Below are 58,347 nucleotides of genomic sequence, written 5' to 3'. Positions count from 1 at the left end.
TGGAGATTCTGAAGATTAGGCAATATTCCCCAGTTTCTATTTCTTGTATTTAGTCCTCTAATGTATCAACAATCAATGCTAGAAACCCAATCCCCGAAATTGAAATAAAAAAATATAGAAAACATAGAGCAAATCAACAGTAGATTCAGCAGCGATGATGCCTACATCCAAACTTCTCTTCTAATGGAAGTGATGCAGAATTCCCTTAAGATAATTATGACCATTAACATGTATTACACATGGTACGACCAAACCACACACGTCCACACTGAGCTGGAGTTTCAAGCACATTACGAGAATGAAGACACACGAATAGAATATACACAGTGAATCCAAAAACTTGACACTATTGCTTGTAGCCGATCCTTGCTTCCTAATGCTATAAAGTGTTTTCTAATTGTGGTTGCTTCTAATTTTTGTCTCAACATTAGAGATGAAGTGTTCATCACAGATCCTGATGCTGACCCCGACCATTTTCCCTTGTGTATTGATTGTTGAACAGTCAGGAAAAACTATAATTTCAGAACCCTTGTGTATTGATCGTTGAACAGTGAGGAAAAACTATAATTTCAGATCTTAAATTACTTGCGCAGGTGAAATCAGGGCGGGAAATTTGTCAACTGTAGTGCAGCAAAAGTTTCAATTTCAACCAGAATCCAGCCTTGATCCTTTCAGTATTCACTTCTGTTGTCTACACATTAATTGTTAGCCTATATGGCTATAAATATTGATTTTGATGATAACAAACCACATGTATTTTAAAAGCTTTGATAATGTTTTCAAAGTTTTCAGATTTGGACTTATTTGAAATTATTTAAATGTTTTTGGGGTCATTATATAATTTCACAAAGTTTGGGCAAAGTCATAATTTCATGAAGTTTTGGGATTAACGAAGCATTACTTAAAAATTCTGAAATTGGACCTATTTGCAAAGTTTCATAACGTTTTGGGCCATACTACAGTTTTTATAAAGTTTTGGGGTCAAACTAAAAATATGGGAAAAATTTCACTGTAGCAGGTTACTGTAGCAAGCGGCTTACCGGATACTGATAAACGGCAGGCCGAATTCGGGCAGTAAGCACCAGAACGAAAACGGCTTACCGGATTTCGAATCCGGCAAGCCGGTTAGGCAAAATTTTGAATTTTGCCTTAACGGTAACATAAATCCGGCTTACCGGATTTCATTAAACGGCAAACCGGATAGCCCAAAATGTGAGTAACGGCTAGTTTTCGAGCTCAAGCTATAAGAACTCAAATCCAACTCATTTTGAAGCTCTCCAACAAGCAAAAACAAAAGGCACACGTGATATCTTGAGTGTTCAAACTTGCGAAATACAAACATTGAATCTTTTCTTGTTCTTCATCATTGTATATCTACTCATTGAGTGAGTTTCATTGTAATCATCATTTGTTCATCTCATTTGTAAGAATTTGAGTGTGTGAGACACTTGAGTGAAGAGATTGGGAGATAATCTCTTTGTTGTAAAGGTTTATTGACACCTCGAAGTCAATTGTAATTGTTGAAGCCTTGGAAAGGCTTGGATAGTGAAATCCTCGAGCTTGGATCGCTTGGAGGCGTGGACGTAGGCGGGGATTGCCGAACCACGTAAAAATCCGTGTGTTTGTTTCTCTTCTCCCTTACTCTTTAATTATTGTGCTATTATTGAACTTATTGTTTTCAATTATTGTTAAGACATTAGATTGCTTGTTGTGTGGATTTGTTAGGATAGATTTTAAAAATCCAATTCACCCCCCTCTTGGGTTGCACACTTGTATTTCAATTGGTATCAGAGCAAGGTGCTCTTATTTAGATTTAACCATCTAGAACTAAAGATCAATGGCAACTCAAAATGATTCCACATTTAGGGAAGGGCAGTCCACCACTAGACCACCTTACTTTGATGGAAACGATTACCCATATTGGAAAACTAGGATGAGAATTTACTTGCAAGCCTTAGATTATGAGATTTGGGAAATCGTTAATGATGGTCCTTTCATGCCTTTGACTAAAAATGAAGTCGGAGAAGATATTCCAAAACCTTCACGGGATTGGAATGAATTCGAAAAGAGAAAAGCTTCTCTAAATTCCAAGGCCATGAATGCCTTATTTTGTGCACTAGATAAGAAAGAGTTTCATAGAGTGTCTAGTTGCGAAAGTGCTAATGAGATTTGGCACAAACTTGAGGTTGTCTATGAAGGCACGAACCAAGTGAAAGAATATAAAATAAGTAGGTACACTCGACAATATGAATTGTTCTAAATGGAACAAAATGAAAATGTGTACTCTATGTATACTAGATTCACGGACATAGTGAACACTCTAGGAGCCCTAGGAAAGACTTTTTCAAATAGCGAAAAAGTCAAGAAAATCATTAGGTCTCTACCTAAGGAATGGAGACCAAAAAGGACTACCATTGAGGAAGCCAAGGATTTAAATGTGTTACCTATTGATGATTTAATTGGCTCTCTTATTTCATATGAAGAAGATTTGGCAGCTGAAAAAGGGCATGAGGAAAAGAAGAAGAACATTGCTCTCAAGGCTTCAAAACGTGAGAGTGATGAGGAAAGCGAAATGGATGATGAGGAGCTGGCTATGTTAGCTAGAAGATTCAGAAAATTTTATAAGAAGAATAATGAGCAGAGAAAGTTCAGAGGCTACAAGAATAAGAAGGAGAAGAAGGAGCCAATCACTTGTTATGAATGCAAGAAGCCCGGACACATACGACCGAAATGTCCTCTTCTCAACAAATTCAAGAAGAAGGCTATGGTGGCCACATGGGATGATAGTGATGAGGAAACAAGTGACGATGATGAGCAACAAGAAATGACAAACTTAGCTCTCATGGCCATTGGGGAAGAATCATGTGATGAACTTGATGAGGTAAGTGTTCCTCCTACATATGATGAACTGCATGATACTTTTAATGATTTGCATGATGAGCTAATGAAGATTTGTAAAAAGAATATAAGTCTTAAAAAGAAGATGATAGAGCTTAAGAATGAAAATGATTCATTTAGTGCAAAGATTACATGCCTAGAATTAGAAAACAAAACATTACATGATAGTATTGCATTATTTGAGAACTCTAGCACTTCACATGAGCACTTAGAGTCACACATGAATGACTTGAAAAATGAGAATGAAATGCTTAGAAAGAAGAGTAATGAATTAAATGAAATTGTGCTAAAATTTACAAATGGGCAAAAGATGTTGGACAATTTGCTAAACTCACAAAAATGTGTATTTGACAAAAGTGGCATAGGTTATAAACCGAATTTGAAACAAAAATTTTACAAGAGTTATTTTGTGAAGAATACATCTATTAACAATAAAATTGTATGTCATTATTGCAATCAAGATGGCCATATGAAAAATAGATGTGCGGTGAAGAGAAATGCATATTATGGTATGAAATGTGTTTGGGTTCCGAAAGGAACCATTGCTAACTCTCAAGGACCCAAAAAGGTTTGGGTACCTAAAGCTTGAGATTTTCTCCACAGGGCTCAAAGAAGAAGAAGAATAAGTGGTACTTGGACAGTGGCTGTTCAAGACACATGACAGGGAATTATTCTTGGTTTTCAAGCTTTACCAAGATCGAAAATGGTGGAGATGTTTCATTTGGGGATAATTCAAAAGGAAAAATCATTGGGATTGGAAATGTCGGTAATGTATCCTCTACTCTCATTGAAAATGTGTGTTTGGTTGAAAACTTGAAACACAATTTGCTTAGTATTAGTCAATTATGTGATAAAGGATATAGAGTTATCTTTGATGAATCAAAGTGTGTTATTGAGAATGCATGTGATGGGAAAGTCTTGTTTGTAGGAAATAGATGTGTTAATGTCTATACCATTAATATAGATTGTGCATCAACAAATGAGAAATGTCTTTCCGCATTGCATGATGATGGTTGGTTATGGCATAGAAGATTAGGTCATGCAAGCATGGATTTGATTTCAAAAATCGTGAAAAATGATTTAGTAAAAGGTCTTCCAAAAATCAATTTTCAAAAAGATAGAACTTGTGAAGCATGCCAATTTGGAAAACAAATCAAAACTTCATTCAAAAGTAAAAATCATGTTTCCACTTCAATTGCTTCATATAGATTTATTTGGTCCTTCTAGATATGCTAGTTTAAGTGGCAAGTTTTATGCATTTGTAATTGTGGATGATTATTCGAGATACACATGGGTATTGTTCTTAGCTAATAAGGATGATGCCATTGATGCATTTCGAATTTTCTGTAAAAAGGTTCAAAATGAAAAAGGTTACTCCATCACTTGTATTAAAAGTGATCATGGTGGAGAATTTGAAAATCATGCATTTGAAAATTTCTGTAATGACCTTGGCATTGAACATCAATTTTCATCACCTATGACTCCACAACAAAATGGAGTAGTAGAGAGAAAGAATAGGTCTATTCAAGAAATGGCTAGGACCATTTGAATGAAAATTCTTTGCCTAAGTATTTTTGGGCCGAAGCCGTCAACACCGCTTGTTATGTTTTAAATCGGGTGTTGATTAGACCTAATCTCAATAAAACTCCATATGAGCTTTGGAAAGATAGAAAACCCAACATTGGTTATTTTAAAGTTTTTGGATGCAAATGTTTTGTTTTAAACACAAAAGATAATCTTGGTAAATTTGATCCAAAATCTGATGTTGGTATCTTTCTTGGTTATTCAAATTCAAGCAAAGCTTATAGAGTTTATAATAAAAGAACTTTAGTTGTGGAAGAATCTATGCATGTTACATTTGATGAGTCTAACCCCTCCTCTACGGAGAAAGTTGTTGTTGATGATAATGCAGAAGAAGAACAACAAGAAGAAGCATCAAATCGCAACCAAGAAAACACACCACCTGGAATTCAAGAGGAACATCATGAAGAAACAAATGCAGAGCAAAATGAAGGTACTTCACAAACACTCCCCAAGGAGTGGAGGTATGTGTCCTCTCATCCTAAGGATGTAATTTTAGGAGATCCCTCACGAGGTGTTACCACTAGATCATCTCTTAGAAACACATGTGAGCATGCTGCATTTATTTCTCAAATTGAACTAAAATCCTTTGCGGATGTGGAAAATGATGAATCTTGGATTATGGCAATGCAAGAGGAGTTGAATCAATTTGAGAGAAATAATGTGTGGGAGTTAGTTCCTAATCCGGAACATCAATCCATTATAGGTACTAAATGGGTATTTAGAAACAAAATGGATGAATCTGGTGTGGTTGTAAGAGATAAAGCTAGATTAGTGGCTCAAGGTTACAACCAAGAAGAAAGAATTGATTTTGATGAAACTTTTGCACCTGTAGCAAGATTAGAATCCATCAGGATGTTGTTAGCATATGCATGTCATAAGAATTTTATTTTGTATCAAATGGATATCAAGAGTGCTTTCTTAAATGGATACATTATGGAGGAAGTTTATGTGAAACAACCTCCTGGTTTTGAAAATGAAAAGTTTCCAGATCATGTGTATAAGTTATCCAAGGCTTTGTATGGTTTAAAACAAGCACCTAGAGCTTGGTATGATAGGCTTAAAAATTTCTTGTTGGATAACGATTTTCCAATGGGAAAAGCGGACACAACTCTTTTTGTTAAGCATAAGAACCAAGACATACTTATTGTTCAAATATATGTTGATGATATTATTTTTGGTTCTACTAATGAGTTGTTGTGTAAAGATTTTTCATCATGTATGAGCCAAGAGTTTGAGATGAGTATGATGGGAGAGTTGAAGTACTTCCTTGGTCTTCAAATCAAACAAAACGAGGAAGGAATTTTCATAAACCAAGCCAAGTACGTGAAAGATCTACTCAAAAGATTTAGCTATGAAAATGGAACGGCAAAAAGCACTCCTATGAGCACTACCATCAAGCACTCCTATGAGAAAGGTAAGGAAGTTGATATCAAGACTTATCGAGGTATGATCGGATCCTTACTCTACTTGACTGCTAATAGGCCTGATATTATGTTTAGTGTTTGCTTGTGTGCTAGATTTCAATCTTGTCCTAAAGAGTCTCACATGCTTGCTGTCAAACGCATTTTTCGGTATTTAATTGGTACTATTAATCTTGGCCTTTGGTATCCTAGAGGAACTCACATTGATTTAACTTGTTATTCGGATGCTGATTTTGCTGGGTATAAGGTTGATAGAAAAAGTACTAGTGGAACATGTCACTTCCTAGGTCATTCTCTTGTCTCTTGGTTTAGTAAGAAACAAAACTCAGTTGCGCTTTCAACCACCGAGGCAGAATATATTGCCGCAGGTAGTTGTTGTGCACAAATTCTTTGGATGAAACAAACCCTTAGAGACTATGGCATTATACTTGATCAAATTCCTATCTTATGTGACAATACTAGTGCTATAAATCTTTCCAAGAATCCCATTCAACATTCTAGGACTAAGCATATAGAGATTAGACATCATTTCCTTAGAGATCATGTTCAAAAAGGGGATGTTGTAATTAAATTTGTTTCCACTGAAAATCAACTTGCGGATATCTTTACAAAACCTCTTAGCGAAGAGCATTTTATAAAGATTAGGCATGAGCTTGGAATGATGAATGTTGAATCTTAATTCATGTTTTAATTCATGGCTTGATATGATTGTTATCATATGGTTTTATGCTACATGAATTAGATAACTTGATGTGCTTGTAAATTTATGATTTTATGATTTTATATTACATGCATTAGATGGCTTATTGAAAAGTTTTAAATCTCGAAATGATTTAAAATTAATCAATTTTTAAAGCCGGAAATAAAATGGTGTGTAATACAAGTACAAGAGCTAGCAAATATTCCCTTTTCATTCTTCCGGAAAATTATTTCTCCTTATTGATCCCTGTCGGGACAAATTCCGGAAAACCGGATTTTCAATCCGGAAAACCGAATTTGGAAGGATATTTACTGCCTCATAACCGGTCAACCGGTTATCAATAACCGGAAAACCGAATTCGCATGCATGCTTTGCTGGAGCAAAACCGGATTTCCGCTTCAAGACATCCGGAAAACCGATTATTTTTGGAGGCTCTCGAAACCGGCCAGCCGGTTAAGGAAACCGGCAAGCCGAATTGCCTCTTGCATCTCTCGGTCCATATCCGGTTTACCGGATTTCAATTTCGGAAAGCCGGTTTCGGCTTTCTCCTTTTCTGCATGCTAACCGGCTTACCGGTTAGGAAATCCGGCAAGCCGGATTCGTGCCTTTTAAATTTGCTGAAGATGGCTGTTCTCGGGTTCACAACCGGCCTACCGGTTAGAAAATCCGGCAAACCGGATTCGTGATCTCTTAAGCACTATTCATCTTCCTCAAGCATTCGGCATACCGGTTCTTCATCTCTCTAAAACTCGTTTCCATTTTCTCTCTTTCTCACTCCAACATCCTTCTTTTTCTTCCATTTTCACATCAAATTGAATCAATAAAATCATTCCCCATCTCATTAAGATCACAAAACCATCCTTGAAACCTGTTTTCAACATCTAAATCCTTAGATCCCAATTCCAACCTAGGTTTTGAGCCGAATTTTCTCTCTCTAGATTTCTCACTCTCAAGTCGTTTTTGATCAATTTTGTTTTACCAAATCACCTCCAATCTTCATCTTCTTCATTCTCTTTAGTGTTTTTATCTTCAAATCAATCAAAATCAATATGTCAAGCTCTCGGCCGGTTCGAAGAAAAGGCAAGGAACCGGTTCAACCATCCACACGGCCACGGGAAGCAAGGGGCACCTCCAATCAATCCACCTTTGAGTCCATTCACTTTCAGAACACGCAACACTTGATCAAAAGGTTTCATCAAAACTTTCGGACTCGTGAAGTACTCAACACTTTCTTTGTTTTACCGGATGTTTTACATTCTCTCCAGATTAGTCATAGAACTTTATTTCAATTGTTGGGAGATGTTGGTTGGATTGATGCATTGTTGATTGAGGAGAATGTGTATCCCGACTTGGTGAAAGTATTTTACTCGAATATGGATTGTTCCGCGGAGAAAGAGAATCGAGTAATCACCAAAGTTGGAGGAGTTTTGATTGAATTTGATGATTCGGACTTGAACAACATCCTATGATCTTCCGATGAAGGCTTGGACATTTTTTCTCTTAGGAAACCTCCTGAAATTGATGATTATGTTCATGTTGATGCCGTTCGTAATATTTGTCGGCGTAATGATCTCTCTGTTGAAGACTGTACCATTCATTTCCGTACTCAGTGTCTTTGTCTTCAAACTCGTTTTTTGCTTCGTATCATCCAGTCTATTGTACTTCCTAGATCAGGACATTTGGATGAGGTGTATCACATGGATGTCGCCATGATTGACTGTATTTTTAGAGGTCGCCCGGTTGACTTGGGCTATTCCATTGTTCGCACCATGTTGAGCATTCCAGCCTTGATTACCCGCTCTCTCCCCTATGGTCACTTCATTACTCGTATTCTTAAATTCTTTGAAGTGCCGATTCTAGAACCTTCTTGTAGGCCATCCAAGGGTATTGGGGATGAGGTTATTGTTGGGTTAGGCTTTGAGTGGAAGAATGACACTTGGGTCAAATATAGCGATAACAAGTTTATCTTTCTAGCCCCAAGTGATGATCGGCCACTTAATGCCGTGATTCCCGCTGATCAGCTTCCAATATTCTCACTATCATTTCGAGGGCAGCGTAGACGCCGAGTTTCTTCTACGGTTGCTTCGGCTCCTAGTGCATCTGCATCCGCTTCATCACCTCCACGGCCTCCTACCTCTGGAGATGTCACTCTTCAGCAGCTTATGGATGAGGTTCAGACACTTTTGGTGAGGCAGACTGAGCTTCAGCAATTTATTTAATTGAGATTGTTTATGTTCTTCTATAATTAATGTTCATGGTTTATTCTTGTTTTGTTTGAGTGGCCAATTAGATAGGACTTGAATAAATTTTATTGCTAGATTAAAATTCTTGATCCGTAATTGTCTTGATATTTTAATCATTAGTAGTAGGTTGGAATCAATGATTTCAATTGAAGAACATAACCTAGGTTAAATAATCCGAGCTTGTGTGTTTATTGCCTAAATCAACCTAATATCTTTCTTTGTTTAATGCTTCCATTATCTTAAATTTAAAGAGCTTGTTTTAAATTATTTAATGGTTAGAGATTAGGTGAAGAGCTTATTTTGCCTAACGACACACTAAGGAAAAATTGAGACTAACAGAGCTTATTGTTGTCTACAGTTGATAGTTTCAATATAAATTGATGATAGAATTAATATATTATGTGCATGTTTGGTGGTGGCGAATGATCCTTTAACCAAAGTTTTCATCATTATTATTTCTTTCTCCTTTAATTAGAGTTTTTATTAAATTCTTGTTCGTAATTTTAATTTCTTTATTTCTTACTATTTAGTTAAAAATTCATAAATCCCCCTTTTATTTTTAATTGGCATTTTCTTTAGTTAGATTAATTTATATTATTATTACTATTACTATTATTATTATTATTACTATTATTTTATTTTAAATCTTACTTTGGAGTTAATAATAAATATAACTAGCATAGTCTCTGTGGGATCGATCCTTACTCGCTCTGTACTAATTATTTATATTAGTGGTAAGGTTTTAAATTTGGTGCACCTTAACGACACTACCAATATTGGTAACAAACCAATCCATTACCACATCAATGAGCCATGAGCTATCTACCTAAAATAGGAAAAAAAAAGAATCACACCTAGAAATCAAGCCGAGGCCATTCAATTTTTTTAGGAAGACGTCTCTTTTGTTGTCTTGCATCACTTTTCATACTTCTTTCAAGATATTCCATGAACCAGAAACACCATGTCCCAATTCAGTATCCATCACTACATCAGTTCATGGGGCCTATTCCCATCAATTGAAACCAAACATTTCACCATTATGAACTTCACTAATGAATTCCAAACTTTCAATTTGCTAGAAGTTTCAAAATAAGTTGTCTATATTGGCGATTCTCCATGTCATATTTAACTCAATCATTTCGAAGAGAAATTGGTATAACCATGCTTCTGCGAAAATTTTAAAGATCACCTTAAAATTGAACATTCTAGGGGCGGGGAAAGTAAAACAGATTCCAAAATGTTAATTTCAAAAAACAGAGTTCTGGCAGCCCCAACAGGTAAAAGAAAATACTAAAGATATCCATCCACGCCATTAAAATGAGAAAATTACCAAAAAAATATTAACAACTAATCTTAACAATGAGAAAAAGTTAATAACCTGTATGACATTGTTAGCCTATATGGCTATAAATATTGATTTTGATGATAACAAACCACATGTATTTTAAAAGCTTTGATAATGTTTTTAAAGTTTTCGGATTTGGACTTATTTGAAATTATTTAAATGTTTTTGGGGTCATTATATAATTTCACAAAGTTTGGGCTATATCATAATTTCAAAAAGTTTTGGGATTAACGAAGTATTACTTAAAAATTCTGAAATTGGACATATTTGTAAAATTTCATAACGTTTTGGGCCATACTACAGTTTTTATAAAGTTTTGGGGTCAAACTGAAAATATGGGAAAAATTTCACTGTAGCAGGTTACTGTAGCAAGTGGCTTACCGGATACTGATAAACGGCAGGCCGAATTCAGGCAGTAAGCACCAGAACAAAAACTGCTTACCGGATTTCGAATCCGGCAAGCCGGTTAGGCAAAATTTTGAATTTTGCCTTAACGGTAACATAAATCCGGCTTACCGGATTCCATTAAACGGCAAACCGGATAGCCCAAAATGTGAGTAATGGCTAGTTTTCGAGCTCAAGCTATAAGAACTCAAATCCAACTCATTTTGAAGCTCTCCAACAAGCAAAAACAAAAGGCACACGTGATATCTTGAGTGTTCAAACTTGCGAAATACAAACATTGAATCTTTTCTTGTTCTTCATCATTGTATATCTACTCATTGAGTGAGTTTCATTGTAATCATCATTTGTTCATCTCATTTGTAAGAATTTGAGTGTGTGAGACACTTGAGTGAAGAGATTGGGAGATAATCTCTTTGTTGTAAAGGTTTATTGACACCTCGAAGTCAATTGTAATTGTTGAAGCCTTGGAAAGGCTTGGATAGTGAAATCCTCGAGCTTGGATCGCTTGTAGGCGTGGACGTAGGCGGGGATTGCCGAACCACGTAAAAATTCGTGTGTTTGTTTCTCTTCTCCCTTACTCTTTAATTATTGTGCTATTATTGAACTTATTGTTTTCAATTATTGTTAAGACATTAGATTGCTTGTTGTGTGGATTTGTTAGGATAGATTTTAAAAATCCAATTCACCCCCCCTCTTAGGTTGCACACTTGTATTTCATTAATGAGTCCTTAGGATTGATGGAGGGCATTGTTGGGTTTCTTTGTTTTGCGTACTATCAAATATATTGAGGAAAAGAAAAAACATATGTATGAAATTAGATTAATAATTAAAGGTTTATGATATTGCATAAAATGAAAAACTTACATCTAATTAAATCCATGCAAATCAAATTCCATAAGGATATACTTGATTGTCTTACTGCGCCTTATCCTCGAAGTCCCGTAGCTTTTGTCTCAGCTCCGGTTGAGGCCACCAACACTCGAATTTGTTTAAGCTCTTTTTGCACCAGAGCTGTTCAGGAATCTTTTTCCAGTAAGCACAAGAATTGAGAATCAAGCATTCTAGTTTTGGCCTGGCTCCAAGCCTCATGGTCCACTCCTCTAGCCATGGCATTGAATTCAGGTGCACTATCTTGAGCTTTGGGAAACCATCAGACCTACAAATCAGCTATCGACCTGAATATGAGTTTTGCTTCAGTTTGAGCACTTGAAGAACTGGCAACTTTTCTAGTGTTCAAGTGCAGGCATGGGATCATCCATTTTTTCAGTATTAGAGAAACTCAAGTGGATTAGACTTTGAGGAAGTAGGTATTTGGCAAGGACGATTTTGGAGAGCCTTGGCATCTTGCTTTCATTCACCATCTTCAATGACTTGAGGCATCTCAATCTACAAAGACTTTGGGACATCAAAAATTGATAAAAATAAAAATCTCCTCATATCATATCTGGAGATTTTGAGGATTAGGTGGTCTGTTCAATATATCTTCAGTACAGCAGCAAGGATACATGGCTGTAATGAAATTGAGATTTTCCAGAGAGCCGCAATATTTTCTTAGATGTTCAGGAAGTATGATCGAGCCAAACTTTAGATGCCTGAGTTTGTTCATCTTCCAAAATTCATCTGTTGTATGATTTATGTAGCTAAATAGCATGGCTATGGTGTACAGATTCAGAGATTTCTTAATAGTGATGAAGCCAGGCTTTTGAGGGAAGGGATATTCAGCTTCAAATATCAAAAGTAATAAGGTTTCAATTTTGGATGGAAATTGGCTGAGAACAAGAGATCCCAAGTCCATTACTCAATCGATTTTCACCCAATCTATGGGGTCAAGGTGGTCGCTTTTAGAAGTGCAACAAAGAATGCAGGTGCGAGTCACAATCATCTAAGTAAGCAAAATGTAAAAAACGTAGACATGTTTGACATTTTTTCGTGATTTACCTTTTTGATCCAGGATAGGGGAAAAGATAAATTTCGTTTTGAGAGCCATTTGCAATAATGAAGCCCATCAACGACTACGAATAGGGCATGCGTTGATTCTGCCTCCATCGCTTCTCTTCTTTGCATCAACAAAGACTCTATTCATTAGTGGTTCCAAGTACTTCTCGGCAGTTGCCTCGCTATTGTCTGGAATGAAACCTTCAGATATCCACAACTGATATAACTGCTTGGTGGATGTCTCTAGGTGTACAGGAAACACAGATAAGTAAGGAAAACAAAGTTTCAAGCAAAAAGGTAAACAACTCTCAATGGTCCTTTAGTGGGCACTAAATCAAGCCAAATATTATGTCCACTTTTTAACTGAAATGAGGTGACGATATGAATTTCAGTGAGTGTTATTAGTACTCCACTTCCATTCTGATTATCCGGAAGTATTTCTCGAATAACATCCCACACTTCAATGCTCCACACATCATCAATCACAATCAAATACCACTTGATCATTAGATATTCATGAAGAATTTTTTTTTTCATTTCATAATTTTTATCCTTTATTACACTCAACCTAGATGAAGGCATTAGAAACTTAATAATGATATCTAATATTTGGTCACCATCAGCATCATAGCTGTAAGGCTTTGGAACCCAAGCGTGACAATTAAAATAATGCTTCACATCACTGCTGCTGTAAGCCTCTGCAGTGAAAGCCACCTTGCCCAACCCAATGCTATCAAGATGGCCACCACTGAAAGCTGAGGTGGTCCCTCTCTTAATATATCTAACAACTCCTCCATTCTGTCTTCTAGACCCACCGTGCCCCTATTCTTAGAAGATGATGATGCAGGAAAATAATCGGCTTCATCTTCAATACTTTTGAAATCATCAATGATTCCGGAATCGATGTACTGAAGTTGTTGCACCTGCTTTGACTCTTATGTTGGGTGATGCTGTTGAGAATATGTCAATGACCTTCTCATATTCATATGTAAAGCAATTAATGGTCCCAAGGTCTGGGTTGTCAATTTCATCTTCTCCTATTTTTTTGCAGCAGAAGCCAGGACATATCATATTCAAAGTCCCTCAGCCAAGAAGTAACGATTTCAACCTCGGTACAAAGATTCTGAATAGGTTATTTTGCAGCATCAGGCAATGTGACTTCTTCGCCAGCTAACACCCTTCTCAGCCTCTCTGAAAATAGTCTGAAGTTGATGCCCATATCTCTTCAATTCAAAAATTAGTGCTGGCTCCCATGCCTCCCTTCTCTTAGCTAGTACTCCACCCAAGAAGTTGAATCAAGATTGCTGACTCTCAAATTAGAACAGATCAAGGCAGAGCAGTGCGGGAAATGAATCTTACAATACTCAGTCTTCCATATTGTTAAATATGAACTACAAATCAATTTATAGTCAAGTGCGACAAGTCGGTTGAAGATTTGTCAACACCATGACATGTCAGTTGACAGTCCTGAGATAGCTATATGACAAGGATACTGTGTCATCTGTGTATGCAAAGAAGGCATGTGGTTTGCACGTGATTCACTTAACCAAAACAGCTGCTTGAACTGTCGTTTTGTTACTTAGTATAACAGAGATGAAGACAAGTGTAATGAAGGCTTATCAGAAGTCTGTTAAGCCGTTAATTAGCGCGGGAAGCTGCTGCTCTTCATCACTAAACACAGGGGAAACTTGCTGGTGTTTGATCGAGCTAGAGCTTGTATATATAGCTGGATACTCAGGAATAACGTCAGTGGTTGTTAGTTGTTATATTCTCTGTAAAAGCTTGTTCTCTGTAGACAATCGATTCAATAAAACTTGGATTCATTCTTTCACGGTGGACGTAGGCTTCCATAGCCGAACCACTATAAGCTTTTTATGTATTGTTCTTTCTGATTCTTTTAATCCTTTCATTGATTAGTTTTTGTTGACTGGGCTGTTACAACATCCTTTAAACTGAGTACAGATTGATTAGTTTTAGATTCAAGAACCATTCTTGAGTGAGTCTTGGGGAGCCATTATCAGTTCTTTACTAGTATTTGGCACAATAAATTAGTATTAGAGCCTCTCTCTGAAATTCTTGATCTAAAGATGACTGGTCCTAAACTTGAAATAGAAAAGTTTACTGGTGAAAATGACTTTCACCTATGGAGACTCAAGATGAAAGCACTACTGGTACATCAAGGCCTGGATGAAGCCCTTGCCGAAATCACATCACCCAAGAAACCAAGGAAGATATCAGAGGATGATCTTCCAGATGTGCTTGATAGGGCACATAGTGCAATTATCTTAAGCCTCGGATATGGTGTACTTAGAGAAGTGGGAGGAGAGACAACTGCTGCTGGATTGTGGAAGAAGCTTGAAGACTTGTATGCCAAAAAGTCCATGGCTAAGAGGTTAGCCACTAAAAAGAAGCTTTACACATTGCAGATAGAAGGGGGTTCATCAATCTCTGATCACATTGATGCCTTTAACAAGATCATTTTGGATCTTAAAGACATTAATGTAAAGATTGATGATGAAGATAAAGCCATGATTCTGTTGTGCTCTTTACCAAGCTCTTATGAGCATCTAGTTGACACTCTCATGTATGGAAGACAGTCTCTTTCGATGGTGGATGTAAAAGAGACATTGAGCTCCAAGGCTGCAACCAAGAAAGAAGCAAGTCATGGGGAAGGATTAACAGTTAGAGGGAGACCATAAAAGAGAGAAGGTGGTCAAGGAAAGAAGAAAAGATCCAAGTCCAGACCCAAGAATATGAAGTGCTTTAATTGCCACAAGGAAGGCCACTTCAAAAAGGATTGTCCAGAGAGGAAATATAAAAGCAAAGAAACAAAAGAGAAGACTAGAGATGCTACTGTTGCATCAGAAGGACAAGAATCTGATGGTTATGACTCTGCTGGAGTTCTCATAGTCTCTGATGGTGCATCTAGAGGTAACTGGGTTTTAGATTCTGGTTGTTCATTCCATATGTGCCCTAATAGAAATTTCTTTAAGAACTATGAAACCTATGATGGTGGGATAGTTGTAATGGGAAATGATGCTAGTTGTAGAGTAATTGGCAGGGGCACCATTAAACTGAAAATGCTTGATGGCACAATAAGAGAATTACCAAATGTCAGACATATCCCTGATTTAAAGAGGAACTTAATTTCTCTTGGCATGCTTGACAAAATGGGGTGTGTTATCAAGCTTGAGTCAGGCACTTTGAAGGTGTTGAAAGGGTCTATGGTGTTGATGAAAGGAAACTTAGACAATGGCCTGTATGTGCTCTAGGGGTCTGTAGTCACAGGAGATGTTGGAGTTTCAAACCAGAATCTAAACAAAACTTTATTGTGGCACTTTAAATTAGGCCATATGAGTGAGAGAAGCTTGAGAGAACTATCAAAACAGGAGTCTTAGGTGAAGATAAAATAGAGCCCTTGGAATTTTGTGAGGAGTGTGTCCTAGGTAAATCCTCAAGAGTCAAATTCAGCACTGGTGCACATGTTTCAAGAGGAACTCTAGAATACGTACATGCTGATCTGTGGGGACCTACACAGACAGCATCCTTAGGAGGGGCAAGGTACTTTCTATCTCTAATTGATGACCATTCTAGAATGGTTTGGGTGTATGTGCTGAAGAACAAAGATGAAGTGTTTGAACAATTCAAGAACTGGAAAACACTAATTGAAACTCAGACTAATAGGAAGGTTAAGAAGCTCAGAACTGATAATGGATTAGAATTCTGCAATAAGAAGTTTGAAGAATTTTGCAGCAAGCATGGAATCATGAGGCACAGAACAGTAAGATATGCACCTCAGCAAAATGGATTAGCTGAGAGGATGAACAGAACCTTAGTTGACAAAGTGAGGTGTATGCTCATTCACTCTAAGCTACCTATGTCCTTGTGGGCTGAGGCTCTGTCAACAGCTTGTCATATTGCGAACAGAAGCTCTTTTACAGGAATTAACTTCAAGACACCATATGAACTTTGGTATGGTAAACCAGTAGATTACTCTAGTTTGAAGATCTTTGGTTGTCCAGCATATGCTCACATCAAATAAGGCAAATTAGAACCCAGGGCATTGAAGTGTGTATTTCTTGGTTACCCTGAAGGGGTAAAAGGGTATAAACTATGGTGCACAGACATGAAGCCACCAAAAGCAATCATAAGCAGAGATGTGGTATTTAATGAAGCTGAGATGCTCCAACAATCAGTATCCTTAAAAACTACAAATGCAGAACTGAAAGATAAAGATGAGAGATCTTATCTTGAAGTGGAGCTGTCAAACTCAAACCAGAAACAGAAATCAAGATCAGAGGCTGGAGACATAACAGACATGGAAATACATGACACTGAGAATGAAACAACAAGTGATCAAGAGAGATGTGAAGATTATCAGTTAGTGAGGGACAGAGAAAAGAGAGTGATAAGACCTCCTAGAAGATATGCATATGCAGATCTAATTGCATTTGCATTAACAGCAGCACATGAAATAGCAACAAATGAACCTAGACCATACTCAGAAGCTATTAACAGTGATAAGGCAGAAGAATGGATCAAGGCTATGGATGAGGAAATGATGTCTTTAAAAAAGAATCACACCTGGAATCTCATTGAAAGACCAGCAAACAAGAGGATAGTAGGATGCAAATGGATTTACAGGATTAAGGAGGGAATTCCAGATGTTGAGCCACAAAGATACAAAGCCAGGTTGGTTGCAAAAGGTTTCACTCAGAAAGAGGGTGTTGACTTTACAGAAGTTTTCTCCCCTGTGGTGAGACATGCTTCCCTGAGGATCCTGTTATCTCTAGTGGCTGTACAAGACATGCATCTTGAACAGATGGATGTGAAGACTGCCTTCCTGCATGGTGAAATAGATGAGATGATAGTGATGTCACAACCTGAAGGGTATGAGGATCCAGAAAAGGCTGATCATGTATGTCATTTAAGGAAGTCACTGTATGGATTAAAACAATCTCCAAGACTGTGGTATCTAAGGTTTGACAGGTTTATGTCATATCATGGTTTTCAAAGGAGCAGTTTTGACTGCTGTGTTTACTTTAAAACCATAGAAGGTGGTGATAAGATCTACCTGCTACTCTATGTAGACGACATGTTAATAGCTTGTAAGGAGATGGAGTTCATCAATGAACTGAAGCAGCAGCTGAGCAATACATTTGAGATGAAGGATCTAGGTGCTGCAAAGAAGATCCTTGGAGTTTAGCTAAAGAGAGACAGGAAGAATGGTATCCTAAGCCTAACACAGCAAAAATACATTAGGAAAGTACTTGAGAAGCTCAATATGGATAAATGTAAACCAGTACAAACACCACTGCCCTCTCATTTCAGACTGTCCTGCCAACAGTGTCCAAACTCTGATGCTGAGAAGGCTTAAATGAATAAATTTCCATACTCAAGTGCTGTTGGATGTTTAATGTACGCAATGGTCCTGACTAGGCCTGATCTCTCTAATGCAGTGAGTGTGGTAAGCAGGTATATGGCAAACCCAGGGAAGGATCATTGGAGGGCTGTTGTGTGGATCTTAAGATACCTTGCTGGTACAACTGGTTATGGTTTGATCTATGGAGCTGAGAAATATACAGAGGTTAGTGTGGAGGGTTATGTAGATTCAGATTATGCTGGAGATCTGGATAAAAGAAGGTCCTTAACAGGCTTTCTGTTCATGCTTAATGGCTGCACCATAAACTGAAAGGCTTCACTGCAGAGTATTGTTGCTCTATCAACAACTGAGGCAGAATACACAGCAGCTGCAGAGGCAATCAAAGAAGCCATCTGGCTTAGAGGGATGGTAACAGAACTGGGATTTGAACAAAAATAAATCACAATTCATTGTGACAGCCAAAGTGCTATATGTCTGAGTAAGAACCAGATTCACCACGAAAAGACCAAGCATATTGATATCAAGCTTCACTTTGTCAGATTGGAAATATCAAAGGGTGTGATTAAGCTGGCTAAAACACACACTGATACCAACATTGCTGACATGCTTACCAAAGCTGTACCAGGAGCTAAGTTTGAGTTCTGCTTGAACTCAGCTGGCATCTGCAGGGTATAGACTGAAGGAAAGAAGTGGAAGGGTGAACCTGAGGAATGGATGATTTGAGCTCAATGTGGAGAATGTTGAATATGAACTGCAAATCAGTTTATAGTCAAGTGCAACAAGTCGGTTGAAGATTTGTCAACACCATGACATGTCGGTTGACAATCCTGAGATAGCTATATGACAAGGATACCGTGTCATCTGTGTATACAAAGAAGGCATGTGATTTGCACATGATTCACTTAACCAAAACGGCTGCTTGAACTGTCGTTTTGTTACTTAGTATAATAGAGATGAAGACACGTGTAATGAAGGCTTATCAGAAGTCTGTAAAGCCGTTAATTAGCGCGGGAAGCTGCTGCTCTTCGTCACTAAACATAGGGGAAACTTGCTGGTGTTTGATCGAGAAAGAGCTTGTATATATAGCTGGATACTCAGGAATAACGCCAGTGGTTGTTAGTTGTTATATTCTCTGTAAAAGCTTGTTCTCTGTAGACAATCAATTCAATAAAACTTGGATTCATTTTTTCACAGTGGACGTAGGCTTCCATAGCCGAACCACTATAAGCTTTATGTGTATTGTTCTTTCTGATTCTTTTAATCCTTTCATTGATTAGTTTTTATTGACTGGGCTGTTACAACATCCTTTAAACTGAGTACAGATTGATTAGTTTTAGACTCAAGAACCATTCTTGAGTGAGTCTTGGGGAGCCATTATCATTTCTTTACTGGTATTTGGCACAACACATATGTTGCAAAAAGAATAAAGCAGGGAGAAATAACTACAACATCATCAAGTATCAATCAAGACCAATTTTTTTTATACATCCACTGTCAATAAAGAAAGGGTGAAAACAATTCCACTGGGACCATAAAGCTTATCTAAAAAGAAAAGAACAGAGTAAGCACAAGAGCATTATCAATTATTTAACAATTTAAGCTGTGGAAAACTAGAAAATCATGTCTGCCACTTATTAAAGAAGCAATAACATAGCAACGTCATAAAAGCAATGGATACAATCATTGCTATATGTTGAAATTAACTAACTTCACAATCTGGACATGAACTCATTTGATTGCAACCATTAAGTAGACTTATAGATCACATGACACATGATCTTATAAATGGACTAAACATAACAAAACACACATCTCCATGTCCAGGCTTTGGTGGCTATATAATTACAAAACAGCATGTAAGTATATAAATACAGAAAAAAATTATAAGACACAAAATTTGTTCACAAAGTAAGAAATTACCTCTTGTTGATGAGTCCAGAAATGATCGAGGTGTAGTTTTAATTGAGCTAACGATCTTCCTCCACATACATCACCATTTTTATTTTTTTGGACGCCATGAGACATGACTTGGCATCATTGTCATTGAAATACACCAGATATTTCTAGAATGCCTGTGAATCTAATTTCTTTCCAAACACATATGAGAATTGGGATTGTCAATAAAAGATGAACATTGATCATTGATGTGTAGGTTTCAAGTATTTTGTGTATGATACGGAGATAAATTAGAACTCTACATGACCATCTAAAGAATTTTTTCTCAAATGAATCTTTTGAGTTGGAATTTAGACACATTCACTATCTAAGTATCTTGAAGCAGTGGAGAATACATATGACAAAGGTTGAAGTAACTAATTTTATGAGCAGGAACTGAAATGATTTTGGCATGAGATTACAACAGGTGATTAACATATATGCTTTCTTTAAGGCAGCCTCATTAGAAGTGTTATTTCATCAAGTCAACCGTCTTCAAGAGAAAAACGAAGCAACGGTAATAAAGTAGGTGGTTGATGCTAGTGATTCCTCAGTGCAGCAGCAGAAATAAAACTAAATTGTAGACTTGCTGTTGTCATACAATAGACTCACCCTGTCCTTGTCCTTGTCCCTCTTCTTATACTGATGAATTTGAGTCCGATGATATTTCTGTGACTAAAGAAAATGATAATAGAAATGGAACCATTGGGCAAATGGTAGTGTAACCTTTAGTTGACGATGTGAGTTCACCTTTATGTACTATTTAATTTCCATTTGTTTCTTGAAACATATATATGCAAACTTTAGAACATCAACGGAAAAACTTGGACAAAGAAAAAACACATCAACATCATTACATGTATTTTTATGTCTTTATTCACATAAACACATCAACATCATCACATGTCTTGTCTTCTTATACTTCTTCAAGTTCACCTTCTCTCTTCTTATCTTATTTTCAACCATTAACAGAAAAAACATTAGTAATTAGGATTTAAAGTGATAAAACTCAATTAAGGCATGCATGCAAATTTCAGACACCCCCCCCCCCAACGAAAAAAAAACCCCACATTGCCAACAATTACAGTAATTTTAGAAATTTGAATTAATTGCATATGTATTCTGTATGTTGGGTAATAAAGAACTTTCAATCTCAATCGATTTTTTTTTTCTCAATCGATTTCAATTAATGTTTCAGTTTATCTCCATCTCCAAAAATCAACCCCCAAATTGGATATGCAATTTAAGTAGGAAGCCAGAAATTGATCTAATTAAATTAACTTTGGAAGAAAATAAAAATAATTAGTGGAAATGTTGATTAACTTAGCTCGGAATTTCCTGAAGAACGGGGCCTCGCTACTTGGTTTCTGTTCCAAAATAAAATAAAATAAAATTTAAATCAACTTCAGGTTTTAACTTGATGGGACACGTGCCGCATTTAAATCATTTCAAAGAATTATTTAAAAAATAATTCACGCTTTTTTAATTTAAAATAAATAAAATTTTAAACAATTAATCAATCAGATCCTTCTTATAATTAATAAATTTTATGAGAAAAATAGCATAAATGTTTTGGAATATCATATCATAAATGTATTTTAATTATTTAATGAGGATTTAATTAGTCAATTGCTTAATTTTATTCTTAATAATTTGAAATCGTTAAAAATAATGTGAATTTTTTATGATTTAATTTTTTAAGGCGAGGTAGGTTTACAAAATTTGAGGGGTGGGAATATCACTGCCCTATATTCAATTATAAAGCAAAGCAAGATCTCTCTCTTTATATAATAAAGATTTCGTGTGGATTTTCTATAACATCATGTGGTATTATAGTCAATTGTAAAAGCATGTTAACATCATATGATTTTGTAGTGAATCCGCACAAAATTCATATTTAAACTTCTGCCTTTGAAAGCTTTGATATATAGAAATTCTCAAATGTGGATGCACTAAATGCAGATTATGTGTAGATTCGCTATAACACCATATAATGTTAAGTATATGCACTTAAGAAGCTCTCTCTCTCTCTCTCTCTCTATATATATATATATATATTAAATTAATATTTTTTTATTGAAAGGAATAGAAAAAAAGGATGTTGAGTTTTATTCAACGTGGGTATTAATGGATGAATGATTTTGGTAGAATTGAATTTTTTTTTTTTCCGTTTTTGTTTCATTTGTCAACTCCATTTAATCAATTAATCTCAATGGCTACAAGGATCATTTTTAACGCAAACGGGTATTTCTCTGCTGCAAAAGACGGCTTTGGTGTGATTGTAAGGAATTGAGAGTGAGCAGCACATCCTGCGTGCCATCAACTTCTTTGCACTACAGGCACCCTCTGCATGCTGTGGGAGGGAAAAATGTGAAAACCATTAGCATGCTGTGGGGCTGCTAATCAATCAATAGAGAAAGAATTCAGTCATCAATTCTAGCAAAGCTTCCAAAACGAGCAGCACTATAGATTAAATCTTCCACTTTCAGAACTTTACTCGTTAAATCTTCTGCTCCAAATCACCAAGGATTAGTGCTGGTTTTTGATTTTACAAGGGCTTAATCTCCATATATCTGAAGACTATGAAGATTAGGCAATATGCCCCAGTTTCTTTTTGTTGTGTTTAATCCTCTGACAGTACCAAGATCAAACACCTTAGACCATCTTTGATTTGATGTATGAAGACTCGTTCTCAGAAATCCGAACTAAAAATTGAATCAAAGTGCCTAAATCCAGTGAAGACAAGGATACAAGCTTTCAAGCTTTCACTATTTCACAAATCAAGGTTACCAGGATGTAGAGCTTGTTACAGAGAACAAGAATATACAACTTTCTACTTTAACTCTCTCTCTCTCTCTCTCTCTCTCTCTCTCTCTCTCTCTCCATAGCTTTGATGAGATATGAGAAGATGACCCATCAACCAGCCTTATAAACTATGATAAAGGCCATCTATAACAATCCCAGAATTTTCCTGCACCTTTTTAACTAACCCCAACTGACGTTTGACCAGCATTCTCGCCCTTATAATGACCGACACGTCGGTGAAATTCCAAAAAACCGAACAACAATGTCGTTCTGCCTGTGTTGAGATGATGAGATGAGATCAAAGCACAAATACTATTCTTCTAACTGAAGTACTAAGCTTGAAGTTGAACTGTACCGCTACTTAAAAACTAGAGAAAGAAATAAAATAAAAATAAAAACATAACATATATCAATTTGAATGTTGACAAATTGAATACACACCAGTGAAACTGAAAATAGAAAGTAAAACAATTAATCAGACTTTTGTACAATATATTAATCTGAACATGACATTATTACTTTTAGCATGCAAATCCTTGAAAACAAAGAAACCAAACAACGTGTAGACAACTCAGCAGAAGTGAACACTGAAAGGATGAAGGCTGGATTCTGGTTGAAATTGAAACTTTGGCTGCAGTACAGTTAAGATATTTTCCGCTCTGCTTTTACCTGCACATACAACTGATTGAAGATTTTATCATACATTTTTTAATGAATGGTGTCAGCATCAGGAACTGTGATGGACACTTCAAGTTTATTTTGAGACAAAAATTAGAAGCAACCACAATTAGAATGTAGAAAACACTTTATATTATGATTATAGTTTAGGCAGCTGCATACTATCAAATCTATTGTGGAGGAAAAAAAAACTTTTATATGAAATTAGATCAATAATTAAAGGTTGAAGTTATTGGGGAAGAAGAAAAAACTTACATCAAACTCAATCAGGGCTAATCAAATTCTGTAAGGATAAAGTTGAACGCCATACTGCTCCTTATCCTTGAATTCCCGTAGCTTTTGTCTCAGCTCTGGCTGAGGCCACCAGCAATCGAATTTGTTTAAGCTCTTTATGCACTAGAGCTGTTCAGGAACCCTTTTCAAGTAAGCACAAGGGTTGATAAGCAAGCATTCTAGTTTTGGCATGGCCCCAGTCCCCATAGTCCACTCCTCTAGCCATAGTATTGATTTCATGTGCAATACCTTAAGCCTTGGAAAAGCATCAGAACCACAAGTCAGTTTTCTACCTGAATACGAGTTTTGCTTCAATTTGAGCACTTGAAGAAGCGGCAGCTTTTCTAGTGTCGACATGGGATCATCCATTAGGTTAGTATTAGAAAAACTCAAGTGGGTTAGACTATGAGGAAATAGGTATTCAGCAAGGATGATTTTGGAGATCCGTGGCATCTTGCTTTCATTCACCAACTTCAATGACTCGAGGCAACTCAATCTGCAAATATTTTGGGACAACAAAAATTGATAATAACTTAAATCTCCCCGAATCCGGAGATTTCGGAGATTAGGTAGTCTGCCCAATATATCTTCAGTACAGCAGCAAGGATGCAAGGCTGAAATGAAATTGAGATTTTCCAGAGAGCCGCAATATTTTCCTGGATGCGCAGGAAGTGTGATTGACCCAAAATTTAGATGCCTGAGTTTGTTCATCTTCCAAAATTCATCTGTTGTATGATCTATATAGCTAAAGAGCATGTCTAGGGTGTAAAGGTTCAGAAGATTGCTTAATAATGATGAAGGCAGGATTTTGAGGGAAGGGATATTCAACTTTAAATATCTCAAAAGAAATAAATTTTCAATTCCGGATGGATATTGGATGAGAACAAGAGATCCCAAGTCCAATACTCTGAGAAGTTTGAACATTCTGCAAATTTTCTCCCAATCTATTGGGTCAAGGTGGTCTCTTTTTGAAGTGAAGTACAACAAAGAATGCATGTGCGAGTCATAATCATCTAAGCAAGCAAAATTACTCTGTTTTTCAAAAACGTTGATCGGTTTGACATTCTTTCGTGATTTACCTTCTGGATCCATGAATGAGAAAAAGATAAATTCTGCCTTGAAAGCCACTGCTAACAACACAGGACGGCAACGACCACGAACAGAGCATGTGTTGATAGTGCCTCCAGCTCTTCTCTTCCTTGCATCAACAAAGCCTCTATTGATTAGTTGCTCTACGTACTTCCCAGCAGTTGCCTCACTGTTGTCTGGAATGAAACCTGTTGATGCGAGATTCTGGTTGCCTTCTCTACCAAGACCAAGACCTCTACTCGACCAACTCTACCACGACCAGGATCTCTCCTTGTAAGGTTTTTTCTCCAAAAGTTCCTGCGTACACAGAAGCAGGTCAGAGTACGCCGGTTGTTTTCCCGGCATAAACTCTCCGACGCTCAAGTTAGATATGAAGGTTCTGGGAATGTTTGCCACGAATCTTATGGCTTCTCTTTAGTTTCAGTTCTTAAAGCTCTCTTTTCTTAGTTGCAATCTCAAAAAATCTAACCCTTTTACCTTCGTTGGCTACCTTTTTATAGGCCACTTCTGAACTCGGGCCTTCCCTCCATTCGCACTCGTTATCCGCCCACCTCTCGAAATTGGATGCCCCATTTCCGCAGTCGTGGGTGGTTGTGTGGCCTTCGTGCCTTGATTCTCGGACTGGAGAGCACGCCTCGCCAACTGTCGTTGACCGGGTCTCCTCGACTCAACCCTTAGCAGGAATGAAGCAGGAATGGCTCTATGCTTCCAATAGGAGATTGGCCTCGTGGATGACGTGCTCGTGGATGAGCAAGATATTCCTGCTCCTGCTCCCCCGGATACCAAACTCTTACAAGATATACCTGCTCGAGGAACCCTGTTATCAGATGTCTGCTCATCACTGCTGGTCTTCGTCGAAGCATATCCCACAAACACCGGTCCCCCAGTTTCTGGTGTTGGGTAACGCAGTAAGTCGACAGTAGAAACTTGACAGTCCTTGCTTGCGCGGGATAGGAAAAAGGCTGCCAAGAGTCGTGTCGTATTTAATTACGGACGAGTTGATGTGGCGGAAATCTACCCCTCTATTTGAATTTCAAACCAACAATTACGAGACCCTTGGGATTCGGTGCTGTTAAATGCCGGCAACCCAAGAGTTCACTCTCCATTAGGAAAACCCACAACCTTCTCTTAAAGGAAAATTTGTCGTTTTCTCCATCTCGTTCCCTGTCTCTCTCTGGCAAAGAAGCTCCGGCATAAAAGCCTCCATCCCTGTCCTTCTCCGACTGAACCACTACTTCAGGTATTACTTCTATCTCATCGATCTCGGATAGCTGTAGATAATTTCTTTTCTCTTTGCTTTGCTTAGGTAGTAATTGGTGGTGTTCTGGTTATTGCTTAGGGAATGTCGAAAGGTAAAGAGAAAGTCGTTGAGATTGATGACGACGGGCTAGATTTCTTACCTAATCTGCTCACCGATCCCCTTAGAACCCATTAGGTCTGGTGTTGGTACTAGCGCTAGGAGGATGTCCCCCCAAACAACCTCCTCAAGCGGAAATAGTGGTGAGGAGGGATCTTCCGATTCAGAAAACACCTTGAGTGGGGATGGGGAAGGTGATTTTGGTGAGGCGTCCCCATCAGGAACATTACAACCAGAAGGGCGGAGTACAGTAGGAGGTAGAGCCTTGTCGCGGGATTATGCCATTGATTACATGACGTGCACGACCACATTTGACGAGCTCAATGACCTCCGACTTAGGTATAGTATTCCTGGTGAAATATCTCTTAAGATCCCAGGAAAAAAGGATACACCTAGCCGGCCTCCTAGGGGATACGTTACCTTGTTTCTGGAGAGCTTTAAGTATGGGCTGAGGTGTCCCTTGCAACCCTACTTTGCCCATATACTTAACGGGCTAAATCTGGCTCCTGGTCAGCTGAATCCCAACGGGTGGAGAGTGCTCTCTAGTCTGTTCATATTGTGGGACAGATGTTGCCAAAGCGAGCCCACGGTTGATGAGGTGAAGCACCTGTACCAGCTAAAGAGCAGCCCCAAAGATGCCGGCTGGTACTACTTCCAATCTAGTACCAAGAGCAGAAAACCCATAACTGATCTTCCAACTGGTGGAAGTGGGACTTGGAAGAGGAAATTCTTTTTTGTTGGGGGTACTTGGGGTCAAGTTGCACAAATAGACGGAAAGGACTATCGCGTCCCACCCCGTTTCACGGTCCCAGGTTGCCTGCTCGCTTTAGATGTCTTGTATCCAAAATTGTTCTCGCTTTACTGATTTGTCTCTAACCAAGTGTCTGTTTGTGTTGCAAGTTCTTGGGGTGTTCACTTTCCGCTCAAACCTGACCAGCTCAAACGGATCGAGGCTGTACTAGTCAATTCTTGCTCGAGCCGAGAGCTGATAACTACTTATAACCTACTCGAGTCTTGTTTGGTGTCCCCCGGCCATAAGATGGAGGATGTTGTGATTGAGGCTCTGACTCGGAAGCGTCCTCGACCTCAAACTGCGAAGAGGGACCAGAGCAAGGACGCTCCCACTGCGAAGCGGGTTAACATTGTGCAACAAGTTCCTCCCTTGAAGACTCTACCTCCTCTTCCTGCCAAAGTCGGAGAAACTAGTGGAGCAGCCACTGATCCTGCTTCCTCTTCTCCTCCTGTCGGGCCTAGATCTCGTTTATCTGACAGCCAAGCAGAACACTTGGCCCCATATCTCAACGAGCTTTCCAAACTCGTGAGCAAGAAGGACCTGGAGGACTTTGATGGCTGCACCTTAGGCGAGCTGGTGGGAGCCATGCAGTATAGCGCTTTCCATCTCAGCTGTATGACCACCTACTATAAGGCCAAGGTTGGCCGTTATGACAGGAAGATGAAGGAGGACATTCAGTCGGCGATGACCAGAGCTGACGATGCCGAGAAGAAAGCAGGGGAGCTGAATGTCGAGAACCTGAAGCTGATAGAGCAAGAATCTCTTACTCAAGCAAAAGCCATTACCTTCGAGGAAGAGCTGACCAAGGTCAAGGAGGATCTTCAAAGGCAGAAGGCTATGTATGAGGCTCAGCTCGAATCTCTCCGCGATTCCCACCGAGTTCAGGTCGAGAACTTAGAGAATTAAGCCGACAACCAGTACGACCAGGGACTTCGGCATTCCTATCGTTGCATCATGGCCGTCCTCGGGAAGCAGCATCCTGATCTAAAGATGGATGACCTTGCAGCTGGTGTTGCTCAACACATGGACGAGGAGGCGGCCAAGGAAGATGCCGAAGGGGTAGAGCCAATCGTGATTGATGAGGAAAACTCTCATCCTCGTGCAATCCCTGCTGATGTTGGCGAGGCGAGCACCCCCCCAGACACACTGGTGATACCCCCCTGCACCTGAGGAGGTCCAGTCAACCGATGCTGCTCGGCTAACTGATCTGCCATCTTCTTGAACATGTTTCTTGTGTTGTAATGGACAGCTTTGTTGGCTATTGATAAATTAATGAAAACTATTTTTGATTACTTTCTTGCATTTGTATTCACAAGTTATTTTTACGTTTGAGAGTCTGCTCGCCTTCGCTTGGTCGAACAGGCTCTGGCTTAGCATATGGTCTTGCTACATGACTTGGGATTCTGCTCGCCTTTGCTCGGTCGAGTAAATCCTGGCATGCTTGGCTTCCGGTCTCGCCATAAACAGGCTTTGAGACTTAGTGAGCCTTCACATGCCTTTGAAAATATTTCGATGCTTGGGGATTCTGCTCGCCTTCGCGTGGTCGAGCAGATCTTGGCATGCTTGGCTTCTGGTCTCGCCATAAATAGGCTTTAAGACTCGGTGAGCCTTTGCATGCCTTAGAAAATATTTCGATGCTTGGGGATTCTGCTCGCCTTCGCGCGGTCGAGCAGATCCTGGTACGCTTGGCTTCTGTCTCGCCATAAAACAGGCTTTGAGACTTGGTGAGCCTTCGCATGCCTTAGAAAATATTTCGATGCTTGGGGATTCTGCTCGCCTTCGTGCGGTCGAGCAGATCCTGGCACGCTTGGCTTCTGTCTCGCCATAAAACAGGCTTTGAGACTTGGTGAGCCTTTGCATGCCTTAGAAAATATTTCGATGCTTGGGATTCTGCTCGCCTTCGTGCGGTCGAGCAGATCCTGGCACGCTTGGCTTCTGTCTCGCCATAAAACAGGCTTTGAGACTTGGTAAGCCTTTGCATGCCTTAGAAAATTCTTCAATGCTTGGGATTCTGCTCGCCTTCGTGCGGTCGAGCAGATCCTGGCACGCTTGGCTTCTGTCTCGCCATAAAACAAGCTTTGAGACTTGGTGAGCCTTTGCATGCCTTAGAATTTTTCACAGTTTCAAGTGAATGAAATTCCTCAACGTTCCATTAATTGCAGGATTAAATCTTACATGAAATTGTTTTGACATAAAAAATAAAAGACAACGAGCACGGGCAGAAATAGCTTTAATATGTGAATAAGTCTTACTGGAAGTATTTTTGGAGGTGTACTGCGTTCCATGGGCGTTTCACCTCGTGGCCGTCCGTGTGAACCAGCTTGTAAGCTCCGGGTCCCACTATCTGCTTGACCCTATATGGCCCTTCCCAGTTCGGTCCCAGAACTCCTTGAGTCGAGTCTTTGGTGCTCTGATTCACTCTTCTCAGTACCCGTCTCCGACCTGAAATTGCCGTACATTCACTTTCTGGTTATAATAACGAGCAACCCTTTGCTGGTAAATGGCTGATCGTTCTGCTGCTTGCTCCCTCTTTTCCATTAGCATATCTAGATTCAGGCACATCTGCTCGTTGTTCTCCTGTTCATTGAAATGTTCTGTCCGGTTCGTGGTCGTTAATATCTCGGCTGGTACGACCGCTTCATGTCCGAAGGCCAAGGCAAACGGTGTCTCCCCAGTTGCTGTCTTATGGGTTGTCCTGTATGCCCATAGAACACCTGACAGCTCATCAACCCATGCACCCTTTTTTGCCCCAAGCCTGGTTTTCAAAAGCCTCTTGATGGTCTTATTGGCTGCTTCTACTTGTCCATTCGATTGAGTGTGAGCAGGCGAGCAATACTTCAGCTCTATCCCTAGGTTCTGGCAGAAATCCCTGAAGCTGTGATTATCGAACTGCCTGCCATTATCCGTTACCAAGGCATATGGGATCCCATATCAACAGACCAGGTTTCTCCACACAAAGTCTGTTGTTTTCTTCTCTGTGATCCTGCTAAAGGCTTCTACCTCTATCCACTTCGTGAAGTAGTCTATAGCAACTATTGCATGTGTTGCTGCTCCTCGTCCCTTTGGCAACGGGCCGATCAGATCAATTCCCCATTGAGCAAATGGCCAAGGGGAGGCCATGGAGGTGAGCTTCTCTGATGGTTGGTTGGAGAAACTTGCAAAACTCTGGCAGCTTACACAGCTCCTGGTCTTCCCTTGCGCATCCTGGTGCATTTTCGGCTAGAAATATCCCTGCCTTAGAACCTTATGGGCCAAGAATCTCCCACCAGAATGATTTCCGTAAATTCCTTCATGTACTTCTCTCAGTACGTAATCCGCGTCGTCCTCATCCAAACATCGAAGGAAAGGTAGTGTATATCTTTGCCGATACAATACCCCATCAATCATCGTGTATCTCGAGGCATGGGCTCTAATCTTCTGAGCTCGCAGCTTATCTGGTGGCAATACCCCGTCTTTAAGGTATGAAATTATCGGGTCCATCCACGAGCATTTTTTTTCTATCCGCAGCACCCCCAAATTCTGCTCGATACTCGGGCTGGACTTCACCTCCAGAGGGATCGACTTTGGCATTTTTGGGTCTGCTACCGCTGCCATCCTGGCCAAAATATTTGCTCGACTATTCTGCTCCTTGGGGATTTGTACCACCTCCACAACTTCAAATTTCCCCATCATCTGCCTGACTATCTTCAGGTACTGCTTCATCTTCTCCTCTCTCAGTTGAAATTTTTCACTGACATGATTCGCAACCAGCTGGGAATCAGTTCTGATCTTCACTCTATCTGCTTTCACGACCTTAGCCAATTCCAAACCTGCTATCAAGGCTTCATACTCTGCCTGGTTATTTGTGGCTGTGAATTCTAACTTTACAGCATAAGAGATCTCCTCCCCCTTGGGCCTTCTAAGACAATCCCTGTTCCTGATCCCTACTCCCTTGATGACCCATCTACAGACCTTTGCCATACTTGAGCTTCGCTACTGTCTGTAACTACATCTCGTTGGTCCAAACATACTTCGGGCTCTGTGAATTCTGCTACGAAATCGTCCATTGCCTGAGCCTTTATCGCTGCTCGAGGTTTGTAGTCTATGTCGAACTCACTCAGCTCTATAGCCCACTAGACGAGCTGACCAGAAGCATCTGGCTTGTGCAAAGTTTGACGCAATGGCTGGTTTGTTATTACCGAGACTGGGAATGCTTGAAAGTATGGCCTCAGCTTCCGAGCAGCAACCACAAGGGCAAGCGCCCATTTTTCCAACGGTGGGTATCTGGTCTCAGCGTCGAGCAGGGCCTTGCTGGTGTAGTATATTGGATACTAAACCCCTTCTTCCTCTCTCGCCAGAACAGAACTTGTGGCCCGATCTGATATCGCCAAATACAAAATAACTTATCCCCATCCCTCGGTGTGGACAGCAGAGGTGCTAGCTGCAAGTACTGCTTCAAGTTCTGGAAGGCGTCCTCGCATTCTGGGGTCCACTCTGTTTTCTTTCCCCTCCTTATCACTTGAAAGAATGGTTGACACTTATCTGTAGCCTTGGATATGAATCTGCTCAACACCGCCAACCTCCCCGTGAGGCTTTGCACCTTCTTCAGGCTACGAGGAGACCTCATCTGCACGATCGCCTGGATCTTCTCGGGATTTGCTTCAATCCCCCTATGGCTCACCATGAATCCAAGGAATTTCCCTGACTCGACCCCAAAAGCACACTTTTCCGGGTTGAGCTTCATCTTATACTTCCTCAAAAGCCCGAATGTCTCCTCGAGGTGTCCGACATGTTCCTTCGGGATTTTCGACTTGGTTATCATGTCGTCCACGTACACCTCCATGGTTCTCCCGATCAATGGCTTAAAGACTTTGTTCACCAGCCTCTGGCATGTGGCCCCAGCATTTTTAAGACCAAATGGCATTACCCTGTAACAGAACAAGCCCTGGTTAGTAATGAAAGTCGTGGTCTCCTGATCCTGCTCGTACATGGGGATCTGGTTATATCTCGAGAATGCATCCATGAAGCTAAGCAGGCCGTGTCCAGCAGTTGAATCTACTAGCTGATCGATCTTTGGTAAAGGAAAGCTGTCTTTTGGGCACGCCTTATTAAAATCTGTGAAATCTACACACATCCTCCACTTGCCATTTGCCTTCTTTACCAACACCACATTCGATATCCACTCAGGGTAATTGACTTCCCGAATGAACCCTGCTCTCAAGAGCTTCTCCACCTCGCCATTTATAGCCTCATATCTCTCCTGGTTGAAGCACCTCCTTTTCTGCCTTACTGCTCGAGCACCTTTCTTTATTGCCAGCTTATGGCATGCTACCTCAGGATCAATCCCTGGCATGTCTTCATGTGTCCAAGCAAACACATCTGCATGAGCCTGTAAGCATTTCACCAACTCCTGCTTCAGCTCTTCCTTAAGTCTCGACCCGATTCTGATCATCTTTCCCGGATTCTCTAGTCCCAAGCTTACTGTCTCCAGCTCCTCTACAGGTTCTTGTCTGCTATTCTTGTTTTCCACTCAGGTATCCAGGGATGTTATCTGCATTGTTTCCCTTGCTGCCGAGGAGTAGCAGCTTCTTGCGATTCTCTGGTCTCCTCGTACCACTCCAACTACCCCATTCACCCGGTACTTGAGACCCAAATAATGGTTGGACAGTACCGCTTTGCTCATCCTTAGAAATGGCCGACCTAGGATCATCTGGTAAGGACCTTCTTCATCCACCACCACAAAGTCCAGTATCATTGTCCTTTCTGTCGGGGAGCTCCCAATCGTGATAGGCAGCTCGACCACGCCCAGAGGGACTAGTTTTCCTCCTCCGAACCCCTTCAAGGAGGTATTGGTGTACTCCAACTTCTGGTCTGCTATTCCCATCTCCTCCAAAGTTGACTTAAATAACACATCAACTGAGCTCCCTGTATCAATCAATATTCGGTCAAACTTCTTGCTAGCGACAGTAGCCTTGATGACTAAAGCATCCTCGTGGGGGTATAGAATCCCTTCCTCATCTTCATCCGTCCACATGATTGGCACTTGCCTGACCCTTGCTCGTTTGGCTGCTGGGATGTTAAAGAATACCTCTTTACTGGTCATGGCGTATCTAGCATAATTCTTCCTCAATCTGTTGGAATCTCCGGCCAATGTTGGGCCCCCAGCTATCACCCTTACTGTAGGCTGCTCACGCCTCAAGTTCATGTCACTCTGCTCCCCTTCACTTGTCGAGGCTACCATTGGGAAGGTCCCATCTATAAACTCATCCAGGTACCGATTTCTCACCAAATCTTCAACCTGGGTCTTGAGATCTCGGCATTCTGCTGTGGTATGGTCATGAGTGCCATGGAACTTACAATAGCGTCCCCTATCTCTCCTGCTGCGTAGTTTTATTATTGGGACACGGAGATACAGCAACCCTCGGTCCTTTATGGCCTCGTACACCTCGTCCAGGGACATCTTCAAGGAAGTATACCGCCCATAGTCCTGGTTCTGGTCGATCAGGTGCACTGCCATTTCTCTATTTGCTCCGTTCTGAGCTGGAGGCGGTGGCAGCACTTCTGGTCTACTCCCTCTATTACCGTGGGGGTGTTGATGAAGACCACCATATGCCGAGTCATGCCTTCTCCAAGGCTCCCTAGCTGGGGAACGAGGAGGTTGCACCCTACTGCGTTGATACTGTGGTGGCCTCTGATGAGGCTGGTAAGCAGTTACCCGACCTTCTGCTCCACTACCTGAGGCATGGTGGTCCCTCCTCCTTATCGGCTCATTCCCTGGTAATGCTTTCTTCTCTTTCTTTCCTAACCCTTATAACTGGTCTGTCTTGATCCGTGCTGCCTTTTCCTCTTCAATCTCAATGTCCTTCTTAGCCTGCTCGTATGCGGCTGCATACGTCTGAATAACTGGGCTTCTCAAATTGTACCACAGTCTTCCTATCTTCACCCTTTCTTTCAGTCCCTTTAATGCCTGAGGATGGTTGAAGGCTCCCAAATCGAGGACAACACGATGAAACCTCTTGATGAATTCCCGAAGGGTTTCTTGTTCCCCCTGCTTCATGTTTTTCAACTTCATCATGTCATCTTCTGGTGCCATTGCCCCACGAAACTGCTCTGCAAATTCCTGGCACATCTGCTCGAAGGTTTTAATGCTCCCCCGAGGAAGTTTCCTGTACCACTCGCGTGCACCTCCCTCAAGGGATAGTGGGAACACCCTGCACCTTTGGGATTGAGATAATCCTTGTACCCCGGTTATGTCGTTGAAGCGCTCTATGTGCACCAGCGGATCAATTCGTCCCGAATATCTAAGGTCTGGGAGGCGGAAATCTCTCGGAATAACTGGCCTCATGATCTCTGCTGCGAGTGGTGATTCTCCGTCCAGCATTATCCTCCAACCAGGAGCTCTGCTCCTTCCTTGCATGTCGTCAATTATCTGCGCTAGTCTGCGCACTTCCTCCTCCAGCTGCACTGCACGCCCAGGGTCACATGCTGCAACTTGATCCCGCTCTTGCTCTACATCATGCACGTGTCGCCTCAACTCAGTTTCCTCTGCATTCGTCACCCCGTCGTCCTCGTCAAAAATCTGTCTTGCCGGGGATTGCTCTTCCTCTTTATGAAATTCCCCCCGCAGAGGTATGTTACCTCTCTCACCACCAAATCTTCCGGTGGTTTGACTTCTCCTCGTACTACCGGGACCTGGTGTCACTCCACCACCTCTCACCCTTTCCTCCTGGGTTCCCCTTCGTTCACTCCGCAACTCATGTAGGATGGTTGTCAGGGTCTCCATCTGCTTTTCCATTCGTTCCATCCGGTCGAACATGGCTTTTTCCCGTGCTTCACTAGCTATCTCCCTCAGCGTCACGAAATCATTAATACTCATATCACCCCCTTGTGCACTACTTCCTCCTGTCTCCATTGCCTTTCCACTTGCTTCACTCCTCTTCTTGTTATTAACAGAAGCTTTTTTATCAGCTCCCCACAGACGGCGCCAAAATGTTGATGCGAGATTCTGGTTGTCTTCTCTACCAAGACCAGGACCTCTGCTCGACCAACTCTACCACGACCAGGATCTCTCCTCGTAAGGTTTCTTCTCTAAAAGTTCCTGCGTACACAGAAGCAGGTCAGAGTACGCCGGTTGTTTTCCCGGCGTAAACCCTCCGACGCTCAAATCAGATATGAAGGTTCTAGGAATGTTTGCCACGAATCTTATGGCTTCTCTTTAGTTTCAATTCTTAAAGCTCTCTTTTCTTAGTTGCAATCTCAAAAAATCTAACCATTTTACCTTCGTTGGCTACCTTTTTATAGGCCACTTCTGAACTCGGGCCTTCCCTCCATTCGCGCTCGTTATCCTCCCACCTCTCGAAAGTGGATGCCCTATTTCCGTAGTCGTGGGTGGTTGCGTGACCTCCGTGCCTTGATTCTCGGACTGGAGAGCACGCCTCGCCAACTGTCGTTGACCGGGTCTCCTCGACTCAACCTTTAGCAGGAATGAAGCAGGAATGGCTCTATGCTTCCAACAAGAGATTGGCCTCGTGGATGACGTGCTCGTGGATGAGCAGGATTTTCCTGCTCCTGCTCCCCCGGATACCAGACTCTTACAAGATATACCTGCTCGAGGAACCCTGTTATCAGATGTCTGCTCATCACTGCTGGTCTTCGTCGAAGCATATCCCACAAACAAAACCTTCAGCTATCCACAACTGATATAACTGCCTGGTGGATATCTCTAGGTGTGCGGGAAACAATGATAAGTAGAGAAAACAAAGTTTCAAGTGAAAAGGTAGCTTGCAACATACGAAGGTTAGATTCCCAGTGGGTATATTGAATACTTCCTCTATATTTTCTTCTAATGAGATGCTTCCATGATATAAGATGAGGAAAGGCCATCCTTGGTATGTAGCTCTCAATGGTCCTCCAGTGGGCACTAAATCAAGCCGAATGTTCTCTCTGTCTTCGAGCTGAAATGAGGTGATCATCTTAATTTGAGTGAGTGTTATTAATACTCTACTTCCATTCTGATTATCCGGAAGGATTTCTTGAACAACATCCAATACATTTGTGCTCCACACATCATCAAGCACAATCAAATACCGCTTAGTCATTAGATATTCACCAAGAATAATTTTTTTCATTTCGTAATCTTTATCCTTTATTTTACTAAACATAGAAAAAGGCAAAAGAATCACAGCAACGATATCTAATATTTGGTCAGGGTCATAGTGATAAGGCGCTGGAATCCAAGCGAGATAATCAAAATAATGCTTCATATAACTGCTATTGTATGCCTCCGCAGTGAAAGCCGTCTTGTCCAACCCAATGCTATCGAGTATGGCCACCACCGAAAGCTGAGTTGGTCCCTCGATCAATAGATCTAACAACTCCTCCATTCTATCATCTAGGCCCACCGTATTCCTATTCTTATAAGATGAAGATGCAGGAAAATAACATGATTCAGCTTCAACACTTCTGAACTCATCAATCATTTCGGAATCGATGTGCTTAAGTTGTTAAACTCGTTGCTTAATCTCAGTGATTCTGCTTTGGAGTCCTTGCAGAGCATCACAAATGTCCTTGCTGTATCTGCTTTGACTCTTTTGTTGAGTGATGCTGTTGATGAATGTGTCAATCACCTTCTCAGATTCACGGTCGCCAGATCTGGGTTTTCAATTTCCTCCTCCGCCATTTTTTCGAACAGAAGGCAGGAGATATCATATTCAAATTCCCTCAGCCAAGAAGTAACGATTTCGGTCTGGGCATGAAGGTTCTGAATAGGTTGTTTCGCAGCATTAAGCAACGTGACTTCTTCACCAGCTAACACCCTTCTCAGCCTCTCTGAAAATAGTCTAAAGTTGATGTCCATATCTCCTCCTCCCTCAGATCCACCCTGAAATCTGTCCAAGAGCATGCAAAGAAATAATTAAAAGGAAAATATGCTTTAAAGCTCTCAATTCAAACATTAGTGCTGGCTCCAATACCTCCCTTCTCTTAGCTAGTTCTCCAGTCAAGAAGTTGAATCAAGATCGTTGACTCTCAAATTAGAATAGATCAAGGCATAATCTTACAATACTCTCGTCTTCCATATGTTGTAAAAAGAATAAAGCAGAGAAAAATAAACAGGACATCAATTATTTAATAATTTATGCTGTGGAAAAATGCAAAATCATGTATGGTGTGTTAAATTTATTGCGAGACTTGCATGTATGTATATCACAAATAAAATTTGTATCCCATGGTTAAAAATGTAAAATTACTCAAATAAATATGCATTCTTAATCATGTACGATGCTGCCTTATTTCTTCAACGAGATTCGGAGAAAGTACTAAATCGTTTGTAAAATTTTATATTTAATACATGTTTATTTTAAAACTACATACATATCCCGTAGAAATTTGGAGATCTTTTTAGCATTCTTTTTTAAGAAACTAAAAACAATAAAGAGTTCTAACAGCGACATAAGGGTGACAAAAATAATAGTAAATTTTGTAATGTTACAAAGTTAATTGAAAAATAATTATAATATTTATTTAACACTATAAATAAAATTTATAGCTCTTTTGTCATCATTGTATCATTCAATGATTCAAATATCAGTATTATATGAACCCTCACCTTTTTTAAAGGATTAAATCTTAAGACACTATTTATAATAACAATCCATCAATGAAATCAATGGTAATTGAATTCTAAGTAGGAGTAGCAGAAAAATCCGATCCAGCTAGAGCATGTTTTCTAAGTATTCTGGTTAGACTTGGGCTTCGGCTAAAAAGCCCAAATCCAGCTCGAAAGCCCAAAAAATATTAAAAATTTTGAAAATATATATTATTGTAATTAAAACATAACTTTTAACATATATTTAATCCACTCACAGCATATATTTAAAGTTTTAAGTCGCCCAACTTTTAAAGCCTAATCTAACAAAGAAAAAACTAAATTTTATAAACTATAAATTTGTAAAATATAATGAAAAAAGTTTTTAAAAAAATATAGAATGCATACTTCAGGCTTTTTGGCTTGGCTTTAACCAAAAAAAAAAAAACTCAATGACTTCTCCAAATGTATAGTACATGGAGATGATTTGTAAATTTTTGTACACGATTTTAATATGCATAATAGAAGAGAGGCAGCAATTCTTAGTTGATACTTTTATTTGACATATGATGTAAGAAATGAAACAAAGATTGTAACGTTACAAACTTTGCAATTCAGCATCCCAAATATCACTAGAACTTGCAATACAAGCTTTAATCTCTTCAACAACACGTCGAATTGCGGCCAGGAACACAAACGCAGAGATGGGTATTAAGATCATATTCGAACGAATGACAGGGATTGTCACAGTCAGCATTGCTTTTACAAGTGACTGCTTTTGATTCCAGTTGAGCATCAACTGCCGGCGTGGAAATATAAAACAATTCACCTGCCAAACAATTAATTAGCCTAATGCTAATAACACAACTGCAAATATAAATGCCAACCAATTAGTTGTCATATTATAGCTAATTATGCATGCATTAAAAAGATGAGGAAGAGAAGATTAAGGAACAAACATGAGCCCACCAAGAGAGTGATGAAAAATGTGGGTTTAAGTTTAAGTTCCATAATGTTTACGTAAACAGAAGTGCAATCTGAGGATAGTGATATTATTAAATTTAATATTGGTTTGGTTCGTTTAGATTCATGAGTTTCTCTAGACAGTATATATGGGGGGAAATTTAATCCATTTGACAGCTAAAAATTTCAGAAATCAAACCTCGATTTGACAAATTAGAAATTTAAACAATTAATTTTTTTTTTCCATATGCATGCAGAAAATTAGGTGCATGTAACTTCTCATATACTATATATATTCTATTAGGTGGAAGATTTTCTACTTCATTTGTATCAAATGTATGTTATCGATCAATAAATTCTTGTTTTGTTATATATACTTATAGTAGCTTCAACAAAGCCTTCCTTGATTAGTTGTTCTAAGTAACTCTCAGCAGTTGCCTCACTATTGTCTGGAATGAAACCTTCAGCTATCCACAACTGATATAACTGCCTGGTGGATATCTCTAGGTGTGCGGCAAACACAGATAAGTAGAGAAAACAAAGTTTCAAGCAAAAAGGTAAACTGCAACATTTGAAGTACCGAAGCACAAGGGGTATCTCCACTGCTTCCGTTATATTTTCTTCTAATGAGATGCTTCCATGATATAAGATGAGGAAAGGCCATTCTTGGTATGTAGCTCTCAATGGTCCTCCAGTGGGCACTAAATCAAGCCGAATGTTCTCTCCGTCTTCGAGCTGAAATGAGGTGACCAGCTTAATTTCAGTGAGTGTTATTAATACTCTACTTCCATTCTGATTATCCGGAAGGGTTTCTCGAATAGCATCCAATTCATCTGTGCTCCACACATCATCAAGCACAATCAAATACCGCTTAGTCATTAGATATTCATTAAGAATTATTTTTTTCATTTCATAATTTTTATCCATTATTTCACTCAACCTAGATGAAGGCATCAGAAACTTAATAACGATATCTAACATTTGGTCAGCATCATACGGATAAGTCCCTGGAACCCAAGCGTGACAATCAAAATAATGCTTCGCATAACTGCTGGTGTAAGCCTCTCCGGCGAAAGCCGCCTTGTCCAACCCAATGCTATCAAGTATGGCCACCACTGAAAGCTGAGGTGGTCCCTCGATCAATAGATCTAACAACTCCTCCATTCTATCATCTAGACCCACGGTGTCCCTACTTTTAGAAGATGAAGATATAGCGGCTTCAGCTTCAAAAGTTTTGATGCGATCAATGATTTCGGAATCCATGTGCTTAAGTTGTTGCATCCGTTGCTTAATATCAGTGATTCTGCTTTGGAGTCCTTGCAGAGCATCAAAAATATCCTCGCTGCAGCTGCTTTGACTCTTCTGTTCACTGATGCTGTTGATGAATGTGTCAATCACCTTCTCAGATTCATACGTAAAACAGTTGATTTCGTCCATAACGGTCGCCAGATCTGGGTTGTCAATTTCAAGGTCTCCTATTTTTTGCACCAGAAGGCAGGAGATATCATCTTCAAAGTCCCTCAGCAAAGAAGTAACGATTTCAATCTCGGCATGAAAGTTGTGAATAGGTTGTTTTGCAGCATCAGGCAACGTGACTTCTTCACCAGCTAACACCCTTCTCAGCCTCTCTGAAAATAGTCTGAAGTTGATGTCCATATCTCCTCCTCTCTCGGTACCACCCTGTAATCAGTCCTGTGGCATGCTTTAAAGTAAGTAGACAGAGAGTTGAAAAGAAACTATGCTTTAAAGCTCTCAATTCAAACAGTAGTGCTGGCTCCCATACCTCCCTTCTCTTAGCTAGTTCTCCAGTCAAGAAGTTGAATCAAGATCGTTGACTCTAAAATTAGAACAGATCAAGGCAGAATCTTACAATAATCTCGTCTTCCATATGATGAAAAAAGAATAAATCAGAGAAAAATAAACAGGACATCGTCAAGTATCGATCAAGACCAATTTGTTTTATACATCCACTTTTAAGAAAGAAAGAAAGAAAGAAAGGGTAAAAACAATTCCACTGGGCCTGTAAAAGCTTGTCTAAAAAGAAGATATATTGTCGGGTGTTCGTTGTTAAATTTTTTGCGAGACTTGCATGTATTTATATCACAAATAAAATTTGTATCCCAGGGTTATAAATGTAAAATTACTCAAATAAATATGCATTCTTAATCATGTGTGATGCTGTCTTATTTCTTCGACCAGATTTAGAGCAAGTACTAAATAGTTTGTAAAATTTTATAGTTAATATATGTTCAATTTTCTTTTTAGCATTCTTTTTTAAGAAATGAAAAATGATAAAGAGTTCTAACAACGGATGACAAAAATAATAGTAAATTGTGCAATGTTATAATGTTAATTGAAAAATAGTTATAATTTTTTATTTAACATTATAAATAAAATCTATAGTTGTTTTCTCACTACTGTATCATTTTTTGATTCAAATATCAGTATTATATGAGCTCTCACCTTTTTGAAAGTATTACATCATAAGACACTATTTATAATTATTTTCATTTGAGCCCTTAGTGTTAAAAATATAACAATCCATCAATGAAATCAATGATAATAGAATTCTAAGTAGGAATGGCAGAAAAATCAAGTCTAGCTAGAGCAAGTTTTCTAAGTATTCTGGCTGGTCTTGGGCTCCGGCTAAAAAGTCCGAACCCAGCTCGAAAGTCAAAAAAATACTGAAAATTTTAAAAATTGTATAATTCCAAGCCTTAAAGACTTCAACAAATGTATGGTACAACATTGTATAATAGGACCAATCACATGGAGATGATTTGTAAATTTTTTACCACAATTTTAATATGCATATCAGAAGAGAGGCAGCAATTCTTAGTTAGTTGATACTTTTATTTGACATGTGATGTAAGAAATGAAACAAAGATTGTAACGTTACAAACTTTGCAATTCAGCATCCAAAATATCACTAGAACTTGCAATACAAGCTTTAATCTCCTCAACAACACGTCATCGAATTGCGGGCAGGAACACAAATGCAGAGATGGGTATCAAGATCGCATTCGAAACGACTGACAGGGATTGTCGCAGTCGGCATTGCTTTTACAAGTGACTGCTTTTGATTCCGGTTGCTGACAGGGATTGTCACAGTCGGCATTGCTTTTACAAGTGACTGCTTTTGATTCCGGTTGAGCATCAACTGCCGGCATGGAAATATAAAACAACACACCTGCGTATATAAATGCCAACCAATTGGTTGTCATATTATAGTTAATTATGCATGCACCAAAAAGATGAGGAAGAGAACATTATGGAACACACATGAGGCCACGAAGAGAGTGATGAAAAATGTGGATTTAAGTTTAAGTTCCATAATGTTTATGTAAACAGAAGTGCAAAACTGAGAGTCTGAGGAAAGTGATATTATTAAATTTAATATGGGTTTGGTTCGTTTAGATTCATGAGTTTCTCTAGACAGTATGTATGGGGGGAAATTTAATCCATTTGACAGCTAAAAATTTCAGAAATCAAACCTTGATTTGACAAATTAGAAATTTAAACAATTGAATTTGTTCCATATGCATGCAGAAAATTAGATGTATGTAACTTGTCATATGCTATATATATTCTACTTTTAACAACACCTATGTTAATTTCAGAAATAACTTTATATATTCTTTTTTCTTAAAAAATCATATGAAAACAAAAATCTTTTATTACGAAACTTTTTCACCAATTTAATTTGAAGCCCTTGTTCGGCACATGAGAATCAACTTTTCAATTTAAAATTTTTTGAGCTTTGTTTTCCAACTTTTTATTCTTATTATTATATGTATATACGAATTTTATAATAAAGAATTCATATTATTAGTTTTTTTTATCATTCCATGGGAAAAGATATCAAAATATTACTATGAAGTAAGTTAAACTAGTAGAAAATAAAATCTAAAAACTAGGTAAGAAATACTGTAGGCCATCCTCTTGAGTGGAGCTATTTTAATTCCACAAACGTCCTTGTACACTTCTTTCTCATTAACTTTACTATGAGAGAGAGAAAAAAGAATTAAATATATATTTCTTTTATACTAAAAAAGATTGCTAGAAGCTAATCCAATATCATTTTACACGCTGAATGTGACAATTCACGTGCTTTTATATGAACGCATAAATTGAAAAAAATCAAGAGAACAAGAAGCCAAAATGGTAAGCCTTTCATAATTTGAAAATAATGAACTAAAATTTTCAATCCAACAGAAACCACTAATTTAAGAATAAAAATAAAATAAAAAACATTTTCCATACAACAACAAAACTATATTTTATTTAATAAAAATAAAACCCATGTGGGGTTAGAAGAAGAGACATGGATTGTCAAACGTGATTTGATTAAAGTTAAAAATATAAATTTAATATATAAGAATTCTTTTTGATGTGCCAATAGTTCCACTCTAGTCTCTTTTTGTAGTTCTGCAAGTTTTAGGCTGAGAGTCTTAGAGGGTGTCAATAACTTTCATTAATATGCGTGTAGGTTAAACAATATCGAATTATTAGATGGACCTCGCCACCTTATATATTTTACATGTCGACCATCTCTATTTTACTTATTTTAGATGGGTGTACCTTAAAGAATTTATAAGGTAACCATCTCCTTATTTGATCTAATCCAATGACTCACCGCTTTATGTTCATATATAATTATATTTTCTTTGAAATGTTAATTGTTATTATCGAGAAGATTGCTCGAAAATCGGCACTAATTCCTACAGATGGGAGGGGAAATAAATTGTAATCGAAAATAAATTGTTTGAGTCCTCTGCGAATCGAAGACGCACCCTTAGATAAACAACTATCTTAATATAGCAGAGCAGCAATAAATTGTTTCACATGTTAATTGTTATTATCTTAATGTGGATTTAAGTTTAAATTCCATAATGTTTATGCAAGCAAAAGTGCAAAACTAAGAGTCTGAGGATAATGATATTATTAAATTTAATATAGGTTTGGTTTGTTTAGATTCATGAGTTTCTCTAGACAGTGTATATGGGGGGGAATTTAATCCACTTGACAACTAAAAAAATTCAGAAATCAAACCTCGATTTGACAAATTAGAAATTTAAACAATTAATTTTTTTTCCATATGCATGCAGAAAATTATGTTAGGAAATTGGTGGGTGAAGCAGGACCGCAGCTAAAATGAAATTGGAAATAAAATAAAGAACAAGCACAATAGAGGACACCAGAAATTACGTGGTTCGGCTTTTAGCCTACATCCACGGGTGAAGACAGAAGGAAATATTTTACTAGTGAAAAGGAGTTACAAGTATTGTAGTATTTTAGCTCACTACCTAAAACCCCAATACACCCAAACTCTCTCAATCACTGTAACAAGAGCTTATAAATGCAAGCTCTTAAACTCTCTCTCAACTCCCTAAATTGCTTTCTGAATGAAATTAATTTGCTCATTCTCTTCGTTTCTATTTATAGAGAAAGCTTTGGCACTATTCATCAATTATATATATATATATTTTCCTTCTTTCTTTTGTCAAAGCCGTGTGCCTCTTATTTCTTCTTCAAACATTTACAGCTTCTAGATTGCGGCTCCTCATTCTCCATTCTTCTTTTGTTTTCTTTTCCAACGAAAGATGGTGTTGACCATCTAGATAGCCCATTTTTTTGACAAATTAGATGTATGTAACTTGTCATATGTTATATATATTCTATCAAGTGAGAGATTTTCTATTCATTTGTATCAAATATATGGTATCAATCAATATATTCTTGTTTTGTTATATATACTTATATAGTATCTTATAGTTAACTAAGAAATATTAAAAATCTTCTAGCGTGTTTTGAGTTGTAAAATGTTAAAAAAAAATTTGAGTTGTAAAGTATAATTAACTATTTTGTGTTCCATTATGAGTATTATGAAAGGCCTTTGAAGCTTTTGGATGTTTTTTTGACCCATTTGTCAATAAATGAAACTATTAGCACCACTTTAAACTCTTCATAAAACATCTCTTCTAAAATTACTCCGTTAATGACATATGTAAATCACACTACTTTTAACAACACCTATGTTAATTCCGCAAATAACCTTATATATTCTTTTTTGTTAAAAAATCATATGAAAACAAAAATCTTTTATTACAAAACTTTTTCAACAATTTAATCTGAAGCCCTTGTTCGGCACATGAGAATCAACTTTTCAATTTAAAATTCTTTGAACTTCTTTTTCCAACTTTTTATTCTTATTCTTATATGTGTATAAGATTCTTATAATATAGAATTTATATTATTACTTAACTTAATTTTATCATTCCATGGGAAAATATATCAAAATATTACTATGAAGTAAGTTGAACTAGTAGAAAATAGAATCTAAAAACTAGATAAGAAATACTCAAGGCCATCCTCTTAAGTGGAGCTATTTTAATTCCACAAACGTCCTTGTACACTTCTTTCTCACTAACTTTACTATACGAGAGAGAAAAAAAAGAATTAAATAAATATTTCTTTTATGCTAAAAAAGATTGCTAGAAACTAATCCAATATCATTTTATACTCTGAATGGGACAATTCACATGTTTTTATATGAACACATAAATCGATAAAATCAAGAGAACAAGTAGCCAAAATAGTAAAAGACAATAAGTCTTTCATAATTTGAAAATAATGAACTAAAAATTTTAGTCCAACAGAAACCACTAATTTAAGAATAAAAATAAAAAATAATTTCACTATAACAACAAAATTATTTCTTATTTAATAAAAATAAAACCCATGTGGGGTTAGCGGAAGAGAGATGAATTGTCAAATGTGATTTGATTAAAGTTAAAAATATAAATTTAAGATATAAGAATTCTTTTAGAGGTGCCAATAGCTCCGCTCTATTCTCTTTTTGTAAGTTCTATTGTTCTAGGCGCAGGGTTCTATGAAAGTCTTAGAGGGTGTCGATAGCTTTCTTTTATGTACAATTTCTATAAATACAACCCTTTAATGAGAATGGAGTGTGGTCCACTTAGGACCACCTCTATTTTACTTATTTTGAAAGGGATATCTTACAGAATTTAGAAGTTAACCGTCCCGTATTTGATCCAATCTAATCAAACAATCCAATTTAATTGACTTTCCACTTTATGTTAGTATATAATTATATTTTCTTTGAATTGTTATAATAGTTGAAAGTTTTATTGAGAAGATAGCTCGGAAATCAGCACTACTTCCTACTCAGAAGGGAGCGGAAATAAATTGTGATAGAAAATAAATTATTTGAGTCCTCTGCGAATCGAAGACGCACCTTGAGATAAACAACTATCTTAATAAAGCAGGGCGGCGATGTCATTCTTCTCATTGGGTCATTTCTTCAAACGTCTTCCGTACAAACAGCTCACCCGCCATCAGAATCTATTTACGCTCATAAAACAAAAACCCAGAACCCAGTCAACAACACTCTCTTCCGTTCTCATAAAAGTTTCAGCCTGTTCTTCTTCTTCTTCTTCTTCTCCATGCACATCCTTATCCTCTATCTACCCTCCGTTAGCGGAATCTCCTTATCTCTCAGTTCGCATTTGCTGTCAAAAACTTGCCTTAGTTTGTTTCACTTTTTTCACTTGTCTGTGTTTTTAAGCATTTTGAATTAGTAATTATTTGGCATTAAAATTGAGGTGCCTTAACTTGTGTTGTCAGGATATGTTTTCTGAAGCTCTTCTATGTTTCGGTGCAAGTTCTACAAGCGTGGATGAACATGATAATGATGCTGATGAGAATTCTGATAAGGTTGAAACTTTGTATTTTAATTTCTGCCTTCTTTTTTTTCTTTTCTTTTTTTTTTATATTATTGATTCATATCTTGTAAAGGATGTTGAGAGTAACAATAAACAAGAAATGAAACTCATATCCCATTTGCAAATGTAAATTCCAATGTAATGTTACCAGTTGGCCTTAGATTTTTGTTGACTTTGTTGGCTCACTTGCTAGAAAGGTAGCCAGAGGAAAAAATTAATAATAATAATACTAAATAAGTACAAAATTTTCAATGTTTGGTATGGAATTGAAAATTGGCTTCTTTCTGTGTTAAAAGAGTGCCTCTAAGACGCCATTATAATGTTACTAGTTGGTCTTAGATTTTGTTGAATGTAGAGTGGCTTCTGAATAAAAACTACAGTTGTTTTAAATATTACTTACAGATTTGTTTTATGCAGATCTATATTGATTCCATATTTCCTGAATGCAAAGACGTGGATGAGTGCATATTAAATGCTGCTAATTCCATAGGCTTGAAAGAGATACCACGTTATGAAGTTAAAATGGGAGAGCAATGCAACTGGATAAAGAAAGCTCAGGTTTGTTTGCTCTCCTTTTTCTCTCTATCACAATGGTATAAATGGAATTATGTTATGTTAATTTGATTCTATTTTCTTACATGTTGCAGGAATCATTTCATCCCGTTGAGGTGACAAAAGGACTATGGATTGTGCCCGAGTGGAGTACACCACCAGTATGATTATCTCACTCTCTTTGGAGGTTTTGTTGCAGTAATTTCTCATCTTTTATAGGGTACCCTCTTCTTCATTGCTTCTGCAGAAGTCTTATGAGCTAATTGCTTCCAAGTCTTTAAATTTCATCAATGAGGAACTTTCATTTGCAAAATCATAATGTTGATTTAATCCCACATTAGTTAAGTCTTCAATATAGCTGCTTATTTATTATTGGGCCCCTCTGCCTAATGACCTAAGGTTCTAGTGAATTTGCCTGATAGTTTACGCGGAAATTCTAAAATTAGGAAGAGTAATCCAAACACACCGACTTGGCATTCTCATTGCAAATCCGTTTGACTGCTGGAATAGTCTCCCTTGCATTTTTACTTCTTTTAATTCTTTACAAAGAAAAATTTTAGCTTTGAGCAATGGTTAACACATCTTATCAATAATTTTATTTTTTTGCTCGCTACAGGATGTTCAAGCAACAAATATAATTTTGAATCCTGGATTGGCATTTGGAACTTGCGAGCACGCCACCACTAAGTTGTGTCTTTTGTTGTTACGAAGCTTGATAAAAGGAGGAGAACTCTTCTTGGACTATGGCACGGGTTCAGGAATTCTTGGAATTGCAGCAATCAAGGTAATCAACTATTAACTTTGCTACTGCAGCTATAAATATCGACCCATTACTGTAGCATAATTTTCTTTCTGTTGTACAATGTGAAACAAAGTCAATTCTTTTGTGAATTTAGTTCGGTGCTGCCATGTTTGTTGGAGTTGATATAGATCCCCAGGTAATCAAATCTGCCCATCAAAATGCTGCTTTAAACAACATAGGACCTAAGAAAATAAAACTACACTTGGTTCCAGACAGAACCTTCACGGCCTCCATGAATGAAAGGGTAGACGGAGTAGTGGAATATTTGAGCTCACACGAAATTAGAGGGATTTCTGAGACAGAGGAGTATGATGTAGTTATTGCAAATATTCTTCTTAATCCTCTGCCGCAATTAGCAGATCATATTGTTTCTTATGCTAAGCCAGGAGCAGTTGTGGGCATCTCCGGTATTCTATCTGAGCAGGTAACTTCCTTGCTAAGGTGTTAAAAGTTATATGTATACTATAGATGATGAGTGGCAATGAGTTCCTCGGTCACAATTGGTAATTACAGTAAAGTTTTGAGGAGAGGTCTCTACAGTGTACAGTATTTTTTGCTTCTTCAATATTTTCTATTGTTCCTTGTCTTTTTCTGGAAAATGTTATTATTCAAAATATTATTTCCAAGATCACGATGAAGTAGCTGCTATTTATATTTCCCAACAAAGTTCTTTATAGTTATATTTAATTGTATTTTAGGCAACATGAAGCTGATTTTGTTGTTGTCATAACTTTTACGCAGCTTCCACGTATCATTAATCGCTATTCAGAGTTCTTAGAAGACATATTAGTGTCAGAGATGGATGATTGGAGATCCGTGAGTGGTACAAAGTTCTCACCTATTTAAGTAAGCAACCTATGCTCTGATTGATTGCCATTGCCAAATCGCTATTCAGAGTTTTTAGTTTCCTTATCATTATTATTGCCATTATCATTTCTGATAGGAATCTTGTCATTATTTATTGAAAGATCAGCCGAAGCGCTGCTCCGCTCCGCTACATGGCTTGCACCTATAAGTTCATCACCACCTCTATTGGAGAATCTATTTTCTGAGGATCTGTAATTTGTGGTGGAGGGTGTGTTTAGTGATGGCCAATGGGTTGGGCAGCACGAGGCACGGCACATGTCTGTATAGCACGGCATGACACGAGCATGTTTCGGTAGAGCACGCGGTACGGCACAGCACGCATGTGGGTCGTGTCGGGCCTAAAATTTTAGGCACGCGGGCCTTAAAAGCACGGTACAATTAGAGATGGGCCAAAGCATGGCACGCGAAAAGACACGTAATAAGCATGCTACAAGACACGTAATAAGCACGCTACATATTTATGCACAATTAGGATTTGCCGATTTGTCAATAAAAACTTCAGTATGATATGCTAAATTTTTTTAAAGAATTTTCTTTGAGTATTGTTTTGAGTAAATAAATGTAATTAATTTAATATGCTTAAAAATTTTTAGTATTTTAAAGATTGTACAAAGTATAACTTAATTTTTTAAATTTAATAGATGAGTGCAAATAGTCATATCCAATACTTTAACTAATGGTTGGTTGTTTTTTTCATTGATTTTTTTATTTGAATTGAATCAATTTCTAGTTGTGATTCGAGCTCAAGAGAGTCGCAGAGAAAGAAAAAGAAAAATTGAGTCCTTCTCTTGCCCCTTTTAAGTGAATATATTTAGATTGGGTACCACAGGGTAGTTTAATCTTTTCTACTGCATGGCACCTCTTTACTCAAATATCAAATGAGCTTGCTTTTCACGCTAATTTTACCAAACTTTATTCTTTTCCTTGATTAGCTTGTGTAGGACAGTCGAGGTGTCTTTTTTTTGTTTCACCGTTCAAACTTGTTATTTATTACTCTTATACCACATGTCAGCTTTCAATTAGTCCATAAATATCCTTCCAAATTTACCTCCAAACAAATCCAATAAACTCTTGAAAACGAAAAATTAAAAATTTATTCAATCATTCAGTGTTAAGGAAATTGGCCAAGTAATGGAATGCTAACAAACCAAATTAAATTTCTACATTTATTTTTTTTTCTTTGGCCTGTACCAAATTTCATCACTTGATTTAATTTAATACAATTGATTTAATTAAATACAGCAAATACATTATAACTGCTTTCTATTTACGTACGGGTAAAGCAATAAAGACAGGTTATTAAGACCGGTTGTTAAACAGATGTGGATGAAAATGGTGTTAAAAGACTGGTTATGAAAAATCTTTTAACATAAATCTTGCGTTTAAGAAACTTTTAGTTCACAACCATGGCATATGGTAGCAATGAAAAAGGCTCTTGCAGGATATATTCAAGCAAATTGGTTTGGGTAACGACAAACAAAAAAGCCTTGCAAGTGATAAAGTTCCTCCTTTGCCCACTCAAATGCATTACATAATGTCGCAGTACATTTTATTTATGCAAATAGTATATACATGCATATCTTGATAACTATTTTAACATGTGATCTAATATAAAACATAATTTCGCTCCGAATATTTTTATAATTGATTTGTTATAAATTTGAACGAGGGATTGCAGTTATACCTTCTTGAATTTTATAGATGTTTTCATGCATGCTCTAGGAAAAAATATTTGATGTCGTGTCAATGCTCACTGCAAAATATATCTTAGGTGCTCGCACATATACCGTAGGCTATAGCTATACAAAAACTTATACTTTGCTTTCTCGAATGCACACACTTGCACGCAAAATTCTATTATTGAAAGTCGCTGCTTACTATACACGGCTTTTTTCTAGCCTTTTATTAGACGTGGTTTCAATTTATTGAACCATTAGAGGGACACATCAGTAGTCACAAAAAAGCCCCTCTAAATGGCAATTCTTGTAATCATTTCGCTGCCGCTCTTCATTCCAGTCCCAAGTACACGGCCCAAACTTCAACTTTCTCCGGGAAGGCAATGAAGCGTGGCTCAGTCTCAGTAATATGTCCCTCATATTCCATTGAATGAGCCAAAGGAGGAATACTTCGATAGTTAGTAGCAACTAGCAATCATATTGAAGGAATTTTCTGTATCAGATAAAGAAAGAGCAGCAGAGAACAAAGCTGTTAATCAATCAACAAATGTAAAGCAGTATTAGTATTTCTGCCTTATTGTAGTGCCTAAGCGGGTATTAGGATTTCTCCACAAGAACGTTTACTAAGATATTCAGCCAAGTGTGAAGTTCATCAATAATCAATCTTTTCTCGAAATAAACGAAACATATTGAGTGCCAGACTTGCCCAGCCTCTGAAACAGGATTTCAGAGCAAGCAACAGAACAAAAGACAGAAAACACATTCAACTCAACCCAAACACTAGAAAGCATCACAAATATTATTTATTTTTTGTACACAATTAACGAACCGAGGCTGAAGCACAAATCAATGAACTCTCAACTGAAAAATCCGAAACGAAACTTCTTATTTATTTGTGTAGACAGCAGAAGTGAAGACAGAAAGGATTCTGGTTGAAATTGAAGCTCGGGCTGCAGTTATGATGTTTTCTGCTCTGATTTCACCTACACAAATCATTGAAGAAATTGTGAAAAATAAGAATTTTAAATTACATTTTTTTCCTTAACTATTAAAACAAATGAACGCCGAAGTCTTCTAGGCTCATGGTTGAATATACTTATGTCTCCACTGCTGCTAAAGAGGGCTTGATGATTGGGGTGAGCATTGGAAACTCTAAAGGGTACTTAATGTTGAGACAAATTAGAAGAAAACAATTTGTAAAACCTTTTTTGTATTGAAGAGAAGGGGAAAAAAAAAGTATATGCAATTGGATAAATAATTAAAATTTGAAGAAATTGGGTAAAACGAGAAACATACATCAAATTCAATAGGGGCTAATCAAATTCCGCAAGGATATAGTTGAATGCCGCACTGTTCCTTATCCTCAAATTCCCGTAGCTTTTGTCTTAGCTCTGGCTGAGGCCACCAGCAATCGAACTTGTTTAAGCTCTTTATGCCCCAGAGCTGTTCAGGCATCTTTTTCAAGTAAGCACAAGGGTTGATAATCAAGCATTCCAGTTTTGGCATGGCTCCAATCCCAATAGTCCACTCCCCTAGCCATAACATTGATTTCAGGTGCAATACCTTGAGATTTGGAAAACCATCAGAGCCACAAGTCAGCTTACCACCTGAATACGAATTTTGCTTCAGTTTGAGCACTTGAAGAAGCGGCAGCTTTTCTAGTGTCGGCATGGGATCATCCATTAGGTCAGTATTAGAAAAACTCAAGTGGGTTAGACTATGAGGAAATAGGTATTCAGCAAGGACGATTTTGGAGAGCCGTGGCATCTTGCTTTCATTCGCCAGCTTCAATGACTCGAGACAGCTCAATCTGCAGAGACTTTTCGACAGCAAAGATTGATCATAACTTAAATCTCCCTGTATTCGGAGATTTTGAAGATTAGGTAGCCTGCCCAATATATCTTCAGTACAGCAGCAAGGGTGCAAGGGTGAAATGAAATTTAGATTTTCCAGAGAGCCACAGTATTTTCCTGGATGCGCAGGAAGTGTGATTGACCCAAAATTTAGATGTCTGAGTTTGTTCATCTTCCAAAATTCATCTGCCGTATGATCTATATAGCTAAAGGGCATGTCTAGGGTGTAGAGGTTCAGAAGATTGCTTAATAATGAGGAAGGCAGGCTTTTGAGGGAAGGGATATTCAACTTCAAATATCTCAAAAGAAATAAATTTTCAATTCCGGATGGATACTGGATGAGAACAAGAGATCCCAAGTCCAACACTCTGAGAAGTTTGAACATTCCACAAATTTTCTCCCAATCTATGGGGTCAATGTGGCGGCTTTCTGGAGAGCAGCACAAGAAAGAATGCAGTTGCGAGTCATAATCATCTAAGCAAACAAAATCATCCCATCTTTCAACAGCGTTTAACCGTTTGGCTTTTTTTCCTGATTTACCATCCACGAAAGGGGAAAAGATGAATTCCACATCAGAAGGAACCGTGAACAACATGGGACGCCAACGACCAGGAATAGAGCATGTGTTGATAGTGCCTCCGGCTTTTCTCTTATTTGCTTCAACAAAGCCTCCCTTGATTAGTTGTTCTAAGTAATTCTCAGCAGTTGCCTCACTATTGTCTGGGATGAAACCTTCAGCTATCCACAACTGATATAACTGCCTGGTGGATATCTCTAGGTGTGCGGGAAACACAGATAAGTAGAGAAAACAAAGTTTCAAGCAAAAAGGTAAACTGCAACATTTGAAGTACCGAAACACAAGGGGTATCTCCACTGCTTCCTCTATATTTTCTTCAAATGAGATGCTTCCATGATATAAGATGAGGAAAGGCCATCCTTTATATGTAGCTCTCAATGGTCCTCCAGTAGGCACTAAATCAAGCCGAATGTTCTCTCTGTCTTCGAGCTGAAATGAGGTGACCATCTTAATTTCAGTGAGTGTTATTAATACTCTACTTCTATTCTGATTATCCGGGAGTATTTCTCGAATAATATCGCATACTTCAATGTTCCACACATCATCAATCACAATCAAATACCGCTTGGTCATTAGATATTCATGAAGAATTATTTTTTTCATTTCATAATTTTTATCCATTATTTCACTCAACCTAGATGAAGGCATCAGAAACTTAATAACGATATCTAACATTTGGTCAGCATCATACGGATAAGTCCCTGGAACCCAAGCGTGACAATCAAAATAATGCTTCACATAACTGCTGTTGTAAGCCTCTCCGGCGAAAGCCGCCTTGTCCAACCCAATGCTATCAAGTATGGCCACCACTGAAAGCTGAGGTGGTCCCTCGATCAATAGATCTAACAACTCCTCCATTCTATCATCTAGACCCACGGTGTCCCTACTTTTAGAAGATGAAGATATACCGGCTTCAGCTTCAAAAGTTTTGATGCGATCAATGATTTCGGAATCCATGTGCTTAAGTTGTTGCATCCGTTGCTTAATATCAGTGATTCTGCTTTGGAGTCCTTGCAGAGCATCAAAAATATCCTCGCTGCAGCTGCTTTGACTCTTCTGTTCACTGATGTTGTTGATGAATGTGTCAATCACCTTCTCAGATTCATACGTAAAGCAATTGATTTCATCCATAACGGTCGTCAGATCTGGGTTTTTAATTTCTCTGTGTCCCATCTTTTGCAGCAGAAGGCAGGAGATATCATCTTGAAATTCACTCAGCCAAGAAGTAACGATTTCAGTCTCGGCATGAAGGTTCTGAATAGGTAGTTTTGCAGCATCAGGCAACGTGACTTCTTCACCAGCTAACACCCTTCTCAGCCTCTCTGAAAATAGTCTGAAGCTGATGTCCATATCTCCTCCTCTCTCAGATTCACCCTGAAATCAGTCCTATAGCATGCAAAGAAATAGTTAAAAAGAGGGGGGGAAAAGAAAATATGCTTTAACCTCTCAATTCAAACATTAGTGCTGGCTCCCATACCTCCCTTCTCTTAAAGGTGTATAAATAATGTAAAAGGCTGTGAGTTATGGTCGTGGCTGTGGCTGTTTCTTTGGTGGAGGCTGTTGTGACGGCGGTGGCCGACGTGGTGGTGGCGGTGTCGAGGATTTCGAGGTAGCCGGAGTCGCGTAGCCATGACTCGAATGCTGGGTCGGGTACGTTTAGAGATAACGGGTTTGATGCGAATACCTTCCCCATTACAAAAAGCAATCCAATTTCGGTTGAATGAGGGTCACTAAATTATCAAAATATTAATAACTAATTTGTAACAAAATTCATATGATATGATATGATGATATAGGCCTTGGTTAGTGGTTTTCTAAACAATTTATTATTATTATTATTCTCTTAATCACTCCAAGTTTAAATTTGGAAGAGGTAGGGGATAGAAATAAATTATATTAGGATTTGTCGATTTGTCAATAAAAACTTCAGTATTATATGCTTAATTTTTTTAAAGAATTTTCTTTGAGTATTGTTTTGAGTAAATAAATGTAATTAATTTAACATGCTTAAGGATTTTTAGTATTTTAAAGACCATACAAAGTATAACTTAATTTTTTAAATTTAATAGATGAGTGTGTAGAACAATAAAGTATTTAAAGTAATTATTAGAGGATAAATAGGCATATCCAATACTCTTTTTTTAAAAAAAAAAAGTAAACCTTTCATAAATCACAACACCTCAAATAAAACTTGAATCTCGGCTGGAATAGTTCCTAGCCACATAGAAGAAGAATTTCTTCCCAAAGCTAACTTAGCTAGGGAATGGGCATAAACATTACATTGTCTTGGAATGTGATGAACAACAACTTTTTGAAAACCTTTCAACTGATTTCGGATCTCCAGAATTGTCCAAAAAATTTCTATTTCGCTGCCCTTGGTGTTGTTTACAGTTGAACCACCTCTAAGCAATCTGACTTAATGATCAAGGAGGTTAAATCTGCTTCTTTTGCCAACTGAAGCCCCCATTGCACAGTCTCTGCCTCAGCCAAACTGACTGGTCCCTTAAGATGAATCTGATTAATACCGGCTGTAATTATCTTTCCATTAGAATCTCTAATCACTGCTCCCACGCCTGCAATCTGATTCTTAGTATTGATGGCAACATCCACATTAATTTTGAAAATATTTTCAGGGGGAGGGAACCACTTTTGTTGTTTCTCTCCTCTGGGGTGGGCAATATGAGAAGGCTTTGTCTTTCTTACTCTTTGAAAAGTTGAGCCTTTACAACATGAGCAGGGAGGGGACTCCACTTTTGATGCATCATAGATAGTTTCTTCTCTGCAAAAACTTTGCCTAAATTTCTTAAGTTTCTTAAAGGCATCCATCGGATCTGCCTTTGCAACACTTTCCACAAAGTAGAAACTTTTCTTCTCAAAATTCTGCATCATAAAATACAAAACCAAGCAAAATCAAATGAACCCCAGATTTGTAAATCTGGGTAGACAAACAATAATAAACCACCACAAATCTCTAGATCTGAGTGGAAGAACATACCACCACAGATTTGAAAATATGAGTGGAAGAACAAAACCACCACAGATCTGAGGATCTGAGTGGAGAAAATAAGTAAAGAAAATAAAAAAGGAATGAAAAAAGAAGGTTTCGTCGGAAAACGAACTCATAGAGCTGATTTTCTGGCGAAAGAAGAAGGTGAAATGTTAATGGATGTTCAGAGCCTTTTTTTTTTTTTTCTGGAAAGGCATATCCAATACTTTAACTTTTGGTTGGTTGTTTTTTTCACAGAATTTTCTGATTTGAATTGAATCAATTAAAAGTTGTGACTTGAGCTCAAGAGAGTTGAAGAGAAAGAAAAAGAAAAATGGAGTCCTTCTCTTATCCCTTTTAAGTGAATATATTTAGGTTGGGTACCGCAGGGTAGTTGATGAGCATAATTTATATACATATTTTACCCTTAATTATATAATTACTAGCTATTTTCATTGGTCATTTTTAATTAATTGAATTATTTTATTGAATAGGGAATTAATTGGAGATTATGGATGAAAAGTGCATAAAGAATAACAATTGGACAACATTGAAGATCAAGTCAATTTGTAGAAGCAGTTAAGCAAATGTGTATGAAATTCAATCCGAAGAAGCCGAAGCCAATAAATTGAACTCTCCATGCTAGTGCAAACAAAGAAGAAATTTAAAGCTAAAGTGGCCGGCACGTGAGAAGCAATTGCATGGCATTAAAAAAAGAATGAAAATTCCAAGTGGGCTTCACGTGCATGGGCTCAAAGTCGGTTGTGCTTTGCTTGTTTGAAAACCTTTTGATTTGAGGATTTTGGAGGGTGTTACAACATAAAAGTCGAACTTTGGCTTTTGCAAGAAGGAGGAGCCGCCAGAGGAGGGAAACGCGAGACAAAGAGAAGAAAATCTGCAGTAGTTCGACTTCCATGGCTGGTTTTATCTCTTTTATTACTCTTAATTCAAGTATGTCGAGCTAATTTTCTTATACTGAGGTTAAGGATGAAACTCTATTCAATGAAATAATTATCTTTTTATTTATTTAATTCCCTATATATGTTCTTTAATGATTATGATTTTTATTTTACATGATTAATTGGATGTTATTAAAATCTTTTCATCAATTCTGTCATGCATTATTGATTGTTAGGATTAATATTCGATTAAATCTATGCTTGGATTTATAAAGTTTATACATGATTATTAGGGGTGGGCAAAAAAACTGTAGTCTTAAAAAAACCGAACCGAACCGACGGTTTTTTCTAATTCGGTTCGGTTTTTTTTAAAAAACCGAACGGTACAATTTATAAAAAAAACTGAAATGTCGGTTCGGTATTCGGTTCATTTAACTTAACCAAAAAACCAAATTATTTTTAAATTTTATTAAATTAAATATGTGTTAATTTTTAACTGATTATGTAAGATAGCTAACATAAACTTGCATACACACAATCAGAGTATATATATATGTTAGTGTTACAATTTCGTAAATTTTTATTTCCCAAAATAAACCCTAAAATCAAATATTCAAAATCAAAACCCAATCTAAATCACCCACCCCAATCTACTGCAATCACGGCCGATGCTACTCACCGGCGCGACAGCTTCTTCTCTACTAGCCAGCCACGTCGCGACAGCTTCTTCTCCGCTCGCCAGCCACCGCGCGCCAGCCACTTCTCCGCTCGAGCCACCGCGTGACAGTTTATGCTTTGCTCGACGGTTTCTACTTTGCGCGACAGTTTCTTCTCTACTAGCCAGCCACCGCACGCCAGCCACTTCTCCACTCGTCGTGGCTGGCTAGTAGAGAAGAAGTTGTCGCGCAAAGCAGAAACCGTCGAACAAAGCATAAACTGTCACGCGGTGGCTCGAGTGGAGAAGTGGCTGGCGCGCGGTGGCTGGCGAGCGGAGAAGAAGCTGTCACGCCGGTGAGCAGCATCGGCCGTGATTGCAGTGGATTGGGGTGGGTGATTTGGATTGGGTTTTGATTTTGAATATTTGATTTTAGGGTTTATTTTGGGAAATAAAAATTTACGAAATTATAACACTAACATATATATATACTCTGATTGTGTCTATGCAAGTTTATGTTAGCTATCTTACATAATCAGTTAAAAATTAACACATATTTAATTTAATAAAATTTAAAAATAATTCAGTTTTTCGGTTCAGTTAAATGAACTGAATACCGAACCGATATTTCGATTTTTTTATAAATTGTACCGTTTGGTTTTTTTTTAAAAAAAAAAAAACCGAACCGAATTAGAAAAAACCGTCGGTTCGGTTTTGTTTTTTTAAGACTACGGTTTTTTTGCCCACCCCTAATATGGAGTGCCAAACTTGCCCAGCCTTTGAAACAGGATTTCGGAGCAAGCAACAGAACAAAGACAGAAAATACATTTAACTCAACCCAAATATTGTTGTATTTCCACTTTCCTCCCTTACTGTTAGTATACTACTTCGTATTTGGTTAGTCACTAATGACAATTTTGTAATTGCATACTTCATTAATTATATATTCAGGCAAATTTAAAAGTTTTTGCTTTGAGAATAGTGTAGTCATAGAAACATATTAATATCGAGAGAGTAACAACATATGCAACCTTTTATACATTATGTTTTAACTCACAACATGCTTTTCTCTTTCATCTATTGGATTTGGAATCGAAGTCACAAAAAAGCTCATAAGCTTTTCTCTTTCATCTACTGGAATCGAAGTCATAAAAAACTAATAACCTATTTCAATTGTTCTCAAATCATTTCAAGAAATTAGAAGCTGTTGTTAACAAAATGAAAAAGAACCAATCTCAATCGATAACACCTGGGACGGATTTGATGAATCTACCTGAATGGACTGCCATTAGCGAATATTGTCAATGACCTATAGATCATCCACTTGCATTAGAGCCAAGAACTAGAAAACTACAACTTTCCCC

At 38.1% G+C, this 58,347-nt stretch overlaps 2 protein-coding genes and 2 pseudogenes across 3 annotated transcripts; 1 reads left to right on the top strand and 3 right to left on the bottom strand.

Moving 5' to 3' along the window:
* Positions 1 to 11,481: 11,481 nt before the first annotated feature.
* Positions 11,482 to 13,328, bottom strand: LOC112095859 (annotated as a pseudogene).
* A 10,280-nt stretch (positions 13,329 to 23,608) lies between these two features.
* LOC112095858 lies at positions 23,609 to 39,782 on the bottom strand (annotated as a pseudogene).
* Positions 39,783 to 45,481: 5,699 nt separating this feature from the next.
* On the top strand, positions 45,482 to 48,879 carry LOC18054033 (ribosomal protein L11 methyltransferase). 2 transcript variants are annotated; one of them, XM_006451729.2, is made up of 8 exons: positions 45,482 to 45,922; positions 46,019 to 46,108; positions 46,534 to 46,674; positions 46,764 to 46,829; positions 47,285 to 47,452; positions 47,565 to 47,894; positions 48,212 to 48,316; positions 48,444 to 48,879. In XM_006451729.2, the coding sequence occupies exons 1-7, from the start codon at positions 45,668 to 45,670 to the stop codon at positions 48,314 to 48,316; spliced, it is 1,155 nt and encodes a 384-aa protein (XP_006451792.2). In that variant the 5' UTR covers positions 45,482 to 45,667; the 3' UTR covers positions 48,444 to 48,879. The 2 variants fall into 2 exon arrangements, with proteins under 2 accessions (XP_006451792.2, XP_024034168.1); XM_024178400.1 differs by having other exon boundaries at positions 48,439 to 48,879.
* Positions 48,880 to 50,211: 1,332 nt separating this feature from the next.
* On the bottom strand, positions 50,212 to 54,153 carry LOC112095857 (probable disease resistance protein At1g58390). Its single transcript, XM_024178398.1, has 3 exons — positions 53,921 to 54,153; positions 51,310 to 53,829; positions 50,212 to 50,996 (listed from the first exon to the last, which is right to left on the bottom strand). Exon 2 carries the CDS (start codon positions 53,791 to 53,793, stop codon positions 51,331 to 51,333), a length of 2,463 nt encoding a protein of 820 aa, XP_024034166.1. The 5' UTR covers positions 53,794 to 53,829; positions 53,921 to 54,153; the 3' UTR covers positions 50,212 to 50,996; positions 51,310 to 51,330.
* Positions 54,154 to 58,347: the final 4,194 nt, after the last annotated feature.

Source organism: Citrus clementina, unplaced genomic scaffold (genome assembly GCF_000493195.1).
Source record: "Citrus clementina cultivar Clemenules unplaced genomic scaffold, Citrus_clementina_v1.0 scaffold_1, whole genome shotgun sequence".
In the NCBI taxonomy this organism is placed as follows: domain Eukaryota; kingdom Viridiplantae; phylum Streptophyta; class Magnoliopsida; order Sapindales; family Rutaceae; genus Citrus; species Citrus x clementina.
The sequence above is the reverse complement of the archived record's forward strand: the minus strand, read 5'-3'. Positions and strand labels throughout refer to the sequence as shown.

Bases quoted from the DNA above. Each gene is read 5' to 3' on its own strand.
- LOC18054033 (XM_006451729.2), top strand. From the start codon at position 45,668: ATGTCATTCTTCTCATTGGGTCATTTCTTCAAACGTCTTCCGTACAAA. The intron at 46,109-46,533 runs GTTGAAACTTTG...TGTTTTATGCAG, and splicing joins CTGATGAGAATTCTGATAAG to ATCTATATTGATTCCATATT. The intron at 47,895-48,211 runs GTAACTTCCTTG...ACTTTTACGCAG, and splicing joins CCGGTATTCTATCTGAGCAG to CTTCCACGTATCATTAATCG.
- LOC112095857 (XM_024178398.1), bottom strand. From the start codon at position 53,793: ATGGACATCAGCTTCAGACTATTTTCAGAGAGGCTGAGAAGGGTGTTA.